The sequence below is a fragment of the Elephas maximus genome, chromosome 3 (genome assembly GCF_024166365.1).
Source record: "Elephas maximus indicus isolate mEleMax1 chromosome 3, mEleMax1 primary haplotype, whole genome shotgun sequence".
Classification (NCBI taxonomy): domain Eukaryota; kingdom Metazoa; phylum Chordata; class Mammalia; order Proboscidea; family Elephantidae; genus Elephas; species Elephas maximus.
Window position 1 is genome coordinate 27,426,228 of NC_064821.1, and position 72,089 is coordinate 27,498,316.

The 72,089-nt window shown below is 40.0% G+C and overlaps 1 protein-coding gene and 1 pseudogene across 1 annotated transcript; both read right to left on the bottom strand.

Moving 5' to 3' along the window:
• Positions 1 to 21,760: 21,760 nt before the first annotated feature.
• Positions 21,761 to 30,896, bottom strand: LOC126071196 (olfactory receptor 18-like; annotated as a pseudogene).
• A 17,311-nt stretch (positions 30,897 to 48,207) lies between these two features.
• Positions 48,208 to 49,143, bottom strand: LOC126071197 (olfactory receptor 18-like). The gene has a single exon (XM_049875445.1). It carries the CDS (start codon positions 49,141 to 49,143, stop codon positions 48,208 to 48,210), a length of 936 nt encoding a protein of 311 aa, XP_049731402.1.
• Between the last annotated feature and the right edge of the window lie 22,946 nt (positions 49,144 to 72,089).

Genomic DNA, 72,089 nt, shown 5'->3' on the forward strand with positions numbered 1-72,089 from the left:
ATATACAGCCACAGAAGTCAAAACAGCCTGGTACTGGTACAACAACAGGCACATAGACCAGTGGAACAGAATTGAGAACCCAGATATAAATCCATCCACATATGATCAGCTGATATTTGACAAAGGCCCAGTGTCAGTTAATTGGGGAAAAGATAGTCTTTTTAACAAATGGTGCTGACATAACTGGATATCCATTTGCAAAAAAATGAAACAGGACCCATACCTCACACCATGCACAAAAACTAACTCCAAGTGGATCAAAGACCTAAACATAAAGACTAAAGTGATAAAGATCATGGAAGAAAAAATAGGGACAACGTTAGGAGCCCTAATACAAGGCATAAACAGAATACAAAACATTACCAAAAATGACGAAGAGAAACCAGATAACTGGGAGCTCCTAAAAATCAAACACCTATGCTCATCTAAAGACTTCACCAAAAGAGTAAATAGACCACCTACAGACTGGGAAAGAATTTTCAGCTATGACATCTCTGACCAGCGCCTGATCTCTAAAATCTACATGATTCTGTCAAAACTTAACCACAAAAAGACAAACAACCCAATCAAGAAGTGGGCAAAGGATATGAACACGCACTTCACTAAAGAAGATATTCAGGCAGCTAACAGATACATGAGAAAATGCTCTCGATCATTAGCCATTAGAGAAATGCAAATTAAAACTACGATGTGATTCCATCTCACACCAACAAGGCTGGCATTAATCCAAAAAACACAAAATAATAAATGTTGGAGAGGCTGCGGAGAGATTGGAACTCTTATACACTGCTGGTGGGAATGTAAAATGGTACAACCACTTTGGAAATCTATCTGGCGTTATCTTAAACAGTTAGAAATAGAACTACCATACAACCCAGAAATCCCACTCCTCGGAATATACCCTAGAGAAATAAGAGCCTTCACACAAACAGATATATGCACACCCATGTTTATTGCAGCTCTCTTTACAATAGCAAAAAGCTGGAAGCAACCAAGGTGTCCATCAACAGATGAATGGGTAAATAAATTGTGGTATATTCACACAATGGAATACTACGCATCGATAAAGAACAGTGACGAATCTGTGAAACATTTCCTAACATGGAGGAACCTGGAAGGCATTATGCTGAGCGAAATTAGTCAGAGGCAAAAGGACAAATATTGTATAAGACCACTATTATAAGATCTTGAGAAATAGTATAAACTGAGAAGAACACACACTTTTGCGGTTACGAGGGGGAGAGGGAGGGAGGGTGGGAGAGGGTTTTTTACTGATTAATTAGTAGATAAGAACTGCTTTAGTTGAAGGGAAGGACAATACTCAATACATGGAAGGTCAGCTCAACTGGACTGGACCAAAAGCAAAGAAGTTTCCGGGATAAACTGAATGCTTCAAAGGTCAGCGGAGCAAGGGCGGGGGTTTGGGGACCATGGTTTAAGGGGACTTCTAAGTCAATCGGCAAAATAATTCTATTATGAAAACATTCTGCACCCCACTTTGAAATGTGGCGTCTGGGGTCTTAAATGCTAACAAGCAGCCATCTAAGATGCATCAACTTGTCTCAACCCACCTGGATCAAAGGAGAATGAAGAACACCAAGGTCACACGATAACTAAGAACCCAAGAGACAGAAAGGGCCACATGAACCAGAGACCTACATCATCCTGAGACAAGAAGAACTAGTTGGTGCCCGGCCACAATCGATGACTGCCCTGACAGGGAGCACAGCAGAAGACCCCTGAGGGAGCAGGAGATCAGTGGGATGCAGACCCCAAATTCTCATAAAAAGACCATACTTAATGGTCTGTCTGAGACTAGAGGAATCCCGGCGGTCATGGTCCCCAAACCTTCTGTTGCCCCAGGACAGGAACCACCCCGAAGACAACTCATCAGACATGAAAGGGACTGGACGGTGGGTAGGAGAGAGATGCAGATGAAGAGTGAGCTAATTATATCAGGTGGACACTTGAGACTGTGTTGGCATCTCCTGTCTGGAGGGTGGATGAGAGGATAGAGAGAGTTGGAAGCTGGCAAAATTGTCACGAAAGGAGAGACTGGAAGGGCTGACTCATTAGGGGGAGAGCAAGTGGGAGTACGGAGTAAGGTGTATATAAACTTATATGTGACAGTCTGACTTGATTTGTAAACGTTCACTTGAAGCTTAATAAAGTTAATAATAAAAAAAAAAGAGACAGAGGAAGAATCCTGGAAGCAGCTCAAAAAAAGTGACAGCATGGATTAAAAAACAGGATCCATCAACATACTGTCTACAAGAGACACACCTTAGAAATAAAGACATAAATCTATTGAAAATCAAAAGATGGAAAAATATGTATCAAGAAAACAGCTACCAAAAAAGAGCTGGAGTGGCAATACTAATCCCAGATAAAATAGACTTTAAAACAAAATCTACCATAAAAGACAAAGGGCACTATAAAATGATTAATGGGATGACCCACCATGAAGACATAACCATAGTAAACATCTACGCACCCAAAGACAGGGCTCCAAAATACGTAAAACAAACTCTAAAAGCACTGAAAAGAGATATTGACAGTCCCACAATAATAGTAGGAGGATTCAACATACCACTCTCAGTAAAGGACAAAACATCTAGATATAGAGGATCTAAAGGCCACAATCAGCCAACCTGAATTCATAGACATATATAGAACGCTCCACCCAGCTACTGCAAAGTACACATTCTTTTCCAATGCACATGGAACATTCTCCAGAATAGACCACATCTTAGGTCACAAAGCAATCCTCAACAAAATCCAAAACATTGAGATAACACAGATATCTTCACTCATCACAACGCCATAAAAGCAGAAATTAATAACAAGAAGACCAAGGGAAAAAAATCAACTACATTAAAATTGAATAACATCGTGCTTAAAAACCACTGGGCAATGTTGTTGCTGTTGTTGTTAGGTGCTGTGGAGCCTGGTCTGACTCAGAGTGACCCTATATACCACAGAACAGAACACTGCCTGGTCCTGCGCCATGCAAACAATCGTGCTTGAGCCATTGTTGCAGCCACTGCATCAAGCCATTTTGAGGGTCTTCCTCATTTCCACTGACCCTGTACTTTACGAAGCATGATGTTCCTCTCCAGGGACAAATTCAACCTAATAACACGCCCAAAGTATGTAAGACGCACTCTCACCATCCTTCCTTCTAAGGAGCATTCTGCCTGAGCTGCTTCCAAGACAGATATGTTTGTTCTTTTGGCAGTCCACGTCATAGTCAACATTCTTGCCAACACTACAATTTAAAGGCATCAATTCCTCAGTCTTCTTTATTCATTGTCCAGCTGTCACGTGCATATGATGCGTTTGGGAGATAGAAGAAGTCAAAGATGGAATAAAAACTTCCTAGAATCAAATGAGAATGAAAACACGTGATACCAAAACTTTTGGCAAAAAGAAAGTGCTTAGAGGTCAATTTAAGGCAAGATGTACACAGCAAAAAGGAAAGAAGGGACAAAAATCAAAACATTACCCACACAACTCAGAAAAATAGAAAGGGAACACCAAAAGAAGCCCAGAGACACCAGAAGAAAGGAAATAAAAGAGATCAGAGGGAGGCAGAGCCAAGATGGCGGAATAGACAGGCACTTCTGGTGAGCCCTCTTTACAACAAAGACCTGAAAAAACAGGTGAAACAAGTATATTTGTGACAAGACGGGAGCCCTGAGTATCAAAAGCAAGCTTAGACAACGAACTGAGGGGCAGGGGGAGGAAGAGGCCATTCAGAAGTGGAGAGGAGTAACCAGACCTGAACCGCGGGGAGCCCTCAGGCACCATTCCCGGAGCAGCGACGGCAGCGTGCTGGTATTAGCGTTCAGCCACGGTTTCCTCAGGGAGAAGCAGCCAGCCACACAGCCCACTCACACCTCCAGAACCTGAGGAGAATAGCGTTCCTGGCAAAAGCTAAGTACTTGCGTATATTTTACCGCGCCCCCCCCCCCCCCGCAAGCCAGCTTCGGCGGCTGAATCCCTGGGCCTGAGATACACCCTAGTGAGGACCTAGAGCCATCCTCCTGGCCTTGGGGAAAGAAAAAATTTGCAATTGCAGGCAAAACATACTTTGCTAGCTCCATTAACCGGGGGAGCTCAGGACAAAAGTGGCTCCTGTACAGGCATAAATCATCCATGGACCTTGAGCAACTTTCCCTTCTGCATGGACCTGTGTGGGCCTATTTTGGGTGAATAGGCCCTTGTTGGCAAACTCCAACCATTTCAGCTGTCCAGTGGAGAGGTGAGTGTTTGACGTTTGACATTGCTTTGCCTATTAAACAATGTCTTCACCTAGCCACATCAGGGACCTAAGGACTGGTAGCTCCACTCAGGTCACCCAGCCACCCGAGACAGGGGTCCAAAGATAACTGGTACATCTCAGGCCTTACAACTAAAAATATTGGGTGCCCATGGTCCCTCTGCAGAATCCACCCACCAGCGTGCTCTAGGGAACAGAGACATGTTTTCCTCAGAGACACTTGGGGGTCAGTTCTCAGCCCCCTGCCTCATTCAGAGTGTGACCCACTGCTGCAACCAGATACCGGTATATGCTCCAATCACCCCTGCCCCTCTAAGACAGAGAGCCTGTACCACACACTTGATATCAGCTACCTGGAAACCTGAGCTGAACTCATATAAGAAAACTGAATGGACTCCTAGACTGATATACCTGATAACAGCCCTAGCCAGCTGGGGACATGACACCAGAGCTCCAAAGGTGAAAATAATCAAGCTAGCTCACTCAAGCAACCCATAGGGGTATTCCAAAACAAAACAAAGCAAGGAGCTATGACACAGTAAGCAAGCATAAACTAATAAAAAAAAATTATAGATGGCTTGGAGACAACAGTCAATATCAAGTCCCATAAAGAAACAGGCCATGATCACCTCAACAGGCTCTCAAAACAAAGAATTCAGGGGTCTTTTAGATGAAGTGCATTCCTGGAATTACCAGATGCAGAATACAAAAGTTTAATATACAGAACCCTTCAAGACATCAGGACAGAAATGAGGCAATACACAGAACAAGCCAAGGAACACACAGATAAAGCAACTGAAGAAATTAGAAAGATTATTCAGGAACATAAAGAAAAGTTTAATAAGCTGGAAAAATCCATAGTCAGACAGCAATCAGAAATTCAGAAGATTAACAATAAAATTACAGAATTAGACAATTCAGTAGAAACTCAGAGGAGCAGAATTGAGCAAGTAGAAGCTAGAATTTCTGAACTCGAAGATAAATCACTTGGCACTAATATATTTGAAGGAAAATCAGATGAAAGAATTTTAAAAAATGAAGAAACCTTAAGAATCTATCAAGAGAAATAACCTGCGAGTGATTGGGGTGCCAGAACAGGGAGGGATAACAGAAAACACAGAAACAATTGTTGAAGATTTGTTGGCAGAAAACTTCCCTGATATTGTGAAAGACGAGAAGATATCTATCCAAGATGCCCATCGAACTACACATAAGGTAGGTCTTAAAAGAAAGACACGAAGACATATTATAATGAAACTTGCCAAAACCAAAGATAAAGAGACAATTATAAGAGCAGCGAGGGATAAAAGAAAAGTCACCTACAAAAGGAGAGCCAATAAGAATAATCTCGGACTACTCGGTAGAAACCATGCAGGCAAGAAGGCAATGGGATGACATGTTTAAAAACTGAAGGAAAAAAATTGCCTGCCAAGAATCACATATCCATCAAAACTGTCTCTTAAATATGAAGGTGAAATTAAGACATTTCCAGATAAACACAAGTTGAGGGAATTCGTAAAAACCAAACCAAAACTACAAGAAATACTAAAGGGAGTTCTTTGGTTAGAAAATCAACAATATCAGGTATCAACCCAAGACTAGAACACTGCAGAGAGCAACCAGAAGTCAACCCAGACAGGGAAATCAAAAAAAAAAAAGCGAGATTAAAAAAAAAAAAAAAAAAGCCCAAAACAGGGTAACGGTGATGTTCTTATATAAAAGAAGACAACATTAAAATAATAAAGACGGACTAGGAACTGTAATCATACACCTTCCATATGAAGAGGAAGATACGGCGATACAAAGAAATAAAAGTTAGTTTTAAATTTAGAAAAATAGAGGTAAATAATGAGGTAATCACAAAGGAGACAAACTATCCTACTCAGCAAAATAAAATACTATGGAAAAATACAGACTCAGCAGAAACAAAATCGACAACAAATATGAGGAAAGGACAATATATAAAGAAAATCTACTCAGCACATAAAATCAAGTGGGAAAAAGAAACTGTCAACACACAAAAAAAGACATCAAAATGATAGCACTAAATTCATACCTATCCATAACTACCTTGAATGGAAATGGACTAAATACACCAATATAAGAGCCAGAGACTGGCAGAATGGATTAAAAAACAAGATCTGTCTATACGCTGCCCACAAGAGACACACCTTAGACTTAGAGACACAAACTAAAACTCAAAGGATGGAAAAAAATATATCAAGCAAACAACAATCAAAAAAGAGCAGGAGTGGCAATATTAATTTCTGACAAAATAGACTTTCAAGTTAAATCCATCAGAAAGGATAAGGAAGGACACTATATAATGATTAAAGGGACAATACACCAAGAAGATATAACCATATTAAATATTTATGCACCCAATGACAGGGCTGCAACATACATAAACTCTATCAGCATTGAAAAGTGAGATAGACAGCTCCACAATAATTGTAGGAGACTTCAACACATCACTTTCGGTGAAGGACAGGACATCCAGAAAGAAGCTCAATAAAGACACGGAAGATCTAAATGCCACAATCAACCAACCTGACCTCATAGACATATACAGAACACTCCACCCAACAGCAACCAACTACACTTTCTTTTCGAGTGCACATGGAACATTCTCTAGAATAGACCACATATTAGGTCATAAAGCAAGCCTTCGCAGAATCCAAAACATTGAAATATTACAAAGCATCTTCTCTGACCATAAGGCCATAAAACTGGAAATCAATAACAGAAAAAGCAGGGAAAAGAAATCAAACACTTGGAAACTGAACAATACCCTGCTCAAAAAAGACTGGATTATAGGAGACATTAAGGATGGAATAAAGAGATTCATAGACTCCGATGAGAATGAAAACACTTCCTACCAGAACCTTTGGGACACAGCGAAACCAGTGCTCAGAGGTCAATTTATATGAATAAATGCACACATCCAAAAAAGAAGAAAGGGCCAAAACCAAAGAATTATCCCTAGGACTTGAACAAATAGAAAGAGAGCAACAAAAGAAACTCTCAGGCACCAGAAGAAAACAAACAATAAAAATTAGAGCAGAACTAAATGAAATAGAAAACAGAAAAACAAGAATTAACAACACCAAAAGCTGGTTCTTTGAAAAAATCCACAAAATTGATAAACGACTGGCCAAACTGACAAAAGAAGAACAGAAGAGGAAGCAAATAACCTGAATAAGAAATGAGCGGGGTGATATTACAACAGACCCAATTGAAATTAAAAGAATCATATTAGATTAGATTGCTATGAAAAACTATTCTCTAACAAATTTGAAAACCTAGAAGAAATGGATGAATTCTTAGAAACACACTACCTACCTAAACTAACACAAACAGAGGTAGAACAACTAAATAGACCCATAACAAAAGAAGAGATTGAAAAGGTAATCAAAAAACACCCAACAAAAAAAAAAAAAGCCCTGGTCCGGAGGGCTTCACTGCAGAGTTCTAACAAACTTTCAGAGAAGAGTTAATGCCACTACTACTAAAGCTATTTCAGAGCATAGAAAAGCACAGAGTACTATCAAACTCATTCTTTGAAGCCAGCATAATCCTGATACCAAAACCAGGTAAAGACACCACAAGAAAAGAAAATTATAGACCTATATCCCTCATGAATGCAAATGCAAAAATCCTCAACAAAATTCTAGCCAAAAGAATTCAACAACATATCAAAAAAATAATTCACCATGACTAAGTGGGATTCATACCAGGTATGCAGGGATGGTTCAACATTCAAAAAACAATTGATGTAATCCACCACATAAATAAAATGAAAGACAAGAATCACATGATTTTATCAGTAGATGCAGAAAAGGCATCTGACACAGTTCAACACTCATTCATGATACCAACTCTCAGCAAAATAGGAATAGAAGGAAAATTCCTCAACATAATAAAGGGCATTTATACAAAGCCAACAGCCAACATCATCCTAAATGGAGAGAGCCTAAAAGCATTCCCACTGAGATCGGGAACCAGACAAGGATGCCCTCTATCACCACTCTTATTCGACATTGTGCTGGAAGTCCTAGCCAGAGCAATTAGGCTAGATAAAGAAATAAAGGGCATCCAGATTGGCAAGGAAGAAGTCAAAGTACCTCTTATTTGCAGATGATATGATCTTATACACAGAAAACCCTAAGGAATCCTCCAGAAAACTACTGAAACTAATAGAAGAGTTCAGCAGAGTATCCGGATACAAGATAAACATACAAAAATCAGTTGGATTCCTCTACACCAACAAAAAGAACATCGAAGAGGAAATCACCAAATCAATGCCATTTACAGTAGCCCCCAAGAAGATAAAATACTTAGGAATAAATCTTACCAGAGATGTAAAAGACTTATACAAAGAAAACTACAGTATACTTCTGCAAGAAACCAAAAGAGACTTGCATAAGTAGAAGAACATACCTTGCTCGTGGATAGGAAGACTTAACATTATAAAAATGTCTATTCTACCCAAAGAGATCTATACATTTAATGCAATTCCAATCCAAATCCCACGGACATTCTTTAATGAGATGGAGAAACAAATTACCAATTTCATATGGAAGGGAAAGAGGCCCTAGATAAATAAGCCATTACTGAAAAAGAAGAACAAAGTGGGAGGCCTTACTTTACCTGATTTTAGAGCCTATTATACCGCCACAGTAGTCAAAACAGCCTGGTACTGGTACAACAACAGATACACGGACCGATGGAACAGAATTGAGAATCCAGACATAAATCCATCTACATATGAGCAGTTGATATTTGACAAAGGCCCCAAAACACTTAAATGGGGAAAAGACAATCTTTTTAACAAATAGTGCTGGCAGAACTAGGTATACATCTGCAAAAAAATGAAACAAGACCCATACCTCACTCCGTGCACAAAAACCAACTCAAAATGGATCAAAGATCTAAATATAAAATCTAAAACGATAAAGACCATGGAAGAAAAAATAGGGACAATGTTAGGAGCCCTAATACACGACATAAACAGTATACCAAACATTATAAAGAATGTAGAAGAAAAACTAGATATCTGGGCGCTGCTAAAAATCAAGCACCTATGCTTATCCAAAGACTTCACCAAAAGTGTAAAAAGACTACCTACAGACTGGGAAAAAGTTTTCAGCTATGACATTTCTGATCAGCGCCTGATCTCTAAAATCTACATGATACTGCAAAAACTCAACTGCAAAAAGACAAATAACCCAATTAAAAAATGGGCCAAAGATATGAATAGACACTTCACTAAAGACATTCAGGTAGCTAACAGATATATGAGGAAATGTGCACAATCATTAGCCATTAGAGAAATGCAGATCAAAACTACAATGAGATTTCATCTCACTCCAACATGGCTGGCATTAATCCAAAACATAAAAAAAAAAAAAAAAAACCATACAAAATAATAAATGTTGGAGAGGCTGTGGAGAGATTGGAACACTTCTACACTGCTGGTGGGAATGTAAAATGGTACAACCACTTTGGAAATCGATTTGGCGCTTCCTTAAAAAGCTAGAAATAGAACTACCATAGGATCCAGCAATCCCACTCCTTGGAATATATCCTAGAGAAATAAGAGCCTTTACACAAACAGATATATGCACACCCATGTTTACTGCAGCACTGTTTACAATAGCAAAAAGATGGAAGCAACCAAGGTGCCCATCAACAGATGAATGGATAAATAAATTATGGTATATTCACACAATGGAATACTACACATCGATAAAGAACAGTGACGAATCTGTGAAACATTTCATAACATGGAGGAACCTGGAAGACATTATGCTGAGTGAAATTAGTCAGCTGCAAAAGGACAAATACTGTATAAGACCACTATTATAAGAACTTGAGAAATGGTTTAAACTGAGAAGAAAACATTCTTTTGTGGTTACAAGAGTGGGGAGGGAGACAGGGTGGGAGAGGGGCATTCACTTATTAGATAGTAGATAAGAACTACTTTAACTGAAGGGAAAGACCGCACACAATACAGGGGAGGTCAGCACAATTGGACTAAACCAAAAGCAAAGAAGTTTCCTGAATAATCAGAATGCTTCGAAGGCCAGCGTAGCAGAGGCAGGGGTCTGGGGACCATGGTTTCAGGGGACATCTAAGTCAATTGGCATAATAAAATCTGTTAAGAAAACAATCTGCATCCCACTTTGCAGAGTAGCGTCTGGGTTCTTAAATGCTAGCAAGCAGCCATCTAAGATGCATCAACCCACCTGGATCAAAGGAGAATGAAGAACACCAAGGACACAAGGTGATTACAAGCCCAAAAGACAGAAAGGGCCACATGAACCAGAGACTACATCATCCTGAGACCAGAAGAACTAGATGGTGCCTGGCTATAACCGATGACTGCCCTGACAGGCAACACAACAGAGAACCCCTGAGGGAGCAGGAGAGCAGTGGGATGCAGGCCTCAAATTCTCATAAGACCAGATTAATTGTCTGACTGAGCCTGGAAGGACCCGGGTGGTCATGGGCCCCAGACCTTCTGTTGGCCCAGGACAGGAACCATTCCCGAAGCCAACTCCTCAGACATGGATTGGACTGGACAATGGGTTGAAGAGGGACGCTGGTGAGGAGTAAGCTTCTTGGATCAGGTGGACACTTGAGACTATGTTGGCATCTCCTGCCTGGAGGGAAGATGAGAGGGTGGAGGGGGTTAGAAGCTGGCAAAATGGACATGAAAAGAGAGAGTGGAGGGAGAGAGCAGGCTGGCTCATTAGGGGGAGAGTAATTGGGAGTGTGTAGCAAGGTGTATATGGGTTTTTGTGTGAGAGACTGACTTATTTGTAAACTTTCACTTAAACCACAAGAAAAATTATTCAGAAAAAAAAAAGATCAGAGGAGAAATAAATGAAATAGAGACTAGAAAAACAATAGAAAGAATCAGCAAAACCAACTGTTGGTTCTTTGAAAGAATCAACAAAATTGACAAACCATTGGCCAAATTGAAAAAAAAGAAAAACAGGAGAGGACATAAATAACCCAAATAAGAAATGAAATGGGGGACATTACAACCGGCCCAACTGAAAAAAAAGATTCATAACAGACTACTATGGGAAACTATACTCCAACAAATCTGAAAAACTAGAGGAAATGTCTAAACAGATCCATAACAAGAGAGGAGATTGAAAGGTAAGGAGAAAAAAAAATCAGAACAACAACAAAAAAACCTGGCCCAGATGGCTTCACTAGAGAATGTTATAAAAATTCAGAGAAGAGCATACACCAGTACTCCTCAAACAATTTCAGAACATATAAAAGGAAGGGATACTTCCAAACTTATTCTATGAAGCCAGCATAACCCTGATTCCAAAACCAGGCCAAGAGACCACAAAAGAAGAAAATTACAGACCAATATCTCTCATGAATATAGAGGCAAAAATTCTCAACAAAATTCTAGCCAATAGAATTCAGCATCATATCAAAAATTAATACAACCCTACCAAGTGGGATTCATACTAGGTATGCAAGGATGGTTCAACATTAGAAAATCAATCAACATAATCCACCACATAAATAAAAGAATCACAGGACCATCTCAATTGATGCAGAAAAGGCATTTGACAAAGTCCAGCACACATTCCTCATAAAAACTCCCAATAAAATAGGTATAGAAGGGAAATTTCTCAGCATAATGAAGAGCATCTATATAAAACAAACAGCCAACATCATTTTAATGGAAAGAGGCTGAAAACATTCCCCTTGAGAACAAGGACAAGGTTGCCCTTACTGAGCTGGAAGTCCTAGCTGGAGCAATAACACAAGAAAAAGAAATAAAATGCATACAAACTTGTGAAGAAGAGGTAAAACTGTCCCTATTTGTGGATGATAAGATACTATACACTGAAAACCCAAAAGACTCCATGAGAAAACCACTGGAACTAACAAAGATTCAGCAAAGTAGCAACCTACAATATAAACATACAACAATCAATTGAATTCCAATACACCAACAAAGAGAACTATGAAAATGAAATCAGGAAATCAATACCATTTATAATAGCCCCTAAAAAAAATAAAATTCTTAGGAATAAATCTAATGAGGAATGTATAAGACCTATACAAAGAAAACTACAAAACACTACTGTCAGAAACCAAGAAACCTTCATAAATGGAAAAATATGCTCATAAATAGGTAGACTTAACTTTGTGAAAATATCGATTCTACCCAAAGCAATCTACAAATGCAATGCAACCTGATCCCAATACCAACAGCATTCTTTAACGAGATAGAAAGAGTTATCACTAACTTTATGTGGAAGTAAAAGAGGCCCTGAATAAGTAAAACACTATTGAAGAGGAAGAATTAAGTAGGATTTGCACTACCTGACCTCAGAACCTACTATTCAGCTACAACAGTCAAAACAGCCTGGTACTGGTACAACAACAGATACATTGACCAATGGAACAGAATCGAGAACCAGATGTAAATCTATCCACCTAAGGTCACCTGATCTTCGACAAAGGCCCAAAGTCCATTAATTGGGAAAAGACAGTCTTTTTAACAAATGATGCTGACAAATCTGGATGTCTGTCTGCAAAACAAAATGAAATAGGACCCATAGCTCACACAATATACACACACAAAAAAAAAACTAATTCAAAATGGATCAAAGACCTAAATACAAAACCAAAACTTATAATGGTCATACAAGAGAAAACAGGGTCAAAGCTAAAGGCCCCAGTAAACAGGATACAAGCCATAATTAACAATGTACAAACACTAGAAGATAAGCTAGATAACTGAGATTTTCTAAAAATAAAACACACTCATCAAAGGACTTCACCAAAAGAGTAAAAAGAGAATCTACAGACTGGGAAAAAAACTTGGGCTATGACAATTTCAACAAAGGTCTCATCTCTAAAATCTACAGGAAAATCCAACAGCTCCACAACAAAAAGACAAAAAATCCATTTTAAAAATGGGCAAAGGATATGTACAGGCACCTCACCAAAGAAGACATTCCAGCAGCTAACACATGAGGAAATGCTCATGATCACCAGCCATTAGAGAAATGCAAATCAAAACCATAATATGGTACCATCTCACCCTGACAATCCTGGCACAAATGAAAAAAACAGACAATAACAAACGTTGGAGAGGTTGTGGGGAGATTGGAACTCTTATGCAGTGGTGGGAATGCAGATGGTACAACCATTCTGGAAAATGATATGGGGCTTCCTTAAAAAGTTAGAAATAGAAATACCGTATGATCCAGCAATTCCACTCCTAGGAATACATCCTAGAGAAATAAGAGCCATCGCATGAATAGACATAGGCACACCCATGTTCATTGCAGCACAGTTCACAATAGCAAAAAGATGGAAACAATCTAGGTGCCCAGCAATAGATGAATGGATTAATGAACTATGCAACATACACCCAATAGAATACTACACAATAAAGAATAATGATGAATCTGCAAAGGATCTCACAAAAAGGCTGAATCTGGAGGGCATTATGCTGAGTGAAATAAGTCAGTCAGAAAAGAACAAATACTGTTTGTGACCACTACTATGAAAACTCATGAAAAGGTTTACACACAAAAAGAAACCATCTTTGATGATTAAGGCGGAGGGGAGGAGTAGAAGCAAAAAACACTAAATGACAATAAATAAGTGGTAACTTTAGTGAAGGGTAAGACAGTACATGATACTGGGGAAGCCAGAACAAACTGTGTGAGGCAAGGTCATGGGAGCTCCATAGACACATCCAAATTCCCTGAAGAACCAAATTACTGGGCTGAGGGCTGTGAGGACCATGGTCTCGGGGAACATTTAGCTCAATTGGCATAACACAATTTACAAAGAAAATGTTATACATTCTACTTTGGTGAGTAGCATCTGGTGTCTTAAAAGCTTGTGAGTAGCCACCTAAGATACTCCAGTGGTCTCACCCTGTCTGGAGCAAGAGAGAATGAAGAAAACCAAAGACACAAGGGAAAGATTAGTCCAAAGGACTAATGGACCACAATTTCCACGGCCTCCACCAGACTGAGTTTAGCACAACTATACGGTGCCTAGCTACCACCATCAACTGCTCTGAAAGGGATCAGAATACAGGGTCCCAGACAGAGCTGTAGAAAAATGTAGAACAAAATTCTAACTCACAAAAAAAAAAGGACCAGACTTACTAGTCCGACAGAGACTGGAGAAACCCAGAGTGTGGCTCCCAGATACCCTTATAGCTTAGTAATGAAGTCACTCCTGAGGTTCACCATCAGCCAAAGATTAGATTCACCCATAAAACAAAATGAGACTAAATGGGCAAAACAGTCCATGGGCAAGGACAGAAGTCAGGAGGGGACAGAAAAGATGGTAATGGGGAACCCAAGGTTGAGAAGGAGAGAGTGCTCACATGTCATGGGACTGGCAACCAATGTCACAAAACAACATGAGTATTGTTTAATGAGAAACTTCTTTGCTCCGTAAACCTTAAAGTACAATAAAAGTTTTTTTTTTTAATTTCCATATGGCTATGGTTTACAAACTGTACATCATCACCCTTGGGTGTCACAGTGAACTCACAGGGGCGTCACAAAGTATTTTACATTTTTGAGGGAAACACAGTGACATCCACTGGGCACCAAGTGAACTATTCTCTTGAGATAGTTCACAGTTCAACAGTGAATCACAACGTAATACATTCTCTCTTATGACATCATATTTTTGCAAAGCTAAATTTTTGGAGGTTGCCATGAGAAAAAGCAAATACCATGTGAAATCTGGAAATGAGCGTGTTTGGTATGATTCCAAGACCTGAGAAGTTGTGCAGTGCCCAACAGGTGCACAAATTCCTTTGTAAATATTGAGGCTATTTAAAAACAAAATATTTTTCCTCCTAAAAAAAAATATTCTGCGTTTTATTTTGCTGAGTAGCATCTGGGGTTTTAAAAGTTTGCAAGTGCCCATCTAAAATACTCTACTGGTGTCACCCAGACTGGAGCAAGAGAGAATGAAGAAAACCAAAGACACAGAGGAAAGACTAGTCCAAAGGACTAATGGACCACAACTACCACAGCCTCCACCAGACTGAGTCCAGCACAACTAGATGGTGCCTGGCTGCCACCACCGACTTCTCTGACAGGGATCAGAATACAGGATCCCAGACAGAGCTAGAGAAAATTGTAGAACAAAATTCTAACTCACACACACAAAAAAAAAAGACCAGACCTACTGGTCTCACAGAGACTGGAGAAACGCTGAGAGAATGGCTCCAGGACTCGTTTTTAACTCAGTATGGAAGTCACTCCTGAGGTTCACACTTCAGCCAAAGATTGGACAGGCCCATAAAACAAAAGACTAAATGGGCACACCAGCCCAGGGGCAAGGATGAGAAGGCAGGAGGGGACAGGAAAGCTGGTAATGGGGAACCCCAGGAGAGAAGGGGTGAGGGCTGACATGTCTTGAGAGTGGTGACAAATGTCACAAAAAATATGTGAGTTGAAAGCGACTCTACAGCACCTAACAACAACAGCAGGTCTTCTATACCAAGAATCTGATGCTTTTTTCATTATCTGAATTAATATTTGTGTCATGAAGTAAAACTTCCAACTTTCAATCTTCCTTTCTATAGCCCTTGCATTTGCTTGGAGTTTTAAGCATTGGCAATTTTTATTTTTTGCTAATTTGAATGACAGAGACAGTTCTAATTTTTCTGTGTAGTTAATGTGTGGTGACTACGTTAGTTTCCACTTATTGATCCATTATAGGTACTAAACACAGTTCTAATCAGTACTTTTGATTGCCTCCTCTTAACTACTCTCTAAGTGCTTTCATATCACAAACATAGAGATGAAGTTAAACAGAATCATGTTTTATATTATGCCTGAAATCACAGTTTGTAGTATCAAGTTCTTTCTGAATTCTTGGAATGCACACTTAAATGAACTTCTCTAAAGTGGTATTAAGGACTTCCATTTGATCGGAAACTACTGTTTAATCCAATCTTGACAACATTACATGTAGTCGTTACAACGGCCTTGGAATATTAGCACTATTGATTGCAATTTGATAATGAGGACTCTGAGGGTCAATGAGGTGCGCTGGGTTGCCAAAACTGTCCAGTTTATAAGCCAAGATCTGGTTAGGACTATGTCACCAAATCCCATACCCTTTCCATAACCTATGGTTCCTCCACCATATCAAAGATAAGTATGCCACTTTCTGATCGCCATTAGGAAACTGACGTATTTCCTTTCAGGCTTTTCCCCATTTATAGCATTAATCTATCACTTATTCTACGTCTTGATGTTTGAATAAAAAAAAAACCCATTGCCATGATGTTTGACTAGGAAGAAGAAAATGCTACCTTTGAGGAGAGGTTACCATATCAAAAGGAAACAATACCTTGACTTCATCCATTTTTTTTTAAATAACTTTTATTGTGTTTTATTTCTTTGTATGTCGCCGTATCTTCCTCTCCATATGGAAGGTGTATGATTACATTCCTTAGTCCCTCTTTATTATTTTAATGTTGTCTTCTTTTATATAATAACATTGCCGTTACCCTGTGTTGGGCTTTTTTTTTTTTTTTTAATCTTGCTTTGTTTTTTTTTTTTTTGGATTTCCCTGTCTGGGTTGACTTCTGGTTGCTCTGCGCAGTCTTCTAGTCTTGGATCGATACCTGATATTACTGATTTTCTAACCAGAGAACTCACTTTACCATTTCTTGTAGTTTTGGTTTAGTTTTTACGAATTCCCTCAACTTGTGTTTATCTGGAAATGTTTTAATTTCACCTTCATATTTAAGAGACAGTTTTGATGGATATATGATTCTTGGCAGGCAATTTTTTCCTTCAATTTTTTAAATATGTTATTCCATTGCCTTCTTGCCTGCATGGTTTCTACCGAGTAGTCCGAGATTATTCTTATTGGCTCTCCCTTGTAGGTGACTTTTCTTTTATCCCTCGCTGCTCTTATAATTGTCTCTTTATCTTTGGTTTTGGCAAGTTTCATTATAATATGTCTTGGTGTCTTTCTTTTAAGATATACCTTATGTGGATTTCGATGAGTATCTTAGATAGATATCTTCTCATCTTTCACAATATCAGGGAAGTTTTCTGCCAACAAATCTTCAACAATTTTCTCTGTGTTTTCTGTTATCCCTCCCTGTTCTGGTACTCCAATCACTCGTAGGTTATTTCTCTTGATAGAGTCCCACATGATTCTTAAGGTTTCTTCATTTTTTTAATTCTTTTATCAGACTTTTCTTCAAATGTATTAGTGCCCAGTAATTCATCTTCGAGTTCAGAAATTCTAGCTTCTGCTTGCTCAATTCTGCTCCTCTGAGTTTCTACTGAATTGTCTAATTCTGTAATTTTATTGTTAATCTTCTGAATTTCTGATTGCTGTCTGACTATGGATTTTTCCAGCTTATTAAACTTTTCATTATGTTCCTGAATAATCTTTCTAATTTCTTCAGTTGCTTTATCTGTGTGTTCCTTGGCTTGTTCTGTGTATTGCCTCATTTTCTTCCTGATGTCTTGAAGGGTTCTGTATATTAAACTTTTGTATTCTGCATCTGGTAATTCCAGGAATGCACTTCATCTAAAAGATCCCTTTATTCTTTGTTTTGAGAGCATGTTGAGGTGATCATGGCCTGTTTCTTTATGGGACTTGATATTGACTCTTGTCTCCGAGCCATCTATAAGTTATCATATTAGTTTATGCTTGCTTACTGTGTCATAGCTGCTTGCTTTGTTTTGTTTTGGTATACCCCTATGGGTTGCTTGAGTGAGCTAGCTTGATTATTTTCGCCTTTGGAGCTCTGGTGTCCTGTCCCCAGCTGGCTAGAGCTGTTATCAGGTATATCAGTCTAGGACTCCATTCAGTTTTCTTGTATGAATTCAGCTCAGGTTTCCAGGTAGCTGATATCAAGTGTGTGGTACAGGCTCTGTCCTACAGCCTTAGAGGGGCAGGGGTGATTGGCGTATATACCCATATCTGATTGCAGCAGGGGGTCACACTCTGAAGAAGGCAGGGGGCTGAGAACCAACCCCCAAGTGTCTCTAAAGAAAATGCATCTCTGTTCCCTACAGCATGCTGGTGGGTGGGCTCTGCAGAGAGACCACGGACATCCAAAGTTTTTGTTGTAAGGACTGGGAGGTACCAGTTATCCCTGCACCCCTGTCGCGGGTGGTTGGGTGACCCAAGTGTAGCCACCAGTCCTTAGGTTCCTGTTGTGGGTAGGTGAGGACCTTGTTTAATAGGCAAAGCAATGTCAAACGTCAAACACCCACCTCTCCACTGGACAGCTGAAATGGTTGGAGTTTGCCAACAAGGGCCTATTCTCCTGAAATAGGCCTACACAGGTCCATGTAGAAGGGAAAGGTGTTCAAGGTCCACCGACGGTTTATGCCTGGACAGGAGCCGCTTCTGGTCTGAGCTCCCCAAGTTAATGGAGCTGGCAAATTATCTTTTCCCCCAGTTGCAAATTTTTTCCTTCCCCAAGGCCAGGAGGATGGCTCCAGGTGCTCAGCAGGGTCTATCTCAGGTCTAGGGATTCAGCCGCTGAAGCTGGCTCGGGGGTGGGGGGGGCGTGGTAAAATATACACAAGTACTTAGCTTTTGCCAAGTGTGCCCTTCTGCTCAGGTTCCAGAGGTGTGAGTGGGCTGTGTGGCTGGCTGCTTCTCTCTGAGGAAACTGCGGCTGAACACTAGGACCAGCCCGCCACCGCCGCTGCCACTGCTGCCACCGCTCCAGGAATGGTGCCTGAGGGCTCCCCGCGATTCAGGTCCAGTAACTCCTCTCTGCTCCTGAATGGTCTCTTCCTTCCCCTGCCCTTCAGTTCATTGTCTATGCTTGCCATTGATGCTCAGGGCTTCCAGCGTGTCACAAATATACTCATTTCACTTGTTTTTTCAGGTCTTTGTTGTAAAGAGGGCTCACCAGAAGCGTCTATTATGCCATCTTGGCTCCACCTCCGAATTCATCCTTTTTTTTCACCATTCCTCACTTTGCAGAAATGAATATGCAACTTAGTTCTAGGGTCGATGGGACTCATAAAGTCTAATTGCAATTAGCCATAACCATAGAACTATCTCTTCCCACAAACTGGTATGGTCTCATCCTCTGGCAAGTGAGCTCCATTCTCCATTGTCAAAGTTTCTCATTAGGAAAGTCTGTGGGGGATTTAACTCAGTGGTAAAGGGCAGAGTAAACTAAGCTATTGGTTAGGAAGGTTTTCTGAGTATCCAAAATTCCTCCGTCAGAAATTATGCCAATATGTCTAAAGGACATTGCACACCCAGGTAGTAGAACACAGAAAGAGCCAAAAGACAAGGAAAACTACTCATACAGTCACGTCTTCATCAGTCTCTTACAAGTGAAAGGCAAGTGCTCCCTTTTCCTGAAGACGTGAACCTCTACTATCCTAGACTAATGAAAAATAAGATAAAATTTAATTTATTCACAATGACTTTGTGAGTTGATGATCCTAGAGCACCAATAAAGCCACAGTAATTGGAAATATGATAAAAAAAACCAACCCACTGCTGGTTAGTCGATTCCGACTCATAGTGACCCTATAGGATGGAGTAGAACTGACCCATAGATTTTCCAAGGAGTGCCTGGTGGATTTGAACTGCTGATATTTTGGTTAACAGCAGCAGCACTTAACCACTACACCACCAGAGTTTCCTGGTGATACCACCACTTTAATTCTCAATTGTACAACCTTGACCAAAGTATGTCATTTACAACCACCTTTTTTTTCCTGAGCATGCTTTGTAATGTTCCAATTTTAGACACTTCACACATAACTTTATTCCTCAATTATAACATATCTGTCAGGGTTCAATAAAGAAAATTGAAAACACCATGAAGAGCATTTCATGGTGTAAGTAGGGTGGGGCCAAAACATCAATATTTTTTAGATCTCTAGATGATTCCATTATGAAGTCAATTTTTAGGACCAGTGACATGCATTCTCACACAAAACCGGCATATACGGTTCTGTCAGATGAAAAACTATTCTAGATAATAGACATGAATTATGGTAAAATAGTTAAACAAGGACTGAAAGACAAAAGGTAAAATAGTTAAACAAGGACTGAAAGACAAAAAGGAGCAATGTGGCAATACAGAAATAGTTACTGCAGAAAGAAGCTACCATATCAGGATCTAAGGAAACAGATATAAGGAAAATGTTGAGCATATTAGGGTGTGGTAAGGTTTACTAATCGTTATTAGAAGAACCTTACAATAAAGCCAGATGGGAAATCAGGACAGTGGCTTACAGATCCTCCTCTCTCCAGCCCCAGCATCACAGAATAAAGTATAGAAGGGTGAATCTGGAAAACGGAGACAATAGCTTATCAATAAGCACACATGACCAACTTTATTGTATGCAGAGCAAAACCAGTGGCGGTTCATTGGTAGAATTCTTGCCTTCCATGTGGAAGACCAGGTTTGATTCCCAACCAATGTATGTTACGTGCAGCAACCACGTGTCAACAGAGGCATGCGTTATGCTAAAATGTTGATTAGGTTTCAGCAGAGATTCCATACTAAGATGGACTAGTAAAAAAGGCCTGGTGATCTACTTACAAAAATCAGTCAATGAAAACCCTATGGATCACAATGGTCTCATCCACAATGGATCATGCAGATGGTATAGGACTGGGTAGTATTTTCTTCTTTTGTGCATGTGGTCACCATGTGTCAGGGAGGCAGGTCAAGAGCAGCTAAGGAAGGAGAAGATATGAGAAGAAATATCACGAATATTGAGGAAAATCACTTACCAGTAGTCAAGGTAAATTCTCTCATATCATTCCCATTGTGAGCTCTGATCACCTTGAGATCTTCACCATTTACTCAGGAGTAAAAGACCCACTACAAACTAGTCATCTTTGAAGACAAGTCTGAAAAGGATGGGAGTTCTCATATTGGCTGAACATCAAAACTACCTGTGATGCATTAAAAATTTTATGCTCAAGCCACATGGTGTTCCAATTAAACCTGAATTGTAGCAGTGAGGCCAAAACATCAATATTTTTAAGATCCCTAGATGATTCCATTATGAAGTCAATTTTTAGGACCAGTGACATGCATTCTCACACAAAACCTGCATATACGGTTCTGTTAGATGAAAAACTAGTCTAGATAATAGACGTGAATTATGGTAAAGGATGAAGGTTCTAAGTACATAAAAATAGAGTTGTGCATTATACCAGAAATCCTGGGTCATAGTTGAGAAGCTACAGAAGTCTCCATAACTACAATGGGATTTGATCCATCATGTAGATTGACATATCCCAGAACATTCCCACTATCCCAATAAAGTTGTGACAAAGGAAGCAATGTTCAGATATAAAATCTCGAGACTGAAACCTCTGAGAGCTACAAAAATTATGTAACCAAGAGGCAAGTTTTATGATTGCAGATGTTAGGCTTTGCCATATTTTCTAATCCACGTGTCAAAAAAGATTGCACAAGTTTTAATAGTAGACTTTTCTACTGAGGATCCTCCAGAGGGCCTTCTTGATGTCCTTGTTTCTCAGACTGTAGATGAAGGGGTTCAGCATGGGGGTCACCACGGTGTACATCACTGAGGACACCACACACTTCCTGGGAGAAGATATGACAGCGGAACTGAGGTACACTCCAAGACCTGTTCCATAAAATAAGCAAACAACTGACAGGTGAGAGCCACAGGTGGAAAAGGGTTTACACCTTCCATGTGAAGATGAGACTCTCAGAATGGAAGAAGCAATTCGAGTGTACGAGAAAAGGACTCCCGAGACTGGAACACCACCAAAGATGGCACCAATACAATACATTAATATGATATGGATGGAGGTGTCAGAACATGCAAATTTAAAGAGTTGAGGAGGGTCACAGAAGAAATGTGGGATTTCCAGATCTGTGCAGAAGGTAAGTTGTGACACCATTGAAATGTGCAGCTGGGAGTCCAAAAGGCTAATGAAATAAGATATCAACACTAGCAAGCCACAGAGGCAGGGATTCATGATGACTGTGTAGTGCAGGGGGTGACAGATGGCCACAAACCGGTCATAAGCCATCACAGTGAGGAGCAGGCTGTCCAGATATCCAAAGAGATAAAAAAGGACACTTGTATCAGGCAGCCAGCATAGGTGATGGATTTGCTGTGGGTCTGGATATTCACTAGCATCTTTGGAACTGTGCTGGAAATGAAACCGATGTCAGCTAAGGACAGGTTGGAGAGGAAGAAGTACATGGGGGTATGGAGGTGCAGGTCAGAGGTAACAGCCAGGATGATGAGCAGGTTCCCAGTAACAGTGATCAGGTACATGGACAGGAACAGCCCAAAGAGGAGGGGCTGCAGTTCTGTGTCCTCAGAGAGTCCCAGGAGGAGGAATTCTGAGACACATGTTAGATTCTGTGGCTCCACGTACCTGAGATAGCTTTTTGAAAAAGAAAAGAGAATCGTTAAAACAGGTAAACAGGCACCCAGCACTGTGTCTGTATTTCAAATTCAAGAAACTCACAAATAAAGCATACAAATTCACAAGTGAGGTCCACACTTATGGACCTCATATCCCAATAACTGCAGCAAAATTACTTGGTAGTAGCAAACACCAGTACTATACTTCTCAGAACTCCTTCCTCATTGTTTGCTTTGCTCTTCCCCTATCTCTTTATTCAACCCAACTTTAGAGATGCTGGGCTAAAGAACATTAGAATAGCCATGATATTTTAAGATAACAAATTTACAGAAGGAGCAAAATATTAGGCCCCTCTTCTGTAAGGGAAACAATGCAATAAGAAATATCCTTCTTTAAGAAAAAAATTATTTCAATTAAATAACACTAGGAAACACTTGCAGTCCCAGGGTTGGCAAGCAGTTAACACACTTGACTGCTAACCAAAATGTTGGAGTCTACGCAGAGGCACCTCAGAAGAAAGGCCTGGTGATCTACTTCTGAAAAATCAGTCATTGAAAACCCCATGGAGCACAGTTCTACTCTGACACACATAGTGTCGCCATGAATCAGAATCTACTAAACAACAAATGGTAGTTCCTTTTAAAAGTGCTCATATGTACTTTATTTTATCCAAGTACTGTGCAATGAATTTCCTTGATCTGGAATATCTATTAAACAACAAGTAAGGGATAGGAACACAATTAAAAAAAAGAAAAAAACATTGCCGTCATGTGGATTCCGACTGATGGCAATCCCATGTGTTACAGAATAGAACTGCTGCATAGGATTTTCTTTTCCGTAATTTTTACAGAAAAATGGTGGCATACCTTCCAGCATCGCAGCAACACACAAGCCTGCACAGTATAACAAACTGACAGACACATGGGTGAAGCTATGCCACCAGTATTCAAATACCAGCAGGGTCACCCATGGAAGACAGGTCTCAGCTGAGCTTCCAGACCAAGACAGACTAGGAAGAAGGACCCAGCAGTCTACTTCTAAAAAGAATTAGCCAGTAAAAACCTTATGAATAGCAGGGAAATATTATCTGATATAGTGCCAGAAGATGAGCCCCCCAGATTCAAAGGCACTCAAAAAGCACTGGGGAAGGGCTGCCTTCTCAAAGTAGAGTCAACCTTGATGATGTGGATAGGCTCAAGTGTCCAGGACCTTCATTTGCTGAGGTGGCACAACTCAAAATGAGAAGAAACAGCTGCAAACATCCATTAACAATCAGAACATGGAATGTACAAAGTATGAATCTAGGAAAATTGGAAATTGTCAAAAATGAAATGGAACACATAAACATTGATATCTTAGCCATTAGTGAACTGAAATGGACTGATATTGGCCATTTTGAATTAGACAATCACATGGTCTACTATGCCAGGAATGACAACTTGAAGAGGAATGGCATTGCATTCATCGTCAAAAAGAACATTTCAAGATCTATCCTGAAGTACAGCGCTGTCAGTGACAGAAAAATATCCATACACCTACAATGAACACCAGTTAATACGACTATTATTGAAATTTATGCACCAATCACTAAGGCCAAAGATGAAGAAATTCCAGATTTTCACCAGCTGCTGCAGTCTGAAATTGATCGTACATGCAATCAAGATGCATTGATAATTACTGGTGATTGAAATGCAAAAGGTGAAAACAAAGAAGAAGAATCGGTAGTTGGAAAATATGGCCTTGGTGATAGAAACAATGCCGGCGATTGCATGGTAGAATTTTGCAAGACCAATGAGTTCTTCATTGCAAATACTTTTTTTCACCAACATAAAAGGTGACTATACACATGGATATTGCTAGATAAAATACACAGGAATCAAATCCACTATATCTGTGAAAAGAGATGACAGAAAAGCTCAATATCATCTGTCATAAAAGGCTAGGGGGAGACTGCAGAACAGATGATCAATTGCTTATATCCAAGTTCAAGTTGAAATTGAAGAAAATTAGAACAAGTCGACGAGAGTGGGATATACTCAAGGTATATCCCACCTGAATTTAGAGACCATCTCAAGAATAGACTTGATGTATTGAACACTAATGACCGAAGGCCAGATGCATTGTGGAACGACATCAAGGGCATCATCCATGAAGAAAGCAAGAGGTCATTAAAATGACAGAAAAAAAAATAGACGTCAGAAGAGATGCTGACACTTCCTCTTGAACACTGAGCAGCTAACGTAAAAGGAAGAAATGATGAAGTAGAAGACTAGAACAGGAGATTTCAAAGAGCAGCTCCAGAAGACAAAATAAAGTATTATAATAACATGTGCAAAGAGCTAGAGATAGAAAACCAAAAGGGAAGAACACGCTCATTATTTCTCAAGTGAAAGAACTGAAGAAAACATTCAAGCCTCGAGTTGCAATGGTGAAGGATTCTATGGGGAAAATATTAAATGATGCAGGAAGCGGCAAAAGAAGATGGAAGGAATACACAGAGTCACCATACCAAAAGAATTGGTCGATGTTCAACTATTCCAGGAGGTAGCGTATTATCAGGAACCTATGGTGCTGAAGGAAGAAGTTCAAGCGGCACTGAAGGCACTGGTGAAAAACAAGGCTCCAGGAATTGACATAATGCCAATTGAGATGTTTCAACAAACGGATACAACGCTGGAAGCGCTCACTTGTCTACGCCAAGAAATTTGGAAGATAGCTACCTGGCCAACCACTGGAAAAAATCCGTACTTACGCCTGTTCCCAAAAAAGATGATCCAACTGAATGTGGAAATTATCAAACAATATCATTAATATCACAAGCAAGTAAAATTTTGCTGAAGATCACTCAAAAGCAGCTGTAGCAGTGTATCAATGGGGAACTGCCAGAAATTCGGGCCAGATTCAGAAGAGGGCGTGGAACCAGGGATATCATTGATGATGTCAGATGGATCCTGGCTGAAAGCAGAGAATACCAGAAAGATGTTTACCTGTGTTTTATTGACTATGCAAAGCCATTCAACTCTGTGCATCATAACAAATTATGGATAACATTGCAAAGAATGAGAATCCCAGAACACTTAATTGTGCTCATGAGGAATCTGTACACAGATCAAGAGGCAGTTGTTGGAACAGAACAAGGGAATACTGTGTGGTTTAAAGTCAGCAAAGATGTGCCTCAGGGTTGTGTCATTTCACCATACCTATTCAATCTGCGGAAACCCTGTTGGCATAATGATTAAGAGCTATGTCTGCTAACCAAAAGGTTGGCAGTTTGAATCCACCAGGCAGTCTTGTGGAAAATCTATGGGACAGCTCCACTCTGCCCTATAGGGTCTCTATGAGTCGGACTTGACTCGATAGCGTCACGTTTTGGCTTATTCAATCTGTATGCTGAGCAAATGATCCCAGAAGCTGGACTTTATGAAGAACACCAGGGCATCAAGATTGGACGAGTTCTCATTAACAACCCGCATTATGCAGATGACACAGCCTTGCTTGCTGAAAGTGAAGAGGACTTGAAGCACTTACTGATGAAGATCAAAGACCATAGCCTTCAGTATGAATTACATCTCAACACAGAGAAAACAAAATTCGTCACAAGTGGACCAATAAGCAACAACATAATAAACAGAGAAAAGATTGGCATTGTCAAGGATTTCATTTTACTTGGATCCACAGTCAATGCCCATGGAAGAAGCAGTCAAGAAATCAAAAGACGCATTGCATTGGGCAAATCTGCTGCAAAAGACCTCTTTAAAGTGTTGAAAGCCAAAGATGTCGCCTTGAAGACTAATGAGTACCTAACCCAAGCCATGGTATTTTCAATCGTCTCATATGCATGTGAAAGCAAAACAATGAATAAAGAAGACCAAAGAAGAATTCATGCCTTTGAATTATGGTGTTGGTGAAGAATACTGAAGATTCCATGGACTGCCAATAGAACGAACAAATCTGTCTTGGACGATGTACAATCAGAATGCTCCTTGGAAGCAAGGATGTCAAGACTATGTCTCACATACTTTGGACGTGTTATCAGGAGGGATCAGTCCCTGGAGAATGACACCATGCTTGGTAGAGGGTCAGCGAAAAAGAGGAAGACCCTCAAAGAGATGGATTGACACAGTGGCCGCAACAGTGGGCTCAAGCATAACCATGATTTTGAGGATGGCACAGGGCTGAGCAATGTTTCATTCTGTAGTGCGTAGGATCCTATGAGTTGGAACAGACTCGGTGGCACGTAACAACAACAACTTTTAGAGAAGCAGATCTCCAGGCCTTTCTTTCATGGAGCTGAAGGGTGTGTTTGAACCACCAACCTTTAGGGTAGTAGTCAAGCTCAAACTGTTTGCTTCACCCAGGCACCTCATTAGCTGGATTCTAAATTAAAATGAAATATTCATAATCAGAGAGCCAGACCTGAAACCCAGTCATCTTAGGCCTACTTAAGAGCTTTCCAAGTCAATCCTTCCTTATTGGGGGGATTGGAATTCTCCTCATTTGAGCTCCCTGATGGCAACTCACTTCTTCATTTCTATTGATAGGTCGAATATGATTTCGTTTGGGAAAACATAAAAGTGAAAAGAAGAGAGGATAGTATGAAATAACACATTAATTATTTGCTGAAATATATGTATTAATTAAACCTAATATTTAGAGTTGTAGAAAGAAATTAGATTAAATAATACGTATGAATATTTTTATGAAGTATTTATACGAGTAGTTTCAATGCTAGTGGATCATTATAATTATCTATGGTTCTCTTAAAATACACTTATGAGCTGGCCACAACCTAGAACTCATTAAATCAGACTCTACGTGTGAGTCTCTTGGTCATCCTGAAGTACAGCAAGGGTTGAAAACCATTGCTTTATATTATTGCCAGGCTCTTGTAAGTTCTCCATCAATGTGACCTATTATTATCACTAATATCTACTCCCAACATTAATTATATAATCATTTAATAATATTTACTTCATAACTCATATTTCAGAGGTTTAAAATTCTTAGCATTAAAACTTAAGTTTTCTTGCTCTCAGTATTTGATCCTATTCCTCCACACACCTGGTCCCCAAAAGCAATCTCTGTCATAAATTATGTGGGTATATTTTCCTCTCAATAATTTCATAATATTTAGTATTAATTTATGTATCCATAACCAGTTTTCTTGAAAATCTACCTAAATAGTATAATCCTACACATATCGTCCCACAAAAGTTCTTATTTACTACACTGTGTTTTAACTGTCTTTGAGAAGTACACACATCTATTTCAAACACTTTAAATGGTACATGGTATTACTAAGCAAAGGATCATTTTATGTCAATTTCTTATTAAGACCATCATAGTAAAACTCTTCCTCCAATGTACATATTATTCACAATTGAGAATTTATTTATTTATATATAATTAATGATGTATTAATTTATTAGTCACAATTGAGAATTTCTACATTTCATGTGCATGGAGCATAGTTGTTCAAGGTGTAAAATTAATGCATGTTCAAATTTACTATTAATTACCAACATTTGTTTACCAATAGAAAGTCAGACACAAATACATGCTCTTATTTCAAGGTATGGAATCAAATATCCATGAGAGTTGTCTGGTAATGATCATTCCATGATAGACCCACATAAAAATTACCATCCAGTATAGGGAATAATGGTACCCTGGAGGCACAGTGGTTAAGTGTTTGGCTGCTAACCAAAAGGTCAGCAGTTCAAATCAACCAGCTGCTCCTTGAAAACACTGCGGGGCAGTTCTACTCTATCCTATAGTGTCACTATGAGTCAGTATTGACTCGATGACAATGGGTTTTGTTTTGTTTTTTAGTATAGGGAATAACATTCCCATAGTTCAGATTTCCTGAGTATGCAGTAAAATGTGTTACTATTCATAGAAACCCTACAATCCACAAGATTCATGCTATAAAGTTCCCTGTAGACCATCTGTCCCGTTCTCTTAATTCACAGATCAGCTCACCGAGTTGTAAGAGGAAGAATCAATGGTTCAGTCTTCATTTCCTCAACTGACAAGAAACACAATCATTCAGGTCTGCTTCAGGAGACAGAGCCCTGGGACAGGAATCAGGAGGGCAAGGTCCTAATCCCATATCTGTCACACACTAAATGTGGAGTGCAGGTAAATCTCTCAATCTCTCTTACGTGGAAATAGGGGGAATAATAACCATCGTCAGGATGTGTGTGGCAACTAACAAAGGTTTGGCAGTTAGTAAATACTTGGACATTGTTTTTTAATCAGAATTTGAATCAATATAAGAGTAGTGGGTTTATTGTTGAAATATAATCCCAGTTTTATCTAATTATATGGGGAAGATAGAAGCCTAATATGTCCCAGGAAATTCAAACACAGAATGTATTGAAATCACAAAATGTGCCTAGGTTCACACAGTTAAGATTTACTTTCCCTTTCTCCATTTTTCCTTGTTAGTTTTCATTTTTATGAAAATCTCCACAATTTTTTTGAAAATAATTGAATGTTGTACACTTTGTTAAATAAATAGGTCCCCTGGAAAGTCCATGATATAGACATATTCACACCCTATTTTATCTTGTCTGTAGTTCTATGGGACATGCTTGGAGGGATGAAAGCACAGGTAGGAAAGCATTCTACACTCTGATCCTGTGAAACAAGGCACAAAGGAACCAAGGGTCTATGCCACAGTTAACACAGATTCGTTACTGTCCTTGTGGCTATAGTCTACTCTGTGACAACCATGGGCTAGGCTATGGGGAATCAGAAATGAATGAGACTCAATGGTTTACTTACAAGTATTCACTAGCTACTTGCATAAAAATCCAAATAAAATGCACTTAAAAGGGATCCAAACAAAACCATCAGATCACAGGATATGTTGGTTGAATGGTATGAAGCCTTATCTAATTTATAATAATAATATGTAAAATTAATGTGTCCTGACTATAGGCATCCATCACATATTTAATCACATACGTAATATGCATTATCTGTTCAATAGTCCAGTAATGCATATCTCTCTATCAGCTGTGGATCAACACAGATGGCAATGTAGAGGCAGAGAGATACTAAGAACTTGCCCCATGGCACACAGATCATCAATAGAGCAGACAGGATTCACATTAAATTTTAAGTCCCTGAGGCCCATGCACTGACCATCTTCACTCTGTTTCCTCATATCTCAAAACATTTAAAAGCAAAAGTCCAGAGGACTTAACCAAGGATACATCTAAGTTACACCTTTACACTCAATCCAGTGTCCTGAATAGGAACGGAACCCAAGATCCTGTCTTTGTGTCTCTGAGATTGAGATGGGCTAAATTATAATGATGAAAGGAAGTGGACAGCTGAGATAAAATCCAGGAGAATGGGCAAGAGAGAGATGTGTCCTGAATTATCATCTGTCATCTCCTAATGGGATCTTCTGCTGTATTCTCAACTATCTTTCTGATAGTGGAGAACACCAAGAGGCACCCACTGCTGTCCACTGTGGTCTAGTAGAACCCCCCATTAAAGAGAATAGTGACCAGGGGTCTCTGTGTGGAGAGACCAAGGAAATGAAATGACACGGTGGATAGCAGGGGAGAATATGGCCAGGTGCCCTGTGTCTGGTGTCACACTGCCTGGATTCAAACCTGGCTTCAATCTTTTCTGGCCAAGACCTGAAACAAGTTATGAAAAAAAGACTGCTCATTTTCTCTTCTATGAAATGACATAAAGTGTATTCTTCTCTAGGTATGGTTGTGCAGAAGAATGAAACAAGTTACATAGAAAACTTAGTTCAGATTCTGGCACTGGGTGCCTTCAATAGACTTTCACAATACTATGGTTACTACCATCATCCTCATCATTTTGGTTATCATCATCATCAACTAGATCATGTTGAAGTGTTAGGAGACAGATGAGAGGCATTCAATTCTTGTTCTGGTGAGGAAGTGCCTATGGGAGCTAGAATCAATGTAGAAGAAATTAAAAGTCTAAAGGTGCCTTCTCAGACCTCTACCAGAACCAGGAACAGAAGCTTGGCAGGCCTCTGAGCTGAAACTTTAGCATTTCAGGGCCTACCATTCGGCCACCCCAACTGTGTTAGTTCTCCTGATGAGGAGAAAACAATGCTTCCCAGCCCCTCTGTGTCCACTGATTCCCACGGCACTCACTGGATTGTGCTGGGCCTCTGCTGGGGCATGACCAAGAAGTGTGGGTCCACCATCACTGCCTTGCCTGGTAAGCAATGAGGGTTGGGGCTCTTTCCTCAGTACTGACAGGAAGAGAGATTCAGGCATGGGCCTCCTGATTTAAAGGACCACTTAGAGGAAAGACACAGTTATGGAGCTTTCTGTACTAGGAAGAGCAAACTGAAGACCTTGAGAGTACAGGCAGAATATTTACGGTTGTATGGCTTTGGGAGCTCAATGCCCAGAGCTCACAATTAGCCAACTTGGTTCATGTTATTCCAATCTCTGAAGACTTATTAGTATTAATGAAACAGAAAGAGTAGAAAGTGAATGTTCCTGGTTTCTGGGCCCTGCCATTGTAAGGAGGAAACTCACCTGTTTTCCTCACCTCTAACTTCCAAGTTGTATGGATCTTAACATAAAAATTGGACACTTTTTTTTTCAATCTAAACAATCGATGTGTGATTTAATATCCTCAAACCCATTAAATGAACCATGTTATTCAGAGAGGATTAAATATTCTATAAAAGCCCTGTTGGTACAATGGTTAAAGCGCTCAGCTGCTAACTGAAAGTTTGGCAGTTGGAAGCCACTTAGACACTCCACAGGAGAAAGCTGGCGTTTGGCTCCCATAAAGATTATAGCCTAGAAAACTCTATGGGGCAGTTCTACTCTGTCACATGGTGTCCTTAAGGGTCAAAATCAACTCACAACACCTAACAACAGCAACAGGTCTTCTGTACCAAGAATCTGACACTGTTTTCATTTTCTGAATTAATAATTTGTGTCATGAAGGAAAACGTCTGATTTTTTTTGAATTCTATACTTTGGCAATTTGTACTTTTTGCCCATTTGAATAACAGTACCAGTTCTAAATTTTCTGTGTAGTTAAGTTGGTACTTTAGAAAACTATTTTGTTGTACTTATTTGGTAACTTGATCCTTCACCTAAATACCTCTATGGGCCTCAGAGAAGACTGCATTCAAAATGTTGTCAAGGGCTGCAGTCATCTCAAGGTTTGACTGGATAAGGATCTGATTCCAAGGTCACTCAGGTGTCAGCTGGCAGAATTTGTTCCTCACAGACTGTTGGCCAGAGGCCTTTCTTAACTTCTGACCACATGGGTCTCTCCACCAGGCAGCTGACCACACGGAAGCTGGTTTTTGTCAGAATAGGCTGGCCAGAGAACAGAAGGGGGCTGCGAAGATGAAAGCTACATTGTTTTTACACACCATTGTTGGAAGTGATATGCCAATGGTTTTCCAAATTCTATTTTATGCAGGCAATTAACTGAGTCCAGCACACACTCAAGAGGATGGTTATCCACAAGAGTATGAATACAGGAAGTGGGTTTGTTGGGAGAATCTTAGAAGCTACACACTTACACAGGCTTCATTATAAGGCTGATGGCTCTAAGCACCACTAGACTTTAGAGAGGTCTCTCTGCTTCCCAACATAGTCTCAATCCATTGCACCACCATGCTTTCAGCAAACATCCCCTGAAGATAAACAGGCACATGGTAGTATTCCTCCATACCCCAGTATGCTGCTCCTGGTCTTGAAGTCAGAAGACCCTGGTTTCTCTAACACCAGCAAAGTCTTTCCATTGATATTAGCCCAGTTGCAGTCATTCCATACACAAATTCAAACAATATCCCCAGCAGCTTCTGATTTCTGCTTAATTAGAAAGAGCTCACTTCACTTCAGAACGTATTTTATTTAGATATCTTTGCGTTTGGAAGTTTTAATAAAATGTGCCTTTGTTTTATCTGAGTTTTTTCTAGTGGATAAAGTGGAGTACGTGAGAATGATGGTCTACTGCAACTTTCTACATCCTACTCATGCAGACCTCCTGGCTCAGAGATCTCTTTGCTGACAAACTTGGAGACTGGTTTGTCACTAACTGGTATTGAATATGGAAGAACAAATGCCATTTATGTGAGTACACACAAAGAGCAGATGGTAACTTGGAGGAGACAAGATGCTCAAATGACACGTCTTTAAAGGAAGAGGGTGAGTCTCAGTGTTGAGACATTTGAGAATTCTGGGGCAGTAGCAAAAATGTAATATTAAACTGAAGTCATTTTATAGTGGGTAGAGGTTGTCAGATCGTAGGGTACTGCCACAGCTGTGTTTCAAGTACATGGTATATGTCATGGATTGAATTATGTCCCCCAAAAATATGTGTATCAATTTGGCTGGGCCATGGTTCCTGGTATTGTGTGACTTTCCTACATGTTGTAAGTCCTGCCTCTATGATGTTAATGAGAGAGGATAGGCGGCAGTTGTGTAGTGAGGCAGGACTCAATCTATAAGACTGGATCGTGTCTTGAGGCAGTCTCTTGAGATATAAAAGAAAGAAGCAAGCAGAGAGACAGCGGGATTTCATACCACCAAGAAAGCAGTGCCAGGAGCAGAGCATGTCCTTTGGACCCGGGGTTCCTGCGCAGAGAAGCTTCTAGTCCAGGGCAAGATTGATGAGAAGGCCGACAGAGATAGAAAGCCTTCCCCTGGAGCTGACATCCTGAATTTGGACTTTTAGCCTTTTTTTTATTGTGAGGAAATAAATTTCTCTTTGTTAAAGCCATCCACTTGTGGTATTTCTGTTACAGCAGCACTAGATAACTAAGACAGTACATGACAACCAAAGACAGTTATGATTGTTTGGTAAAATGTGCTTTTCCCAACTCTTTCTCTTATGATGAGCATCCTTGAAGGTCACAGAAAGATCACAACCTTCTTGCATTCCTCTTTTAGATACCCAATTTATTTTTCATCCCTTGGTTATTCACAGAACTTATCAAAACCCTCCCTTTATAATTCTTAATCTTGTTTAAGGTATATTTCTATATCCAAGAAATAGAGATTCCCTTGAATGTTCGTTCATAATAATAAAAGCAAACCATATATTTCTCCTATCGTGAGCTCATAAAGATCTCTGTAGAAGGCCTGGTGGTTAAGGGAGGAAGGAAAATACTGGATGCATGGATGACAAAATGCCTTCACATTTTCTTATAAGTAAATAATTTATTCAAAATTATACAAAGTGGAGATGTGTCAAATCTCTGCCCATGCTGTGCTAGGTTTTGAGTATAGAGATCAGTGATATTCAGTCCCTCCCCTTAAACTTCTCAAGGTCTCATTGTGCAAACATTAATTCGAAGGTCATCCATTATGTACCCTGGTTCAAGCACACTTTGAGAATCGACGTTTCTTATTAGTGAAGATGGTGGGCATTTAGCTTAGGGATGAAAGGCAGTAAAACCAAAGTGGTTATTGGACCCAGATTACTACCACAGAAGAAGGCGTCTTAAAGGAAAGATGGATATCCATATAATGAAGGACAGGACGAGCCCTGAGACAGATTCATCATGACAGAGGAGAGGGGAACATGTTCACAAAGTGAAATCCCAGGAAGCCTGTAACTAGTGAAAGGTAAGGGTATCCTTTTCTGAAGACTTGGCGCTTTGCTATTCTAGAGTAATGAAAAGAAGATGAAGTTAAATTTATTCCTAATAACTTGGGTAACTTAATAATCCTCAGGCACCATGAAAGCCACACAGAAGCTATAAATATGAACCCACCACCTTAAACTTAATTGTACACCCTTGACCAAGACATATCTACAAACACCTGTACTTCCAATTACAAAGACCTCACAACATACCTTTATTTATGGTATGTCATTTTTCAGTCAGGGTTCAACCGAGAAGAACAGCAGTAGTGATTTTAAAGAACGTAATTTAATATAGGCCACTGGTTAAATGGTTGTTGTTGGATAGAAAGAAGTAACAGAAAACATGTGGTAACACAGAAATAGTACCTGCAAGAAGTAACAACCATTCCAAAGCCAATGGGGAAAAAGATTGGACCTATTAGGGCATGGTGAGCTTTGTTAAACACTATTGTAAGAACCTCACAAAAAAGCCAGATGGAAATCAGAGCAGTGATGTGACAAATTCCTTCCCTCTTTTATCTCTCCCCCTCTCCACCCCGGCATCATACAGAAAGGTATAGAAGGGTGAGTTTAGAACAGAGAGACAAAGGCTTAATGTCCAGCACACACAACTAGCTCTATAATGTGTAAGAAGAAGATATGTGAAAAAAATATTACCGTGACAACTGAGAAAAATCACATTGCCTGACGCTAGGGTAACCTCTTTCATATCTTCTCCCTTGTGAACTCTGATCACTTCAAGATCTTCAGCATTTGTGTATTAGGAGTAAAAGGCCCAAGACATACTAGGCATCTTTGAAGGAAAGATATGACAAAGATCCATAGTTTTCAACCTTGGCTGTACTTTAGAACTACCTGGGGTGCTTTCTACACACTTCATGCTCGTACCACACCCCACTCCACTTAAATCAGAATCTCTGGTGGTGGGACGCAAGCATTAGGAGTTTTCAAGCTCACCAAGTGATTCCCGTATGAAGCCAAGCTTGAAGACCAGTCATGTGCATCCTCTCACATAACTTGCACAAATAAATCAGATCCATGCAAGAGCTGTATGACAGTAAACATGGACTGTGGAAAGGGTTGAGAACTGTATATTTAAAAAAAGAGAGTTGTGCAATTCTAGGATGTTTGGGTCATAGATGACAAATACAGAAGGTTCTACAGGTTTTATAGAACTCAATCATGCAGTGGTTATGGCATATGTATTGCTGTTAGGTGCCATTGAGTCAGTTCCTACTCATAGCGACCTTATGTGCACAGAACGAAACACTGCTCAGTCCTGCACCATCCTAACAATTGTCGTTATGCTTAAGACCCTTGTTGCAGCCACTGTGTCATTCCATCTCCTTGAGAGTCTTCCTCTTTTTCTCTGACACTAATTTACCAAGCATGATGTCCTTCTCCAGGAATTGATCCCTCCTGATAACATGTCCAAGATATGTGAGACATCCTCACTTCCAAGAAGCGTTCTGGCTGTAATTCTTCCAAGACAGATCTGTTTGTTCTTCTGGCAGTCCATGGTTGTCTTAGGCTGGGTTCTCCAGAGAAGCAAAGCCAGTAAAGAGTATAAATATAGAGAGAGAGATTAATATCAAGGAAACGGCTCATGCAGTTGTACAGGCTGGAACATACCAAGTCTGTGGGTCAGGACAGAGGCTTCTCCTGGTTCACATAGCTGAAGGGGCTGATAAACCCAAGATCAGCAGACACAGAGCAGGGCTCTTGATCATAGACTGTGGAGATTGAAAAATCCCAAGATCAGCAGGCAAGACCACAGGTAAGCTGCTAGCTCAAGTCACAAGAACTGGAGGTCAGACAAGCAAGAGCCAACTGATGGATCTAGAACCAGCAAAAGCCCACAAGCCTTGCCAGAATGTCCACCTATGTTTGATGCAGGCCACATGCCCAAACTAACTCACTTGATTGGCTACTCACAGCAGATCCCATGATGAAGGTGACCACATTATATCAAATTTCATTGTGGAAGTGATCATAATGTCATACAGCTGCCAAATCAGTGCGCATCACAACCCAGCCAATTTGACACACAACCTTAACCATCACAATGGTATATTCAATATTCTTAGCCAACACCATAATTCAAAGGCATAAATTCTACATCGGTCTTCCTTAGTCATTCTCCAGCTTTTACAAGCATATGAGGCAATTGAAAATACCATGGCTTGGGTCAGGTGCACCTTAGTACTCAATATGACATCTTCGCTTTTTTCAACACTTGAAAGAGGTCTGGTGCAGCAGATCAACCCAATGCACCCTTTGATTTCTTTTGTGTGTGTGTGTGTGTGTGTTTGCGCGGATGCACGCGCTTTAGGTGAAAGTTTACAGCTCAAGTTATTTTCTCATACAAAAATTTAGGCACACACATTGTTATGTGACCCTAGTTGCTATCCCTACAATGTGACTGTACATTCCTCCTTTCCACCCCAGATCTCCTGTGTCCATTCAACTAGCTCCCATCCCTTTCTGCCTCCTCATATCACCTCCGGACAGTAGCTGCCCATTTAGTCTCGTGTATCTATTTGAACTAAGAGCACACTCTTCACAAGGATCATTTTATGTCTTAAAGTCCAGTCTATTCTTTGTCTGAAGAGTTGGCTTCAGGAATGGTTTTAGTTCTGGATTAACAGAGAGTCCAGGGGCCATGTCTTCTGGGGTCCTCCAGTCTCAGTCAGACCATTAAGTCTGGTCTTTTCACTAGAATTTGAGTTCTGCACCCCACTTTTCTCCTGCACCTTCAAGGCCTCTGTCATGTTCCTTGTCAGGGCAGTCCTTGGTGGTAGATGGGCACCGTCTAGTTCTTCTGGTCTCAGGCTGATAGAGTCTCTGGTTTATATGGCCCCTATTGTCTCTTGGGCTAATATTTTCCTTGTGTCTTCAGAGTTCCTCATTCTTCTTTTCTCCAGGTGGTTTGGGACCAATTGATGCATCTTAGATGGTTGCTTGTTAGCTTTGAAGACCCCAGACACCATTCACCAAAGTGGGAATGCATCCTTTGATTTCTTGACTGCTGCTTCCATGGGTGTTGATGGTGGATCCAAGTAAAATGAAGTTCTTGACAACTTCAATATTTTCTCCATTTATCATGATGCTGTTTATTGGCCCAGATGTGAGAATTTTTGTTTTCTTTATATTAAGGTGCAAGTCATACTGCAAGTGCTTCAAGTCCTCTTCACTTTCAGCAAGCAAGATTGTGTCATCTGCATATCACAGGTTGTTAATGAGTTTCCCTCCAATCCTGATGTCAAATTCTTCTTTATATAGTCCACATTCTTGGATTATTTGCTCGGCATACAGATTGAATAAGTATGAAGAAAAGATACAACCCTAACACACCTTTACTGACTTTAAGCCACACAGTATCTCCTTGTTCTGTTCGAATGACTGCCCCTTAGTCTATGTACAGGTTCCTCATGAGCACAATTAAGTGATCTGGAATTCCCATTTTTGCAATGTTATCCATAATTTGTTAGGATCCACATGGCCAAATGTTTTGTATAGTCAATAAAACACAGGTAAACATCTTTCTGGTATTCTCCGCTTTCAGCCAGGATCCATTTGACATCAGCAATGATATTCCTCTTTCCATGTCCTCTTCTAAATCTGGCTTGATTTCTGGCAGTTCCCTGTCAATGGTCTGCTGTAACCACTTTTGAATGATTTTTAGCATAATTTTACTTGTGTGTGATTTTAATAATATTTTTCCATAATATCCACAGTCTGTTGGATTACCTTTCTTTGGATTGGCACAAATGTGGATCTCTTCCAATCAGCTGGCCAGGCAGCTGTCCTCCAAGTTTTCCAATCAGCTGGCCAGGCAGCTGAGCACTCTCAGCACTGCATCTGTTTGTTGAAACATCTCAATTGGTATTCCATCCATTCCTGAAGCCTTGTTTTTTGCCAATGCTTTAAGTGCAGCTTGGACTTCTTCCTTCAGTACCATTGGTTCTTGATCATATGCTACATCCTAAAATAGTTGAGCATCGACCAATTCTTTTTGGTGCAGTGACACTGTATATTCCTTCCGTCTTCTTTTGATGCTTCCTGTGTCATTCAATATTTTCCCTGTAGAATCCTTCAATATTGCGACTCGAGGCTTGAATTTTTTCTTCAGTTCTTTCAGCTTGAGAAATGCCAAATGTGTTCTACCCTTCTGGTTTTCTATATCCAGGTCTTTGCACATTTCATTATAATACTTCACTTTGTCTTATTTTCAGCTCTTTTACTTCATCATTTCTTTGTTTTGTTTTAGCTACTCTATGTTCAAGAGCAACTTTCAGAGTCTCTTCTGACATCCATTTAGGTCTTTCTTTCTTGTCTTTTTATTTACCTTCTGCTTTCTTCATCTATGATGTCCTTGATGTCATTCTACAAGTCATCTGGTCTTCAGTCATTAGTGTTCAATGTGTCAAATCTATTCCTGAGACGATCTCCAAATTCAAGTGGGATATACTCAAGTCGTATTTTGGCTCTCCTGGGCTTTTTTGGTGGGGCAGGGGGAGCTTGCTCTAATTTTCTTCAGCTTCGTCTTGAATTTGCAGATGAGCAATTGATGGTCTGTTCCACAAATGACCCCCAACCTTGTTCTGACTGACGATATTGAGCTTTTCCATCGTCTCTTTCCACAGATGTAGTTGATTTGATTCCTGTGTATTCCATCTGGTAAGGTCCATGTGTATAGTCACCGTTTATGTTGGTGAAAAAAGGGTATTTGCAATGAAAAAAATCATTGGTCCTGCAAAATCTATATGCAATCTCTGGCATCATTTCTATCACCAAGGCCATATTTTCCAACTACCAGTCCTTCTTTGTTTCCAACTTTTGACTTCCAATTGTCAGTAATTATCAATGCATCTTGATTGTATGTTTGATCAATTTCAGACTGAAGAAGTTGGTAATAATTTTCTTCATCTTTAACCTTAGTGGTTGGTGGGTAAATCTGAATAATAGTCATATTAACTGGACTTCCTTGTAGGTGTATGGATATTATCCTATCACTGGCAGCATTGTACTTCAGGATAGATCTTGAAATATTCTTTTTTACAAGGAACGTGATGCCATTTCTCTTCAATTTGTCATTCCCAATATAGTAGGTCATATGATTATCCAATGCATAATGGCCAATACCAGTCGATTTCAGCTCACAAATGCATAGAATATTGATGTGTATGTGTTCCATTTCATTTCTGACAACTTCCAATTTTCCTAGATTCATACTTAATACATTCCACATTCCAATTATTAATGGACATTTGCAGCTGTTTCTTCTCATTTTGAGTGGTGCCACATCAGCAAATGAAGGTCCTGAAAGCTTGACTCCATCAGTGTCATTAAGGTTCACTCTACTTTGAGGACGCAGCTCTTCGCCAGTTGTATTTTGAGTGCCTTCCAACCTGAGGGGCTCATTTTCTGCCCCTATATCAGACAATGTTCTACTGCTATTCATAACATTTTCACTGGCCAGTTTTTTCAGAAGTAGACCCCCAATTCTTTCTTCCTAGTCTGTCTTAGTCTGGAAGCTCCACTGAAACCTGTGCACAAAAGGTGACTCTGCTGGTATTTGAAATGCCAGTGGCAACACTTCCAGTATCAGAGCAACACACAGCCACCACAGTATGGCAAATTGACAGTCACCTGGTGGGGCCACAACCTAGAACCAATTAAATCAGACTCTACATGTGAGTCCTTTGGTCATCCTAGAGTACAGCCAGGGTTGACAGCCATTGCATTAGATTATTGCCAGGCTCTTAGTAAAGGCTCCAATAATGTTATCTGTTATTATTTTATCATTAATATGTACTCCCCATATTAAAAATATACACATTTAATAATACTTGCTTTATAACCATACTGTAGAGATTTAAAATATTACCAAACAAACTTGAGTTTTCCTGCTCTCCCTACATGATCTCATTCCTCTCCATACCTGTGCCCAAAGGAAAGCTCCATCATGAATTTGGTGGGTATATTTTTGTTATGTGTGCTCTCTGTATGCTCTCAAATCACATCTGATTCTGTAAGGTTCTTAAAAAACACATAGGTGTTAGTCATTAAACAATTCCCATAATTTTGAATTAATTAACTTGGCCTTGAAACATGTCAATAAAGCTATAAATATCAAACAACAATTCCCTAATTGGCAATAAAGCATAATATATGAAACAAAATATAAATATGTCATACAACAATACTTTACTGGCAATAAAACATACCAATTATAGTTGAACATGACAACACACAGGGTAAAAAAGAGATAACATGGATTTCTGCTTATTTTCAGAGAAGACAGAAGCAAAAGTTCTCTCTTATTCTCTGTCTAAAAACTGAGAAATCTGCTGAAACACTGACCTCCGACCCTAGCTACGGGGGACCTCTGAGTTTAAGGGGTGGTCAAGTCTCCTCCCTGAAACCAGTCTTTAAACATAAAGCCTGAAGTCTAAAGATTTAGACTCTAACATTTAAACTAGCACTGAAATTGTTCATTCTGATTCTTCAATGTGAAATGCATGAGGGCCTTCTTGTGTGCCTTGTCATGATTACCTTGCAATGCTAAATGAGTGGAAGACATACAGTCTAATTTTTGTTCCTGTGAACCAAGAATGGGTCTATTCAATGTTTTAACAGATTCTTTGCTGTGATTGTGTTTGTAGCCTTCTCCATGTCAAGCATGTGATAGGCTCTGGGAAACCAGAAATGAATGAGGCTCAGCGGTTTCCCTCCTAGCATTCAATATCTTCCTGTATAAAAATGAAAATTAAATGTTCTTTCAGGGATTCAGAAAAAACAAAACATTCTGATCCAGTATATTTAGTTGAATTGTATGGAGCTTAGCCTAATTTAAATTAATAAGAACAATACCCAAAAATAATTGGCCCTTACTATATGCATCCATCACAAGATTAATCACAAAAGTATTATCCATTATCTATTCAATCCTTACAGCAATGCAGACCTCTCTATCAACTATGGATCAACTCAGATGGCAATGCAGAGACTCAGAGATGATAAGAAGTTGGATTCACAATTAAATTATAGCTATCTGAGGCCCATACACTAAGCATCTTTATTGTGTTTCCTCACATTTCAAAATGTTCAAAGCAGAGGTCCACAGAACTTAATCAAAGGTACATCTAAGTTACACCTTTAAACTGATTCCTGTTTCCTCACTATGAACTGGACTTGAAAATCTGGCTTTATGTCTCCCATTGAAATCAAGATGGGCTACGTTACAAGAATGAGACAAAATCCAGGAACAGGGACAAGAGAGCAAGATGCCCTGAATTTTCATCTTCCAAAGCATTCTATGAATTCTCACCTGTGATTTCAACCATCCTTCCTATAATAGATGCAGCAACAAGTGCCCGCTGCTGTCCATTGTGTTCTAGCAGGCACTACCTCCACCACCACAGAAGAGCACAGTGAGCAGAAGGTCTGTACCTGGAGAGAACAAGCAAGTGAAACGGCAGGGTGGGTGCGCAAAGAAGAATATGGGCCAGGTCCCACATGTCTGGCATCACACTGCCCAGATTCAAACCTGGCTTCAACTTTTCTGGTCCATGATCCGGTACAAGTTAAAAAAAAAGAGGCCGTGCTCCTTTTCTCTTCTGTGAAAGAACAATAATATGTGTTTCCCTTTTATGGGTGTGGTTGTGCAGAGAAAGGAAATAAGCTACATGCACAACTTAGCTCAGATCCTGTCACTGGGCAGTTTTCAACAAATGCTCATGATATTGTGGTTACCGCCCTCATCCTCATCATTGACATTATCGTCATCATCTACAGTATCATTTTGAAGTGTTTAGGGGACAGGTGAGAGGGACCCATTTCCTGTGCTGGTGGGGAAGTGCCCATAGGACATAGAACCAATGTAGAATAAATTAAAACTCTAAATGAGCCTTCTTGGGCTTCTACCAGAACTACGAACAGAAATTTCACAGGCCTCTGAGCTGAAACTTAGCACTTCAGGGCTCCCATCTGACCAACCCAAGTGTGCTGCTTGTCCTGATGAGGACAAAACAATGCTCCGCAAACCCACTGCACTGTCTCACACGGCACTCACTGGATTGTGCTGTGTCTTTTCTGGGGAATGGCCAAGGAATGTGGGTCAACCACTCCTCTCCTGCCTGGTGGGCTTGAGGGCTGAGGCTCCTTCTGCAGGACTGTCGGGAAGAAAGACTAAGCATGGACCACTCTAGAAGAGAGACACAGGTATGGAGATCACTGGACTGGGATTGGCAAACTGAAGACTTGGAGGGCATGGGCTGGTTATATACAGTTGTGTGGCCTTGAGAGCTCAATGTCCAGAGCACACGGTTAGCCAAATTTGTCCATGTTATTCCAGTTTCTAAGGGCTCATTGATATTTATGAAACAGAAAGAGAAGAAAGTGAATGATCCTGGTATTTAGACCTTCCCATTCTAAGGAGGAAGCCTACCTTTATGTCTCACTCTTAACTTCCAAGCTGTACCGATCTTAACATAAAAATCACTTTTTTTTTCAAATTTTCAATGAAAACAATCAGTGTGTGATTTGATATTCTCAAACCCATTGAATTATTCAAGTAATTTGAGAAGGACCAGGTCTTCTATGAAGTTCAGATTTCAAAGGGCCTCTCGAGAAGACAAAGTAAAGTATTATAATGACAGGTGCAAAGAGCTGGAGATGGAAAACCAAAAGGGAAGAACACGCTCGGCATTTCTCAAGCTGAAAGAACTGAAGAAAAAATTCAAGCCTCGAGTTGCAATAGCGAAGGATTCCATAGGGAAAATATTAAACGGCACAGGAAGCATCAAAAGAAGACAGAAGGAATACACAGTCATTATACCAAAAAGAATTAGTCGATAATCAACCATTTCAAGAGGTGGCATATGATCAGAAACTGATGGTACTGAAGGAAGAAGTCCAAGCCGCTCTGAAGGCACTGGCGAAAAACAAGGCTCCGGGAATTGATGGAATATCAATTAAGATGTTTCAACAAACAGATGCAACACTGAAGGTGCTCACTCGTCTATGCCAAGAAATATGGAAGACAGCTTCCTGACCAACTGACTGGAAGAGATCCATATTTATGCCTATCCCCAAGAAAGGTGATCCAACCAAATGTGGAAATTATAGAACAATATCATTAATATCACACACAAGGGAAATTTTGCTGAGGATCATTCAAAAGTGGCTGCAGCAGTATATCAACAGGGAACTTCCAGAAATTCAGGCTGGTTTCAGAAGAGAACGTGGAACCAGGGATATCATTGCTGATGTCAGATGGATCCTGATTGAAAGCAGAGAATACCAGAAGGATGTTTACCTGTGTTTTATTGACTATGCAAAGGCATTCGACTGTGTGGATCATAACAAACTATGGATAACACCGCGAAGAATGGGAATTCCAGAACACTTAGTTGTGCTCATGAGGAACCTTTACATAGATCAAGGGGCAGTTGTTCAGACAGAACAAGGGGATACTGATTGGTTGAAAGTCAGGCAAGGTGTGCGTCAGGGTTGTATTCTTTCACCATACCTATTTAATCTGTATGCTGAACAAATAATCCAAGAAGCTGGACTATATGAAGAACGGGACATCAGGATTGGAGGAAGACTCATTAACAACCTGCGTTATGCAGATGACACAACCTTGCTCATTGAAAGTGAAAAGGACTCGAAGCACTTACTAATGAAGATCAAAGACCACAGCCTTCAGTATGGATTACACCTCAACAGAAAGAAAACAAAAATCCTCACAACTGGACCAATGAGCAACATCATGATAAATGGAGAAAAGATTGAAGTCTTCAAGGATTTCATTTTACTTGGATCCACAATCAACAGCCATGGAAGCAGCAGTCAAGAAATCAAAAGATGCATTGCATTGGGTAAATCTGCTGTAAAGGACCTCTTCAAAGTGTTGAAGAGCAAAGATGTCACCCTGAAGACTAAGGTGTGCCTGACCCAAGCCATGGTATTTTCAATCGCATCATATGCATGCAAAAGCTGGACAATGAATAAGGAAGACCGAAGAAGAGTTGACGCCTTTGAATTGTGGTGTTGGCGAAGAATATTGAATATACCATGGACTGCCAAAAGAACAAACAAATCTGTCTTGGAAGAAGTGCGGCCAGAATGCTCCTTAGAGGCAAGAATGGCAAGACTGCGTCTTACATTCTTTGGACATGTTGTTAGGAGGGATCAGTCTCTGGAGAAGGACATCATGCTTGGCAGAGTACAGGGTCAGCAGAAAAGAGGAAGACCCTCAACAAGGTGGATTGACACAGTGGCTGCAACAATGAGCTCAAGCATAACAATGATTTTAAGGACGGCGCAGGACCGGGCAGTGTTTTGTTCTGTTGTGCATAGGGTTGCTATGAGTCGGAACCGACTCGATGACACCTAACAACAACAACAACAGGTCTTCTGTACCACAAATCTGATACTATTTCCAAATTCTGAATTAAGATTTCTGTCTTTAAAGGGAATTTTTATTTCCCATTCATTAGCTTTGGTGTGGTTTGGGATTTCTATGTGTAGGCAATTTATATTTTTGATAATTTGAATGACAACACCAGTTCTACTTTTTGGGTAGTTAATGTATATTGGTACTTTAGAAAAACTATTTATTTGTCATACTCATTTGGTAACATAATCTTTAGGCAATTGAGTAGAGGGCAAAGTTTGTTAGTGGTTACCAGGAGCAGGTGGAATGAAGGGTAAAAGAGGGACTCACTACTTAGGAGACACTAAGATTTTACTAAGGGTGATGTGAGAATTTGGAACTGGATAATGGGAATAATTGAACAGTCTGATAAACATAACTAATGCCACTGAATTTTATACATGTGAACAATGATGAAATGACAAACCATTGGTTAAATGTATATTTCCCAAAATAAAAAAAATAATAAACGAGGCAATCGATGAAAATAAACAAAACAATCAAAAAACCAATACTTCCATGGTCCTCAAAGACAGCTGCATTCAAAATGTTGGCCACAACTGCAGTCACTTCAAGCCTTGATTGGAAGAAGATCTGATTCCCAGACCACTCACAAGTCAGTTGGGGAGATCCAATTATTTGAAGACTGTTGGCCAGAGGACCCCTTCAGCTTCCGGCCACAAGGGCCTCTCCATTAGGCAGCTGGCAACATGCAAAATGGCTTTTATCAGAGCAAGCCAGGGAGAGAGAAAGAAAGGACTGGCAAGATGAAAAGCAGATTCTTTTTACACTCTAAGGTTGGAAATGATATCCCAATATTTTTCCAAATTATATCTGTTGGAAGCAAGTAACTGAGTCTAGCACACACTCAAGGGGATGGTTATCCAAAATAACATGAACATAAGAGGTGTGTGTCATTGGGAGAATCTTAGAAGCTACACAGTACACAGGCTTCACTCTCTATAAGGACAGTTGGCTCAAGGACAACTAGACTCTAGAGAAGTCCTTCTGTTTTTCAGGCTAGGCCCAACCCATCCAAACACCATGCTCTCAGCAAACATCCCCTGGACAGAAAAAGGCACGTGGTAGAATTTCCTCTGCCGTAGGTACTTCTGCAAACCCCATGTTGCTTTTGGCCACTCAGTCAAAATTCTTTGCAGTTTCTTAATAAGAACAGAACCCTTCCATCAATATTAGGCCAATCGCAGCCATTCCATGTACAAATTTAACAAACATCCCCAATGGCATCTGATATCTGCTTAACTAGAAAGGCCTCACCTAGCACCAGAATGAATTTTCTCAGGACTTCTTTATGTTTGAAACTCTTGAATTCTTAATAAATGTGCCTTTTGTTTATTTGGTTTTTCCTAGTGGATAAAGTGAAATGTATGGAAATTAAGGTCTGTCTCAACGTTTTACATCCTATCTATGGCACCTCCATGTTCAGAGATCACTTTGCTGAGAAACTTGAAGACTGCTTTGTGGTTAAATTCTATGAAGAAAGTTTGAATACATACGAAGTTAATTTGAAAAGAAAAGAAACGATGCTATTTATGGGTGTGTGCATAAATGGCAGATCTTACTTTTGGGAAGACAATATGACCAAATGACAGGCATGTGAATGTGGGTTAGAGTGGTAGAGGTTGGGTGTTGATGCTCTAGAATGCTTGCACAGTACCAAAAGTGTAATACTATATGAAAGCAATATAATAATGGGTAGAAGCCTTCTGATAGTAAGGTCATTCCACATCTGAGCTTAGAGTACAGTACATGGTATATGAAAACCAAAAATAGTTATGATTATTTGGTAAAATATGCTTCTTCCAATTTCTGTTCCTTGATAAGTACCCTTGAAGGAAACAAAAAAACATGACTTTTTGCATTCCCTTTTTAGATGCCCAGTTGAGAAATACCTATTGACATTTTTATCCCTTTGTTTTTGTGAAGTCTCTGGATGGTGCAAATAGTTAACACGCATGGCTTCTAAATGAAAGTCTAGATGTTCGAGTTCACACAGAGGCACCTTGGAAAAAAGTCATGGCCATCTACTTCCAAAACATCAGCCATTTAAGACCTCAGGAGCACAGATCTACTCTGACCCACTTGGGGTCATCGTGAGTTAGAATTGACTCGGCCCCAATTGATGGTGATAGTCACGTTATTTGTATAACATATCAAAACCCAGTCTTTATCATATGATTCTTAATCTTGCGTATACTATTAGATTGAAAAGATGACGTCACTGAATACTCGTAATAACAAAAACAAACCACATGTTTATTCTCTGAGGAGTTTAAAAAAAAAAACGTCGATAGAGATCTATATCAAAGATATAGTGGTTCATCTGATAATTGGACATATCGATGTCAAAATGTCTTCACTTTTTCTTGTGAGACAGTGAGTGACTTATTCAACATTAAACAAAATGAAATGTTCAAAAACTATGCCCTAAGTGACCTAGATTTTGAGTATATAGACAAACGATTTTCAGTCCTTGCCCTTCAACTGTGTAGAGATAAAACTGTAGTCCTCTCTCAGGCATCTAGGTTTAGAACATGTTGAGTATCAAAGTTCCTCAACAGTAAAGGTGGACAAGGATTCAGCTTAGTGGTAAAATGCAGAGTAATTTAAACTAGGTATTGCATGTGTTTTCAGAACCTACATTGCTGCATCAAGAACTATGTGTGGCATCTCTAAAGGAAATATGGAAAACCATGTAAAGAAAGGCAGAGGGAATCCATTTCTAGGGTAATTTCTCTCATTTCTTCCCCCATGTCAGTTCTGATAACTTTAAGATCTTCAGCATAAACTCAAAAGTTATAATGGACCCAGGACATATATGTTGGTTATTTTTGAAGAAAGGTATCACTTAAATCAGTAACCTTTGAAGTTGGCTGCCCACTAGTACCTGCTGGGGTGTTCTGAAAAATTCTCTATGTCAGCACACACCTCAGTCTAAATAAATCAGAATCTCTGGTGGTACAACTCAGGCATAAGTAGTTTTAGAGATCACCAGATGTTTGCAATATGAAGCCAAAATTGAGGACAAGTAACAAGAATTCTCAAACCTAAACCACATAAATGGATAAGATAGATATAAAGGTAGAGAAAATAGGTGTGAACTGTGGAAACGGTATAGGATATATTTTTTAAGAGAGTTGTACATTCCCCCAGGATGTCTTTGTCTTAGCTGACAAAAACAAAAGGCTCCATAGGTGTTATAGGACACAGTTGGGCAGATGTTATGATGTACGATAGATTCTAGAACATCCCTCAATTCCCAAAATATGTGCCAAGTAAGTATTATTCTGATATGAAATACCAAGAGGAATGAAAGCCATGAGAACTACAAAAATTATGTGACTAAATGAACATGTTTTCCAGCTCCACGTATTTGGTTTTTCCAACTTTTTTAATAGAGAGACCAAAAAAGATGGCACAGGTATTAAAAATAGGCTGTTCTACTGAGAAGTCTCTGCAAGGCCCTCTTGATGTCCCTGTTCCTCAGGCTGTAGATGAAGGGGTTCAGCATAGGGGTGACAATGGTATAAATCACTGAGGCCACTGCACCACTCCTGAGAGAAAGCGAGATAACTGAACTGAGGTACACTCCCAGGCCTGTTCCATAAAATAAGCAAACAACTAACAGGTGAGAGCCACAAGTGGATAAGGCTTTATACTTCCCACCTGATGACGGAACTTTCAGAACGGAGGAAACAATTTGCATGTAAGAGAAAAGGATCCCTGAAACTGGAACACCACCAAAGATGGCACAAATACAATATCCTAGTATGATACTGGAGGACGTGTCAGAACAGGCAAGGTTGAGAAGTTGTGGAGTGTCACAGAAGAAACTAGGGATTTCCACATCTGTGCAGAAGGTAAGCTGTGACATCATAAAGCAGTGCAGCTGGGAGTAAAAAAGGCTAATGAAAAAAGATACCAAAACAAGCAGACCACAGAGGCGGGGGTTCATGATGACTGGGTAGCGCAGGGGTTGACAAATGGCCACAAACCGGTCATAGGCCATTGTAGTGAGGAGCAGACTGTCCATAGATCCAAAAAAGTTTAACAAAGACAACTGAATCAGGCAATGGACATAGGAGATGATTTTGTGGTGTGTGTGGATGTCATTAAGCATCTTTGGGACTGTGGTGGAGGTGAAACCAATGTCAGCCAAGGACAGGTTGGAGAGGAAGAAGTACATGGGGGTCTGGAGGTGGCTGTCAAAGCTGACAGCCAGGATAATGAGCAGGTTCCCAAGCACAGCAACCAGATACATGAACAAGAACATTCCAAAAAGGAGGGTCTGCAGTTCTGGATCATCTGAGAATCCCAAGAGGAGAAATTTGGAAACACTTGTTATATTCTGTGATTCCATGTAGCAGAGACACCTTTAGGGAAAGAAAAGAAGTGTTTGTAAAAGGAAACAAGTAAATGAGCAACCAACAAGGCAATTACATTTTGAATTCTGGAAATTCACATGTAAAGCATACACACTTAAGTACCATACACCACTTTCAGCAATATTTCTCAATAATAATAAAAAAAATTATACAAAACCATTGTTCCTAGAACTCTTTCTTCATTGGTTTCTGTACCCCCTTACATACAATACACACCCACTTTAGAGACACTTGAATGAAGAACGTTAGAAGAGCAAAGACATTTCAAGATAACAAATTCCTAAAGACAGTGAAACAACTCAAGAAGAGATAGAAGACTTCAACAGATCATAACAAGGGAAGAGATAAAGGCAGTAATCAAACAATTAATTAAACACCTCACAAAAAAGGATGTCCAGAGCCAGATGGTCACTGGAGAATTCTACCAACCATTTAAAGAAGTGACTCCAGTGCTTCTTAAACTTTTCAAAAAAAAAAAGGAGACAATGCTCCTTGATTCATTCTACGAAGCTAGCATTACCCTGACACCAAAACAAGACAAACACACAAGAAAACTACATACCAATATTCCCCATGAATGTAGAACAAACTTACTCCAAAAGCATATTAAAAGGATTATGCAGCATGATCAAGCAGAGCTTATCCCAGAAATGCAAGGGTGATTCAACATTAGAAAATCAATATAATGCACCGCATCAATAGAACAAAGGAACCACATGATCATCTCAAACAATGCAGGAAAGGGTTTTGAAAAAACCCAAGACCGTTTCATAATAAAAAGCACTCAACAAGATAGGAATAGAAGGGAAATTCCTTAACTCGATAGAGGGCATTTATAAAAATCCTACAACTAAAAAAAAGAAAAAAAATTTTTTTTTTTTTTACAACTAACAACATGCTAAATGGAGAAAGATTGACAGCTTTCCCATTAAGATCTTGAACAAGACAAGGGACACTGGCTCTCACCACTACTATTCAACATTATACTATAAGTTCTACAAAGGGCAAAAAGGATAGAAAAAGAAATAAAAAACATCCAAATTGGGAAGAAAGAAGTGAAACTCCCTTTTTCCAGAGGACATGATCCTAAATACAGAAGACCACAGAATCCACAAGAAAGCCATTAGAACTAATTAATGAATTCAGCAAAGTGGTAAGATACAAGATCAAAACTCAAAAAAATGGGCTTTTATATATCAGAAACAAATAATCTGAAAAAGAAATTAAGGAAACAATTCAATTTACAGTATAAATTAAAAGGAAAAATATCTAGTAATTAATTTAACAAGACAGGTGAATGACTTGTACACTAAACAGTATAAGATATTACTAAAAGAAGTTAAAGATGCTCTAAACAAATGGAAGGATATTCCATGCTCATGGACTAGAAGACTTACACTGTCAAGATGCCAATACTAGCTAAAGCAATCTATAGATTCAACTGATTATCCATCAAAGTTCCAACAGCCTTCTTTGCAGAAATGGAAAACCCAATCCTCAAATTCATACTGAACAGCAAGGAACCCAAACAGCCAAACAATCTTGAAAAAAAATAGAGAGGGAGGACCACACTCCCTGATCTCAAAACATACTGTAAACTACAGTAATCAAAATAGTTTGTATTGGTATAATGGTAGACATACAGACCAATGGAATAGAATTGACAGTCCAGAGATGAGCAGGCAAACCTACAGTCCATTAATCTTTGACAAGAGTGTTTAATCCATTAAATGGGGAAAGAATTGTCTCTTTAATAAACAGAGCTAGGATAACTGGATTTCCACATGCAAAAGAATGAAGCTGGACCCATACCTCATACCATACATGGAAATTAACTCAAAATGTATCAAGGACCTAAATGTAAGAACTAAAACCAAAAAACTCTTAGAAGAAAACATAGGGGCAATACTTCAGGACATAGTTTTTAACCATAGATTCTTAGATATAACATCAAAAGCACAAGCAACAGAAGACAAAATAGATAAATGTATCTCATGAAAATTAAAAACTTCTGTCCATCAAAGGACTTTATCAGCAAAGTGAAGAGACAGCCTACAGACTGGGAGAAAAATTTTGGAACCACATATTATCACATAAGGGTTTAATATCAGGAACATACAAAGAACTCCTACAATTTAACAAGAAAAACACAAACAATCCAATTGAAAAATGGACAAAGGACTTGAATAGACATTTCACCAGGGAGGATATACAAATGACCAACAAGCACATGAAAAGATGCTGAACGTCATTACCCACTGAAAACAAACAAACAAAAAAAAAAACACTGTCGTCAAATCGAACCCGACTCATAGCGACCCTATAGGGCAGAGTAGAACTGCTCCATAGGTTTTCCAAGGCTATTAATCTTTACTGAAGCAGACTGCCACAACTTTCTCCTGCAGAGTGGCTGGTGAGTTTGAACTGCCAAACTTTTGGTTGGCAGCCAAGCACTTTGACCACTGTGCCAACGGGGCTCATTAACCATTAGTGAGATGCAAATCAAAACCACACAACGAACCACTTCACCCTCACAAGGATGGTAAAGATTTTAAAAAATGTTGACAAGGATGTGGAGAAATTGGAACCCTTATCGATTGCTGGAGGGAAGACAAAATGGTTCAGCCACTACGGAAAACACTTTGGTGATTCCTCAAAAATATAAACATGGAGCCACCATCCAAATGCAAAACCAAACCCAGTGCCATCGAGTCAATTCTGACTTATAGCAATCCTATAGGACAGAGTAGAACTGCCCCATAGAGTTTCCAAGGAGCGCCTGGCGGATTCGAACTGCCGACTCTTTGGTTAGCAGCTGTAGCACTTAACCACTATGCCACCAGCGTCATAAACCACTCAGCAATTTCACTCCTGGATTGTTGTTGTTAGGTGCCATCCAGTTGGTTCTGACTCATAACAGCCCTATGTACCACAGAATGAAATACTGTCCTGGTTCTGCGCCATGCTCACCATTATTGTTATACTTGAGCCCATTGTTACAGCCATTGGGTCAGTTCATCTCATTCAGGGTCTTCCTCTTTTCTACTGACCCTATACTTTACCAAGCATGATGTCCTTCTCCAGGTGCTGATCCCTCCTGACAACATGTCTAAAGTATGTAAGTTGCAGTCTCGCCATCCTTGCTTCTAAGGAGCATTCTGGTTGTACTTCTTCTAAGACAGATTTGTTCATTCTTTTGGCAGCCCATGGTATATTCAATATTCTTCGCCAACACAACAATTCAAGAGTATTAATTCCTCTTCAGTCTTCCTTACTCACTGTTCGGCTTTCACATGCATATGAAATAGGCAACTGAAAATACTATCGCTTGGGTCTGGCGCGCCTTAGTCTTCAAGGTGACATCCTTGATTTTCAACACTTAAAGAGTTCTTTCACAGCAGATGTGCTGAAGGACATGCATCTTTTGATTTCTAGACTGCTACTTCCATGGGTATTGATTGTGAATCCAAGTAAAATGAGATCCTTGGCAATTTCAATCTTTTCTCTGTTTATCATGATGTTGCTTGTTGGTCCAGTTGTGTAGGTTTTTGTTTTCTTTATGTTGAGGTGTAATCCACACTGAGGGCTGTGGTCTTTGATCTTGATCAGTTAGTGCTTCATGTCCTCTTCACTTTCAGCACGTCACCCATGGCAGACAGGTTTCAGCTGAACTCCCATTCTAAGACAGACTAGGAAGAAGGACCTGGCACCCTACTTCTGAAAACAATTGTCCAGCAAAAACCTTATGAATAACAGTGGAACTTTGATATAGTGCCAAAAGATGAGCTCCTCAGGTTGGAAGGGACTCAAAATACAACTGGGGAAGAGCTGCCTCCTCAAAGTAGAGTCAGCCTTAATGACATGGATGGAGTAAAGCTTTCAGGACCTTCATTTGCTGATGTAGTACGACTCAAAATGAGAAGAAACAGCTGCAACCATCCATTAATAATCAGAACCTGAAATGTATGAAGTATGAGTCTAGGAAAATTGGAAGTTGTCAAAAATGAAATTGAATGCATAAACACTGATATCCTAGGCATTAGTGAGTTGGAATGATAGTGGCTGCTTTGAATCAGACAATCATATAGCCTACTACGCCAGAAATGAAAACTTGGAGAGGAATAGTGCTGCATCCATCATCAAAAAGAACATTTCATGATCTGTCCTGAAGTACAGTATTGTCAGTGATAGGAAAATATCCACACGCCTACAAGGAAGACCTGTTAATACAACCATTATTCAAATTTACACACCAACCACTAAGGACAAAGATGAAGAAACTGAAGATATTTATCAGCTTCTGCAGCCTGAAACTGACTGAACGTGTAATCAGGATGCATTGATAATTACTGGTTATTGGAATGCAAAAGTTGGAAACAAAGAAGAAGAGTCGATAGTTGCAAAATAAGGCCTCGGTGATTGAAATGATATCAGAGATTGAATGATGGAATTCTGCAAGACCAATGACTTCTTCATTGTAAATACCTTTTTTCACCAACATAAACGGCAATTATACACATGGACCTCACCAGGTGGAATACACAGGAATCAAATTGACTACATCTGTGGAAAGAGACGATGGAAAAGCTCCATATCATCAGTCAGAACAAGGCCAGGGGATGACTGTGGAACAGACCATCAATTGCTCATATGCAAGTTCAAGTTGAAACCAAAGACAATCAGAGCAAGTCCACAAGAGCCAAAACACAACCTTGAGTACATCCCACCTGAATTTAGAGACCAACTCAAGAATAGATTTGACGTGTTGAACACTAAAAATGGATGACCAGATGAGTCATGGAATGACATCATGGACATCATACATGAAGAAAGCAAGAGGTCATTGAAAAGATAGGAAAGAAAGAAAAGGCCAAGATGGATGTCAGAGGAGACTCTGAAACTTGCTCTCAAACATCAAGCAGCTAAAGCAAAAGGAAGAATTGACGAAGTAAAAGAACTGAACAGAAGATTTCAAAGGGTGGCTAGAGAAGACAAAGTAAAGTATTATAATGACATGTGCAAAGAGCTGGAGACAGAAAAACCAAAAGGAAGAACACACTCGGCTTTTCTCAAGCTGAAAGAAGTGAAGAAAAAATGCAAGACTTGAGTTACAACAGTAAAGGATTCTATGGAGAAAACATTAAACAATGCAGGAAGCATCAAAAGAAGATGGAAGGAATACACAGAGTCATTATACCAAAAAGAATTAGTCGATGTCCAACCATTTCAAGAGGTAGCATATGATCAGGAACCAATGGTGCTGAGGGAGGAAATCCAGGCTGCACTGAAGGCACTGAGGAAGAACAAGGCTCCAGGAATTGATGGAATACCAATTGAGATGTTTCAACAAAGGCATGCAGTGTGGGCAGAGCTCACATGTCTATGCCAAGAAATTTGGAAGACAGCTACCTGAACAACTGACTGGAAGAGATCCATATTTATGCCTATTCCCAAGAAAGGTTATCCAACCAAATGCAGAAATTATCGAACAATATCATTAATATCGTATGCAAGCAAAATTTTGCTGAAGATCATTCAAAAGTGGCTGCAGCAATATATGGACAGGAAAATGTCAGAAATTCAAGCTAGATTCAGAAGAGGATGTGGAACCAGGTATGTCATTGCTGATGTCACATGGATCCTGGCTGAAATCAGGGAATACCAGGAGGATGTTTACTTGGGTTTTATTGACTATGCAAAGGCATTCGACTGTGTGGATCATAACAAATTATGGATAACATTACGAAGAATGAGAATTCCAGTACACTTCATTGTGCTCGTGAGGACCCTGTGCATAGATCAAGAGGCAGTTGTTTAAACAGCACAAGGGGATACTGTGTGGTTTAAAGTCAGGAAAGGTGTGTGTCAGGTTTGTACCCTTTCACCATACCCATCCAATCTATATGCTGAGCAAATAATCTGAGAAGCTAAACTATATGAAGAAGAAGGGGGCATTAGGATTGCAGGAAGACTCATTAACAACCTGCAATATGCAGATGACACAACCTTGCTTGCTGAAAGTAAAGAGGACCTGAAGCCCTTACTAATGAAGATCAAAGACCGTAGCATTCAGTATGGATTATGCCTCAACGTAAAACAAAAATCCTCACAACTGGACCAACAAGCAACATTCATGATAAATGGTTTGAGAATATTGAGGTTGTCAAGGATTTCATTTTACTTAGACTCACAATCAACACCCATGGAAGCAGCAGTCAAGAAATCAGGAGACACATTCCATTAAGCAAACTGGCTGCAAAAGACCTCTTTAAAGTGTTGAAAAGCAAAGAGTTCACCTTGAGGACTAAGGTATACCTGACCCAAGCCATGGTGTTTTCAATCACATCCTATGCATGCAAAAGCTGGACAATGAATAAGGAAGACTGAAGAAGAACTGACGCCTTTGAATTGTGGTGTTGGTGAAGAATATTTAATATACTGTGGACTGCCAAAAGAACAAACAAATCTGTCTTGGAAGAAGTACAACCAGAATGCTCTTTAGAGGCAAGGATGGTGAGACTACGCCTCACATACTTTGGACATATTATCAGGAGAGATCAGACCCTGGAGAAGGACATCATGCTTGGATAAGTAGAGAGTCAGTGATAAAGAGGAAGACCCTGAATGAGATGAACTGACCCAGTGGCTGCAACAATGGGCTCAAGCATAAGGATTGTAAGGATGGCACACGACTGGGCAGTGTTTTGTTCTGTTGTACCTAGGGTCACTACAAGTCGGAACCAACTCAAGGGCACCTAGCAATGACAACAACATACACTGGCCTAGTCTAGATATTCCATTTAAGTTGAGTCATATGATATTTGTCCTTTTGTGACTGAAAATTCAGTGTGATGTTTTCATGAATCATCCATGTTATAGCACGCATCAGGACTTCATTTTTCTTTAAGGCTGAGTTGTCTTTTAAAAGAGCTTCCAAGTATAAATCCTAATGTTCCATCTTTGGTGGACTTCACATTTTGATAAGTATGTTTTTGTTAATGCATAAAATCATACAGTATCACTGATTCAAAATGACAGTCAGTGTAATTTTTATGCAGAGGTATTTATATCAACCATACACAATCTCAGGAAAACATCTGGTGTTTGAGGCTGCTCTTTGCTTTTGTTGTCAGCATTTGAAGAGGCTTATAAAAGTGCTTAAATATACTTCTAATCTTAAACATTTAAAGCATTTGTTTCCCATCAACCAGTTTCTTATCCAACCCAGTATATTTACAGTTGAGGAATTCAATACCAAGGGAGATCCCAGAGCCAGATCTAAAGCCTACCTTTATAATGCCTAGTTAACAGCTTTTCAACTTAAGCCTTCCTGGTACCAAAACCAAACCAAACCCATTGCTGTCAATTCGATTCTGATAATAGTGACACTATAAGACAGAGCAGAACTGCCTCACAGGGTTTCCAAGAAGCCACTGGTGGATTCAAATTTCTGACCTTTTGGTTAGCAGCCCAGCTCTTAACCACCATGCTCCCAGGACTCCAAGGAAGCCTTCCTGGTAAGGGAAGTGTAATTCTCCTAAATTCAGCACCCTGAAGGCAAACCATGTCCTCATTCTCCTTGGAAGGACACAATTTGATATAATTTGGGGAAAGTGCAGAAAAAGAAAAGTAGAGAGTATAATATCACAAACTCCTGGACAGTGTCCTTATTTGTGAAATGGGGATAATAACTGAACCTATTTTATACGGTCGTTACAGAAAGAAATTAAAAGACTTCTCTATCTATAGATATAGACATAAACACAGACATATGTAGACTGGAGCCCTGGTGGCGAAGTGGTTAAGATCTCAGGGTGCTAACCAAATGGTCAGCAGTTTGAATCAACCAGCCGCTCCTTGGAAACCCTATGGGGCAGTTCTACTCTGTTCTATAGGGTCAAAAGAGTCAGAATCAACTCTACAGCACACAACAATATATATTTATGTTAGAATGCTAGTTCCTAATACTGATTGATCATTATAATTACGCATGGATCTTTTAAAATATATTGATGCACTAGCCACATCCAAGAACCAGTTAAATCAGAATCCCAACACATGAGGTTCCTGGTGATCCTAGTGTACAGCAAGTGTTGTGAATCGCTGACTTAGAATATTTCCATGCACTTAGTAAACGTTCCATTAAGGTTAGCTATTACTATTATCATTAATACTCATTCTATATATTAAATACATAAAAATTTAATAATATTTGCTTCAGAACTCATACTTTATAGACATTTAAAATATTACAAATAACACTTAAGTTTCCTCCTATTTCTGCATGATCCTGTTCTCCAGCATATTAGTTTCCACAAGAGCAACCACTGTCATGAATTTGGTGGGAACACTTACCTGACAATATTTCTTTACTGTTAGTATTGGTTTATATGTAGAGAGAGAGTTTTCTTAAAACTTTACATAAATAGTATCATACTACACATATTTTCCCAAAAAATGCTGGCATTTACCACAGCATGGTATTTTAAGTCTCTCTGTGAAGTTCATAAATTTAGTTAACTTTAACTAATGCATAGGATTTCCTGTGGGGTGAACTTCATTTTATTTTTCACTTTCTTGTTATGACACTCCTATGTAAATCTTGGGCTTCTCTCCATTCACACAAGTGGGAATTTCTATAAGCTATATGAATGAAGGATACTTATTCGAGTTGTAGCTATTTATATGTGTTCAAATTTACCATTACCAGCAATTGTCAACATTTGCTTTCCCAAGAGAAAAAAATCAGCTTTGTGATATTAATGCCAAGGTATAGAATCACAAATATCCCTGAAGTCTCTCTAGTAATAATCACCATTCCATGATATTCCACGTGAAATCCTCATCTTTAGAGGGAATAATATTTCCATCTCTGAGATTTCCAGTGTGGGCCGTAAAATGCATTACCACTCTTAGAAAACCCTGTGATCCACAATGCTCATGCTAGAAAGATCCCTAGAAACCACAGCCTCATTCAGCTAATTCACAGATGAACTCACTAAATCCCAAGAGACCAATCTGATGCTTCTGTTCCCGATTGCTCATCTTGAACCAATGTAAGAGTGAGAAGAAAAACGCTTTCCTATTCTGTTGCAAGAGACAGAACCTGGGATGGGAGTCAGGAGAACGAGGTCTAGGTCCCATATCTTTCATCCCCTGGAAGTTGGGCACTAATAAATACTCCATCGTGGCTTTTGAGTCAGAGTTTGAATCGTTATTGGAATAGCAGGTTTGTTGATGAACTACAGTACCATGAAAGATTCAGTCGCTTTGTTTGCAATTATATGACAGAGAGGTTGAAGCCTATCTCATCTCAAGGACTACAGCATGAATGAATTGAAATTGTAAAATGTGTCTCAGTTCACACATTCTATTTCACCCTCTTCTTTTTCTGTTTTCTTTTTATGAAAATCTACCCAATTATTAAATATGATGTTGTATATCCTGCTGAATGAAAAAATATATGTCCCATGGAAATAGGTCCCAAAAAATATGTCCCATAGAAAATTCATGACATAGACACTCAAGCCCTATTTTATCTTATCTATTTACCTGGGCAGTGAGACTCCACTCACAGGGCACCTAGTGAATATTTAACATGCCAACCCAACCTGCCACTTATCTTCCCTGGCAATTCCAGGTAGAGAGCCACCGGACATCCTAAAAGGGATGAAAGCATGAGCAGAAAAGCACCCAGTGTATGGAGGACATACACTGTCCATTAGTTCCTGTGAACTAAAAAAGGATAATCAATATTAAACAGAGATATTTTGTATTAATATCCTCTGCTGTGCCAAGAATGATGTAGGCTTTAGGGAAGAAGAAATGAATGAAACTTGGTCTTTCCCTTCAAGTACTCCACCTGTGGGGACCCAGGTAGAGAATAGCAGGTGTGTTTACAGGCTAAATATTGGCTAGGTGCCCTGTGAATGGAGTCTCACTACCCAGATTCAAACCTGAATTCACCCTCTTTGACCCCAAAACTTGGTTAAAATACATTCCTCATCCGTAAAATAACAATAACCTATACGTCTGTATATTGTGTGTGATTGTGCAGCTTAAATGGGAAAAAAAAACTACCTAACACATAGCTCAGAGTCTAACACTAGGAAACCCTCAATACAGTTTGGTGATATTATGGCCACGGTCATCATCAGCATCATTATCATCATCCTCACCTTCACAATCATTAAGCAGTGCTTAAGAGAAAGTTTAGGGTCCCTGGATGGTATAAACAATTAGGCATTTGGCTACCAACCGAAAGTTTGGTGGTTCCAGCCCACTCAGAGGTGTCTCAGAAGAAAAGCACAAGATCTGTTTTAAAGGTCACAGCCATGAAAACTCTATGGAATGCGTGTTTACTCCGCAACATAGGGGTTGCCATAAATCAAACAGACTCCACTAGCAACTGTTTTTTTTGTTGTTGTTGTTTTTGTTTTTTAAGGGACAGTTTACAAAAAAAAAACTAGTTACTGCCGAGTCAACTGACTCATGGAGACCCCATGTGTATCAGAGTAGAATTGTAAGCCATAGTGTTCAATAGCTGGTTTTGGGGATTTAGATTCTCAGACCTCTCTTCAAAGACATGTCTGACTGGACTTGAACCTTGACCTTACCATTAGCAGCTGAGGGCATTAACTATTTGCACCACCCAGGGGCTCCAGGGGACAGTTTAGAGGGTCTGATTTCCTACTCTGGTGGGGCAATGCCTATGGAAGCTAGAAATGGTGGAGGAGGAGAGCAGAACTCTGAATGACAGTTTTCAGACCCCCACCAGTACAAAGAAATTAAACTTCATAGACCTCTTAGCTGAAACTTTTCATTCTGGACCCTCCTTTCTTGCTCTCCTGACTGTCCTGTTGGTCCTGATGATGAAACTAATGCTCTTGACAGTCCCTCCTGCGTTTTTGTCTCCCTCAGCACTTACTGTGTTGCGTGATGTCTCCACTGAGGCATGGCCAAGGAGTGTGGATCCATAGCTCCTCCTGCCCCCGGTGGGAGATGAAGGCTGAGGCTCCTTCCTCAGGACTGGGAGGAAGACAGACTCAGGCACGGGCCTTCTGATGTTGATGATGACTCCGGGAGAAGGGGGACACATTTGTACCCTGCTAGACTGGAATGCGCACTTTGAAGGGCTGGAAACACAGGCTAATAATTTATAGTCTTTTATCTTTGAGAACACAACTCACAGAGCTCATAATTAGCCTAATGCATCTATGTTCGCTCAATCTCTGAGGGCTTGTTAAGGAATGGGGGAGTAGAAACGTAAATGTCCTGGAAGGGTGAAGGCAATTCCTCATCCCAGGAAGAATCATACCTGTACTTCTCACTTCTGACTTATAAATTAAAAAAAAAAAAAAACACTGCCTTTGAGTCAATTCTGACTAGTGGTGACCCCATGTGTTACAGGGTAGAATGTGCCCCACAGGGTTTGTTTGGCTGCAACCTTTATGGAAGAAGATCATCAGGACTTTCTTCGGTGGTGCAGCTGGGTGGGTTCAAACTACCAACCTTTAGGTTAGTCAAGCACAAACCATTTGTGCCATTTAGAGATATTGCAGGAATCTTAATATGAAATTCAGACTCTTTTCTTCTTTTAAAGAATCAAAGAGTGACTCTCATGTCAGTAAATACAGAAAATTCATCAAGTAATTTAGGAAGAACTAGGATTTCTATATCAAGAATCTAATACTATTTCCATATCTTATTTAAGATTATTGTCTCCTAATCAGAACATCCTACTTTCCTTCCTATAGCCTTTGCTTGTGATTTAGGATTTTGCACACTGGAGATTCATGCATTTTGCTAATTTGAATGCACCACCAGTGCCAGTCTTTCTCTTTAGTGATGCGTGCTTGTATATTAGAAAACAAGAGATTTTTGCATACTTGTTTAGTAACTTGATACTTTGTCGAAATACTAAAGGGCTCCTCACTAGGCTGCAACTAAGTTGTTGCTCCAGGCTGCAGTCAACTCAAGGCTTGACTGGGACAGGGTTCACTTCCAAGTTCACTGATACAGCTGTGGCAGAATTCACTTTCTCTTGGGTAATTGACTAGAAGTCTCCCTCTGTGTCTAGCCACATGGTCTTCTCCATGATGCAGCTTGCAACATGACAGTTAGCTCAATTCACAGAAAGTCAGTGGGAAATGAACAGGCTATCAACAAGACAAAACTCAGTGCCTTTTTTCACCCTATTCTTGAAGGTCACATTTCCTTACTTTTGCCATAGTCTATTCTTTGAAGCAAGTCACTAGGTCCTGCACACACATGGGAAGAGGATTTCACCAGAGCATAAACATTAGGAATTTTATGTTTTGGGGAGAGTCTAAGATGCTACCCATCACACAGATCTTGCCTTCTATCAGGTTGTTGGGCTCTAAGCCCAGCATAGTCCTTAACCCATCATACCCCATTTTCTAAACAAAAATTCCCTGGGAAGAACTAGCAGATGGGCACATCTACCTCGACTGGGTACTCCTACACACTCCACCATGCTGCTCCTGGCCATGCAATCGTGATAAGCCTCCTTGGTGCATCTTATATCAGCAAAGCCCCTTCATCGACATTAAGCCATGTTGCAGCCATTCCATGTGCAATTTCAACAAATATTCCCATTCTGATTTCTGCTTAACCAGAAAGGACTCACTTCACTCCAGAATGTCATTTTCCTTAGATTTTTTTATTTTTAGAACTCTTGAAATCTTTAGTAAAATGTGCTTTTGCTTATCTATTTTTCTTCCCTAGTAGGTAAGGTAGAAATGCTGGTGTGTTGCATCCTTTACATTCTATCCATGTTGCCACCAGGGTAAGCCTTCTCTGTTCTGAAGAGCTCGGAGATTGGTTTGTCATTAACTAATCCGAAGAAAACTTGAATATATACCCAATGAAATTGAACACAAACAAAAGGATGCTATTTACCTGTGTGTGGATAAATGGCTGAGATCAAATGGCAGCTACACTGAAGAGAATTAGAGAGGTAGAGAATAGGCGTTGAGAGCTTTTAACATCCTTGGACAGTGCCAAAATTTTAACATTAAATGTGGTGAAAAGAGATCAAATTCAAGAGTCACTGCCAAAGCTGAGTGTAGAGGACAGGTGATTGAAAACCAGAGAGAGTTTGTTCTTGTGGTAGAAAGAGAGATTGCTTTGTGCTTTTCCCACTTCTCTCTCTGGATGAGTATCCTTAGAGGAAAAAGAAAGATACCACTTTCCTGCATTCCCTTTAAAGATGTCCAGTTGAGGAACTTCTACTCTCAAATTTTTACTCTTGTGTTATTTATAGAACTTACCAAAACTCACCTTTTATTCTTGCACATACAATTAAATGGTGAATACTGGATTACATCAAATGTCAATAATAATAAAAACAAAAAAACTACACATTTGTTATTTCAGGAGTTCTTAAAGATCCCTATGGAAGGTATAATGGTCCAGGGAGGACGAAAAATACTGGATGTATGGATGTCAAAGTGTCTTCAACTTTTTCATATATATAAAATAAAGAATAATTTATTTATGTACACATCCAAAATGAAGAAAGGGCCAAATTCAAAGCATTGTCCCTACAACTTGAAAAAATACAAAGAGAGCAACAAAAGAAATGCTCCGGCACCAAAAGAAAGTAAATAATAAAAATTAAAGCACAATTAAATGAACTACAGAACAGAAAAACAATTGAAAGAGTTAAGAACAAGAGCTGGTTCTTTGAAAATATTGATAAACCATTGGCCAAAATGACAAAAGAAAAACAAGAGGGGAAGCAACTAACCCGAATAAGAAATGAGATGGGCGATATCACAACCGGCCCAACTGAAATTAAAAGAATCATATCAGATTACTACGAAAAATTGTACTCTAACATATTTGAAAACCTGGAAGAAATGGATGAGTTTCTAGACACACACTACCTACCTAAACTAACACAAACAGATGTAGAACAATTAAATAAACCCATTACAAAAGAAGAAATTGAAAAGATAATTTAAAAACTCCCAACAACAACAAAAAAGGCCCTGGCCCTGACGACTTAAGGCTTCACTTGAGAGTTCTACCAATCTTTCAGAGAAGAGTTAATACCTTTACTGCTAAAGGTATTTCAGAGCACAGAAAAGGACGGAATGCTCCCAAACTCATTCTATGAAGCCATCATATCCCTGATACCAAAACAAGGTGAAGACACTGCAAAAAATTACACACCTATATGAACTTAGATGCAAAAATCTTCAACAAAATTCTAGCCAAAAGAATACAACACATCAAAAAAACTAATTCACCATGACCAAGTGGGATTCATACCACGTATGCAAGGATGGTTCAACATTAGAAAAACAATTAATGTAATCCATCACATAAATAAAAGACAAGAACCACATGATCTTATCAATTGATGCAGAAAAGGTATTTGACAAAGTCCAACACCTGTTCATGATAACAGCTCTCAGCAAAATAGGAATAGAAGGAAAATTCCTCAACATAATAAAGCGCATTTATACAAAGCCAACAGCCAACATCACCTGAAATGGAGAGAGCCTGAAAGCATTCCCCTTGAGAACGGAAACCAGACAAGGATGGCCATCATCACCACTCTTATTTAACATTGTGCTAGAGGTCCAAACCAGAGCAATTAGGCTGGATAAAGAAATAAAGGGCATCAAGATTGGCAAAGGAGAAGTAAAGGTATCTCCATTTGGAGATGACATGATCTTATACATGGAAAACCCTAAAGAATCTTCCAGAAAACAATTGAAACTAATAGAAGACTTCAGCAGAGTATCAGGATACAAGATAAACATACAGAAATCAGTTGGATTCCTCTACACCAACAAAGAGAACATCAGACAGGAAATCACCAAATCAATATCATTTAAAGTAGCCCTCAAGAAGATAAAATACTTAGGAATAAATCTAACCAGAGAGGTAAAAGACTTATAAAAGAAAACTACAAGACACTACTGTAAGAAACCAAAAGAGACCTACATAAATGGAAAAACATTCCTTGCTCGTGGATAGGAGGACTCAACATTATAAAAATGTTTATTCTACTGAAAGCAATCTCTAGATATAATGCAATTCCGATCCAAATTCCAACAACATTTTTTAATGAGACAGCGAAACAAATCACTAACATCATATGGAAGGGAAAGAGGCCTTGGATAAGTAAAGCATTACTGAAAAAGAAGAACTGAGTGGGAGGCCTCACACTACCCGATTTCAGAACCTATTATACTGTCACAGTAGTCAAAACAGCCTGATACTAGTACAACAGATACATAGACCAATGGAACAGAATTGAGAATCCAGACATAAACCCACCCACATATGAGCAGCTGATATTTGACAAAGGCCCGAAGTCAGTTAAATGGGGAAAAGACAGTCTCAGTAACAAATAGTACTGGCATAACTGGATATCCATCTGTAAACAAAATAAAGACCCGCCTACCTCACACCATACACAAAAACTAACTCAAAATGGATCAAAGACCTAAATATAAAATCTAAAACAATGAAGATCATAGAAGAAAAAATAGGGACAACACTAGGAGCCCTGATACATGGCATAAACACTATACAAAACATTACTAACAAGGCACAAACACCAAAGGAGAAACTAGATAACTGGGAGCTCCTAAAAATCAAACACATATGGTCATCCAAACACTTCACCAAAACAGTAAAAAGATTACCTACAGACTGGGAAAAAGTTTTTAGCTATGACACTTCAATCAGCATCTGATCTCTAAAATCTATATGATACTGTAAAAACTCAACAACAAAAAGACAAATAACCCAATTAAACAATGGGCAAAGGATATGAACAAGCATTTCACCAAATCAGGGCAGCTAACAGATACATAAGGAAACGCTCACAATCATTAGCCATTGTTAGGTTGTTGTTGTTAGGTACCACTGAGTCTGTTCCAACTGATAGCGACCCTATGCACAACAGAACAAAACACTGCCCAGTCCTGCACCATCCTTACAATCCTTGTTATGCTTGAGCTCATTGTTGTAGCCACTGTATCAGTCCACCTTGTTGAGGGTCTTCTTCTTTTCCACTGACTTGAACTTTACCAAGCATGATGTCCTTCTCCAGGGACTGATCCCTCCTCACATGTCCAAAGTACGTAAGACGCAGTCTCGCCATCGTTGCTTCTAAGGAGCATTCTGGTTGTACTTCTTCCAAGATAGGTTTGTTCATTCTTTTGGCAGTCCATGGTATATTCAATATTCTTTGCCAACACCATAATTCAAAGGCATCAATTCTTCTCTGGTCTTCCTTCTTCATTGTCCAGCTTTCACATGCATATGGTGCCATTGAAAATACCATGGCTTGGGTCAGCCACACCTTAATCTTCAAGGTGACATCTTTGCTTTTCAACACTTTAATGAGGTCCTTTGCAGCAGATTTACCCAATGCGATGTGTCTTTTGATTTCTTGACTGCTGCTTCCATGGCTGTTGATTGTGGATCCAAGTAAAATGAAATCCTTGACTACTTCAATCTTTTCTCCATTTTATCATGGTGTTCCTCACTGGTCCAGTTGTGAAGACTTTTGTTTTCTCTGTGGTGAGCTGCAATCCATACAGAAGGCTGTGGTCTCTGATCTTCATTGGTAAGTGCTTCAAGTCCTCTTCCCTTTCAGCAGGTTGTTAATGAGTCTTCCTCCAATCCTGATGCCACGTCCTTCTTCATATAGTCCAGTTTCTCAGATTATTTGCTCAGCATACAGATTGAATAGGTATGGTGAAAGGATACAACCCTGACACACACCGTTCCTGACTTTAAACCAATCATCATCCCCTTGATCAACTGCCTCTTGATCTATTAAAGTTTCCTCACAAGTACAATTAAGTGTTCTGGAATTCCCATTCTTTGCAATGTTATCCATAATTTGGTATGATCCACACAGTTGAATGCCTTTGCATAGTCAGTAAAACACAGGTAAACATCCTTCTGGTATTCTCTGCTTTCAGCCAGGATCCATCTGACAACAGCAATGATATCCCTGGTTCCACGTTCTCTTCTGAAACTGGCCTGAATTTCTGGCAGTTCCCTGTTGATGTACTGCTGCAGCTGTTTTTGAATGATCTTCAGCAAAATTTTGCTTGCATGTGATATTAATGACATTGTTTAATAATTTCCACATTCAGCTGGATCACCTTTCTTGGGAATAGGCATAAATAGGGGTCTCTTCCAGTCAGTTGGCCAGGAAGCTGTCATCCATATTTCTTGGCATAGTCACTAGAGAAATGCAAATCAAAACTACAATGAGATTCCATCTCACTACAACGAGGCTGGCATTAATCCAAAAAACAAATGTTGGAGAGGTTGTGGAGAGACTGCAACACTTATACACTGCTGGTGGGAATGTAAAATGGTACGACCACTTTGGAAATCAATTTGGCACTTCATTAAAAAGCTAGAAATGGAACTACCATACGATCCAGCAATCCCACTCTGTAGAATATATCCTAGAGAAATAAGAGCCTTTACAAAAACAGATACATGCACACTCAAGTTCATTGCAGCACTGTCTACTATAGCAAAAAGATGGAAGCAACCAAGGTGCCCATCAATGGTTAAATTATGGTATATTTATACAGTGGGATACTACACATTGATAAAGAACAATGATGAATCCATGAAACATTTCATAACATGGAGGAATCTGGATGGCATTATGCTGAGTGAAATTGGTCAGTTACAAAAGGACAAATATTGTATGAGACCACTATTATAAGAACTCAAGAAACAGTTTAAACACAGAAGAAAACATTCTTTGATGGTTACGAGAGTGAGGAGGGAGGGAGGGAAAGGGGCACTCACTAGTTAGAAAACAAGAACTATTTTAGGTGAAGGGAAAGACAACACACAATACAGGAGAGGTCAGCACAACTGGACTAAACCAAAAGCAAGGAAGTTAAACCGAATGCTTCAAAGGCCAGAGTAGCAGGGACAGGGGTCTGGGGACCATGGTTTCAGGGGACACCTAGGTCAACTGGCGTAATAAAACCTATTAAGAAAACATTCTGCATCCCACTTTGGAGAGTGGCATCTGGGGTCTTAAATGCCAGCAAGCAGCCATCTAAGATGCAATTGGTCTCAATCCACCTGAAGCAAAGGAGAATGAAGAACACCAAAGACACAAGGTAATTATGAGCCCAAGAGACAGAAAGGGCCACATAAACCAGAGACTACATTAGCCTAAGACCAGAAGAACCGATGACTGTCCTAACAGGGGTCACAACAGAGAATATCCAATGGAGCAGGAGAGCAGTGGGAAACAGACCTCAAATTCTCGTAAAAAGACCAGACTTAATAGTCTGACTGAGACTAGAAGGACCCTGGAGGTCATGGTCCCCAGACCTTCTGTTAGCCTAAGACTGGAACCATCCCAAAAGCCAATTCTTCAGGCAGGGATTGGGCTGGATTATAAGACAGAAAATGATACTGGTGAGGAGTGAGCTTCTTAGCTCAAGAAGACACATGAGACTATGTGCGCAGCTCTTGTCTGGAGGGGAGATGAGAAGGCAGAGGGGGAAAAAGACTGGCAGAATGGACACGGGAATACAGGGTGGAGAAAAGGAGTGTGCTGTCTCATTAAGGGGAGAGCAACTAGGAGTACATAGCAAGGTGTATATCAATTTTTGTATCAGGACTTCTAGCCAACATAGCATCATAGAAGCACCACGCCGTCCCTCTACACAAAAGACCCGAAAAACTAAGTAAAACAGAGACAAATGTCATTCCTGGAACCTGAAGTGTCAAATAAAGTGATAAAGAACTCAGCCAAGCACTGAATGGAACAAGAAAGTGACAGAGGATGGACTGCAAGGAGAGATATGTGCAGAGTGACCCATCAGCTAACGCAGCACTCATCTGCCATCTTGGACCCTCTCGGGGATCAGCAGACAGGGAGCATGGGAAAGTAGCTTCTTGGAACTCCCAGCAGGAGACAGAGCACCCGGTAACCAGCAATGCACACTTTCCCACCCCCCATTCTCTCCCTGATGCTCCACCTCCAAGCTTCCCGGCTGGCTGCAGTGGCTCAGCCAGCTGGGAAGTGCAGCATCTGTGCTGCTTGGATTCACCCCACCCGGTAACAAGAAATATATGCTTTCCCAGCCCCCCCTTCTTCATCCTCCCTCCTCCGGCCTCCTCTGCTTCCCACCAGCCGCAGTCTCTTGGCCAGGAGGCAACTGCTTTGGCCTCAGGCTGCTTGGATTCACTCTGCCCACATTGGCCAGGCCCCTGAGCTGGTGTTGGTTCTTTCTGTCTCTTTTGGTTTCTTCTGTGTTTCCTACCACCTCCCTCTCCTTTCTCTGGAACACCTGGCTCCGTGTGACATCTTTACTTCTTGAAAGGCTGTGAAGCCACGCTCAACTGTCGAACCACTCCCCCGGCCCATGACACCACGCTGGTGGGATCCCTGGGGCTTTTTTTGCCTTGTTTTCCTTTGCTTTGTTTTTTCAATTTTGTTTGTTTTGTTTTGTTTCTTTGTTTTCTTTTTCTTTTTGCAACTTGGGAGCCCCTTCTAGACAGGCTGGACTGCACAGCTTAGGAGCTACTCCCCCAATCTTCACAGCCACATAGGTGGGATCCCTGGGGGTGTTCTTTTCTTTCTTTCTCTTTTTCTTTCTTTTCTCTCTCTTTTTCCCTTTCTGCCCTCCTTCATTTCTCAGTTCTCATCTCTCTACACTTATCTTCTTTTCCTGTGTCCTGAATACTTGGTGCTGTGTGACATTTATACCCCCTCTAGCCAGGCTATACTGTGAGCCTAGGAGCCACTTCCCCAGTCTTAGCAGCCCACCAGTGGGACTACAGGACTCCTGGAGGCTTTTGTTTTCTTTTTTTTTTCCAAATTTTTACCTAGCTTTTTCTTTCTTTTTTCTCTTTTTGGTTTTCTCCATTACTTAGTTTCTCAACTTGCAACTCCAACAGCAAGCTCCCTTAGCACTCTTTTTTTTTCTTTCTTTCTTTGCTTGTTTGTTTTTGGCTCCTGTTTCTCTCTCCTCACTGTCCTCTTTCCATATCCCCACGAGCTCCACACATCACAACCTCCCCCCTCTTTCCTGCCTACCTGCACCATGCACTAAAGATCACACACCTAAGCTGCACAGGCACAGCCTATTGGAACGTGCCCAGCACTGATTCCTGGCTTGCCCTGCTAGCCCCAGTATGTGCCACACACAACCCATCCCAGACTCTCCCCTTCAGCTGGACCTGCCCTGCTGCACCATAGCTGATTGACTGGCCCTGCCCATTGGACTAGGAGGTGAAAAGTATCATGACTACAGACATGCAAACAACAAAGAACACACAGCCTGCCTGCTCAGACATAACAAAATAAAACAAAAAAAGCAGGATGAAAAAAACAAATCTACAATCAAGAAAAAATGAAAATAACTACTGAATGTCCCAAAGACAGGAGACAATATCAAAACATATAAAAAATATAGGATGGTTCCAGGAGATATCCAAAATAAAACATCAGATGACTTTCCAGTAGAAGAAAAGGCACTAGAACTACCAAAGAATTCAAATCTCTAATATTCAGAGCAATCCAAGAGTTGAAGCAAAAGCAGACAAAATGAGGAAAAGACAGACAAATTTATGGAAAAGGTAGACAAATTCATGGAAAATACAGACAAAAAAATGGAACAGAAAAGTAATACAGGAACAAAATGCCAAAATAAGTTCACAACTAGAAGTCAAACAAAAACAATTAGGAATCCAAAAGATAAACAACAAGATTTCAGAAATGGACAGTGTCATAAAAGGGCTGAGGAGCAGGTTTGAAACGATGGAAGACAGAATCAGCAAAATTGAAGACAAACATTTAGATACAACTCTGTATGAGAGTAAATCAGAAAGAAGAAAAATGAAGAAACCCTGAGAATTATGTGGGATACAATCAAAAGCAAAAATTTGCGAGTGATCGGAGTTCCAGAACAGGGACAGAAAATGAAAAACACAGAAAGGATCATTAAAGAATTGCTGACAGAAAACTTCCCTAATATCGCAAATGATGAAAAGCTCACCATCCAAAAAGCTCAACAAACCCCATATAGGATAGACCCCAAAAGAAGAATACCAAGGCGTATCATAATCACACTCATTAAAACCAAAGACAAAGAAAAAATCCTGCAAGCAGCTCGAGAAAAAACAAAAAAGTCACATACAGAGGAGAAACAATAAGACTAAGCTCTGATTATTTGACAGAATCCATGCAGGCAAGAAGGCAACTGAATGACATATATAAAACCTTGGAAGAAAAAAATCAGTAACCAAGAATAATACATCCTGCAAAGCTTTCATTCGAATATGATGGTGAAATTGGGATATTTCCAAATAAACAGAAATTAAGGAAATATGTAAAAACCAAACCAAACGTACAAGAGTTATTCAAGAGAGTCCTTCGGTCAGAGAACATACAACATCAGACCACAACCTGAATCTAGGATGCAAGATTGTACCATCCAGATACCAACCTAGGAAATGAATTCTCAAGGACTATCTAAAACCAAAACAATTGCACCAGGGAACCAGAGAGGTTAATCTCTAAATGACAACAACATCAGAACAATAAAAGGGGGAATAAGAAAAATGGGAGGCGGGGCCAAGATAGCCGACTAGGTAGAAGCTACCTCAGATACCTCTTGCATCAAAGACTCGGAAAAACAAGTGAATTGATCACATTAATGACAATCTATGAACCCTGACCATCAAACACAGATCTAAAGAGTTGATCTGAGTGACAGAGACTCAGCCAGCACAAGCAGGCTGCACACTGACGCGGCTAATGAGAGAACAAGAAACCATGGGGAAGCAGCGACTGTTTTCGGAGCCTGGACCCAGCGTCCCAGTCAGAAAACCTTGGTGCCAGGCTTTGGACTGGGCGCAGGGGAGCTGTGCATAGCTTCCTGAGACAGCACAAACACAGGACACAGCCCTAGCCCCCAGAAGTGACCTCGGGGGAAGACCAGCCAGTGCACGCACGCAGCGCAGTGATGCGGCTGACAGGAGGAGAAGTCACCGGGAGGCAGCGACTGGTTTTAGAGCCTGAAGTGCGGCGTCCCAGCCGGGGAACCTTGGCGCTGGGCTTTGGACTGGGAGGGGAGGAACTGACCACGGCTTCTGAGACAGCACAAGCACGGGATGCGGGCCTGACCCTCAGGGACAATCTTGACCCAGCCAACACACATGCTACACACCCCTCAGGAATCTCAGATAAAACAGTCATCGCCAAGCAAGATAAGAAACTTTGTCTATATTCCTGGGTGCTACTCTCTCCTATCTATCTGATCCCTCCCCTCCCCTTCCCAGGCAGCTTCATTAACATCGGAATTTCCTGGGCCAGAGAGTGAAGTGCTCTGCGCTTTGTTTGTTTGTTTTTGTCTTTTCCTAACCCATTCTCCTGGCCTGAGAGAAGCACCTACAAAAAACCCAGGGACCAAAAATCCTTCCCTAACTTCCTGAAATTGGACTAAAAAAACAGAACCAGCTCCAGCCAAGCATATGAGATCCACAGTCTTGGGCTTCCATCCCTAAAGGAACAAGGTGGCTATTATAATGCAAAGGCAATTCTGATAGTGATCTGACTGTAATTGTTTTAGCGGATTACTGGAAAGACAAGTTTCCCAGGTCTGATATCTCTACCTATTAAACAGAGCCCTCACTGACCCACAATGGGGAACTGAGGGCCGAAGCTCCACCCAAACCACCTAGCCTCCTGCCATAGGGGTGTGAGGATAGTGACACCTACCAATCTGTAGAGGTACATGCATTGGGTGCCTAAGGTACAGCTGCAGAGCCCACCCACTAAATTGCTTTAGGAATAGATACACACCTACCTTACTGTCACTTAGGGGAAGACTGTCAGCATCCTGCCCCACCTGGAGTGTGAAACCCTACTGCT

Coding starts and splice junctions, on each gene's coding strand:
- LOC126071197 (XM_049875445.1), bottom strand. CDS start 49,143: ATGGAATCACAGAATATAACAAGTGTTTCCAAATTTCTCCTCTTGGGA.